Below are 72089 nucleotides of genomic sequence, written 5' to 3'. Positions count from 1 at the left end.
GCTATATCAAGGACGCTACTTTCTTGTCGAAGGGTCATGAACTCAGGCATGGTTTTCTTGGATGACCTCCAGCAGGAATGAACACCCAAAGCTGGTATGAGCTGTAAATGGTCCACATAGAGTCGCATCCAAACAGAATGCAATAATTCTCAGTTTTCTACTAGTTTCCGTATTGGACCCACTTATAGATAAACCACTTGTTGGATCCCATGCATATTTTCAAGAATGTGGGCAACTTATTATGAGACCACATCACAGGAAAAAGAGACACTGCAGGAGCATGAATGGATTTGAAGGAGGTAGGCAAGATGAAGGCACTTTGGCTACAATCGAGCTAATGGTCGCTTACAACTACCTTGTGCTCCTTGGGTTTTGTCCACTAAAGAAGAGTGCTTTATGAAGCAAATTATTAGGTTTATCCACACTCTAATGGATATGATGCGTTATCTCAGATCTGCGTTTTCTAAAGACGACCAATTATCAGGGCTGAAATTTCGTAATTGGCATAAGATATGTGAAGTTTGTACTACGAAAGGATTGTAAATGCCTTGCATATTTTGCTATTTGGAGTAGATTCGTTGTTCATAATGCTTCTTCATTTGTGTGGAGTTTGCTAATACTAACACTCCTCAAGAGAATGACATTTTGGAGCAGAAGAACCAAAGTGTGATTGAGATGGCACACACCATGATGGATCATTGATAGACACCTCAATTTCTGTGGGCCGAGGCAATGGCTACAGCAGTCCATATCCTAAATCGATCCCCCACTTCGGCCATTGATAGGATGACACCTTTTGAGGCTTACTTTAAGACTAAGCCTAATGTCTCTTATTTCAGGATCTTTCAGTGTGACGCCCATGTGCACATCTCGAAGCCGCACCGTGACAAATTTGAGGCGACTTCCCGACGACAGGTGTTTGTTGGCTATAGCTCCTAGTCCCAAGGTTATCACTTGTATGATCTTGTAAAACGGGATGTACCGTTGCTCCCTTGCACCGCCCATCGATAGTAGTTTTTGGAAGGTTCCCTCCTTGGAAGTCGGCAAAATTCGAAAGGGTGTTTCAGAGTCTTCTTTGACTAAGACTCATTGAAGCCATGGAAAGGATTAATGGCCTTTTAATGACTCATTCAAACAAGGAACGAAAAGGGATGGAAAAACACAAGGTGTGGGAGAGAACTCTAAGGGGATATAGTAACCGTAAAGGTTATAAGTAAGGTCGAAGGACCCTTGGGTCAAACTTAGAGGAAAGGGGGTACAGAATGCCCAAGGAAAGGTTTTAAGGGTTAATACACTGGGGGTGTGGTTCCAAGGAAAAGGGGGCTTAAGGAAAGGGCCTAAGTGACTTTTAAAAGCATGGGGGGGAAAAGTAATAATAGGACCTCTAATCCCACTCTTTATTGGGGAAAAAGGGCTCATGATCCTTTAAACACGAGGGGGGTGATCCTGAAAAAAAAAACATAAGAAGGGCCTTGGAGGTTTTTAGGACATGGGGGAGAAAGGGGTTTTGGAAAGCCACAATCAAGGGGTGAAAGGAGTTTCAAGTACGGGGTGAAATCCCCAAACCCACAGGAAGGGGGGTCTTAAGAGGATTAAAATCGAGGGGGGGGGGAAGGGAGAATTTGCATTAAAAAAAAGGGACCTTGGGAAGTTTTGGGCCACGGGGGTGAAAGGGCTCAAGGGGTTTCAAAACCCGAGGGGGGGGGGGGGATGAAAGGGGGCTTAACTAGCCCCCTCCTTAGAAGCTTCTCTTTAGAAGCTTCCACAGCTTCTACGTGGCAGGGGGGAGGATTCAACGCTTGTTGGCGACGGCGGACTGGCGGTACTCCTGGGAGGCAACAAGGGCCTGTGGCTGAAGGTGGCGGTGCTGGAAGGTCTAGCAAAGGGTATCACACCCTCACGAAGGAAGAGGCTCACTCCCTCCCTCCTTGCAATTATGGCGTATGGCGTTTCTTCCCCCAAAGCCTCTGGCCCTCCGCAGGGTTTTCACTCGTCCCTCCCTCCCGTATTCTCCTTCTCCTCCCTACAGCCCTCCCTCTCCTCAATTATATAGGGGAGGGGATAAGGTCCTCCTCACGCTTACGTGTCCGTTTGCATGGCACTACCGCCTGCATTTCCCCCACCCAGGAGCTTCAGCACGGTTACTATTCCCCTCCCCTTCCAGCACAACCGTCGGCTGGGGAGGGGAATAATGAAAAAAAAAATTGCATTATCCTAAAAAAAATTCTATCTCATTATCCATTACCTGAAAGGGTTAGTTCATGTGAAGAGAAATTTAGAATTTTACATTCTCTCCCCCTTAGAGGAATCGATATGTCCTCATCTCGAGATAAACTAGGGATATTGATGGTTGAGAGTGCCTTCATTTGTCCAAGTGGCATCCTCTTCGGGATAATCTTTCCACTGGACGAGGCATTCTCTCAGGGTTCTGGATCTTAATTGTCTCTCCCTAACATCTAAGATCCTATCAGGCCTTAGTTCAAGGACTCCTTGACTGGGAATTACAATTTGTTGATCGTCAAGTACATGGTTAGGATTAGGTATATACTTTTTCAATAGGCTAATGTGGAGTACATTATGAACTTTTAGGTTCTCAGGGAGTTGCAGTTTATAAGCATTAGGTCCTAGGCATTTGAGGATCTTGTATGGCCCACAATACCTTGGACTTAGCTTCTTGCAATCTCCTAAGTATAGAGAACTGTTTTTACGGCGTACGCGAATGAAGACCATGTCTCCTTCTTCAAAGACCCTTTCTTGACGCTTCAAATCCACGTATGCCTTCTGTCTATCCTTGGCCGCTTGTATGTCCTGTCTTATTGACTTTATTTGGTCATCCATCTCTTCCAACATCTGTCTTGAAGCTTCAACCCTTAAGGTTGGATCAGAAAAGTTTAGGAAACTTCTGCAGTCATGACCATATAATGCTTGGAAAGGGGTCATCTGAATGCTTTGCTGGTAAGAAGCATTATAGGCGAATTCAATCAAAGGCAAGTATTGAATCCACCTCTTCGGCTCTCGACAGCAATATGCCCTAACCATATCCTCGATGACTTGATTTACTCGCTCTGTTTGGCCATCCGTTTGGGGATGGTAGGCGGTGCTAAAACAGAGTTGATGAGTCCCAATAGCTTCAAAGATAGCTCTCCAGAAGTGTGATGTGAAGAGAAAATCACGGTCACTAATGATTCTTCTGGGTAAACCATGTAGCTTAAATATCTCCTTGATAAACAATCTTGCAATGTCTGAGGCTTTATAATTTGTCTTTACTGGAATAATGTGTGCAACCTTAGTAAGCATGTCAACCACAACCATGATGGAGTTGTATCCTCCTTGGACTTGGGGTAGGCCTACAATAAAATCCATACTGATGAATTCCCATTTCATTTGGGGGATTTCAAGCGATTGCAGTTTACCTGGCATCATGACATGTTCGGCTTTGATACGTTGGTAAGACAAACACTTGGTGACATATTTGAGAATGTCACCTTTGAGCCTCTCCCAATGGTAGCTCTTCCTAACTGCATTAAGAGTCTTAGCATAGCCAGGATGTCCTGCGAAAGGGGAATGATGGGCTTCCCACAATATCTTCTACTTAAGTGACTGGCTTGCTGGTATACACAGCCTTGTTCTATAGTAGACAAGTCCATTATTGATAGAAAATTCATGATACTTAGCATGCAGCTTTTGATTCTGATCCTTGATAGAGATTTCCCTTAGCATTGTTTGGTAGGCCGGATCGTGGCATGCATCCTCTCTAGCTAACTCAAGTATAGGGTTGTTTGGCATAGATACTTTTGTAGCTAGAGATCTAGCTGTTGAGGGATTCTGCAGGATTAGGGAATTAAGGAATGCCTTGCGACTGAGTGCATCGGCAACTACATTCTCTTTTCCTAGTCGGTACTTGATTTCAAAGTCATATTTCTCCAACACTTCAATCCATCGACGTTGCCTTATGCTGAGCTCGTTCTGGGGTAAAGATCCATTGAGTATTTAGGTCATATAGTATCATCTGATGGAATTAAAGTTGACCCTAAGAAAATAGATGCAATATTTAATTGGCCTATACCTAAAAATGTGCATGAGTTACGATCTTTCCTTGGTCTTGCTAGTTTCTATAGGAAGTTTGTGCGTAATTTTTCATTACTTGCTTTACCACTGACTAAACTTCTGAAGAAAGGAATTGTTTATCATTGGTCCGATAATCAACAAAAATCCTTTGACTTATTGAAACATGCATTAACCCATGCCCCTGTCCTAGAGTTGCCTGATTTTAATAGACCATTCTTATTAGTAGTGACCGATGCTAGTGGGTCAGGAATAGGAGCCGTACTTATGCAAGACAATCATCTTATAGCCTATTCTAGTTGTAAGCTGAAACCCTCTGAACTGAAATATTCCACATATGACAAAGAATTATTAGCTGTTGTGCAAGCATTAAGATAGTGTAAACACTACTTAATGGATTCAAAATTTATGATTAAGACGGATCAGCAAAGTATTAGACATTTACTTAGCCAACCCCAAATATCTGACCGACATATCAAATGGGCTGCCTTTTTTCAAAGTTTTCATCCTATCATTCAATATCAACCTGGTAAAGAAAATGTAGTGGCTGATGCATTAAGTAGAAGACCTGCCATTCATAATATTTCTATTACATATTTTGATTCTTTGATTGCTATGAAAGATACTTATCATCACGATATTACTTTTCATGCTGATTGGAATAAATTAGTTCAAAATAACTTGATTCCTATCGATTCACTGTCATATAATGATGGATTTATGTTTTATGAAAAGAGATTATGTGTTACAGCTCCATTCCGATCTTTTGTTTTGAATGAAATTCATTGTCCTCCATATCAAGGTCATAGAGGTATCATATCTACTTTACGTACATTAACTGAAGATTTTTATTGGCCGCATATGGACACTGATGTATCTAACTTTGTTTCTGAATGTGTGATTTGTCAAAGAGTTAAGAGACATCATGGTAAACAGTATGGATTACTTATGCCTTTGTCTATTCCATCTAGACCATGGAAACAAATTTCCATGGATTTTATTACTGGTTTACCTAATACTAAATCTAACCATGATATGATTTGGACAGTAGTAAATAGGTTTAGTAAACAAGCATATTTCATTCCATGTAAAAAAATTTTAACAGCATCACAGGCAGCACAATTGTTTTTGAAAACTATTTTCACTAACCATGGATTACCAAAAGTTATTATTTCAGATCATGATTCTAGATTTTGTAACAACTTTTGGATTACTCTGTTTGCTAACCTTGGCACAAATATTGATTTCTCATTTGCATTTCATCCTGAAACTAATGGACAAACAGAAGCCACTAATAGTACTATACTAGATCTTTTACGTGCTTATACTATTTCTAAACCTTAGACATGGGATACACATTTGCATTTATTACAGTTTGCATATAACAATACACCACACACATCTACAAAGAAAGCACCGTTTGAAGTGATTTATGGTTATAGATTATCTACACCTGTTGCATCTTTGTCAAATAGAATTTAGAGTGCTGATGATATTGCTAGTATGCAAAATACTATTTTTGATGAGGTTAAAGCCATGATTGCCAAAGCCCATCAATCATATACCAAACAAGACAATAAGAAAAGACAAGCAATGAATTTCAAAGTTGATGATTATGTTTGGTTGATAATAGAAAAACGTAGACTACAAAGTGTAGATAGACACCTAGTTGTGAAATTAGCCCCTAGATTCTATGGACCGTAAAGGATCAATCATAAAATTAATAACAATGCATTCAAGATAGAATTACCACCTCACTGGAAAATTCACAACACATTTCACATTAGTTTATTAAGACCCTTTAGAGGCCAATTACCTGTACATCCCGTTTATGAAAACCCACCTTTGTTAGAGGAAGAGACTGAAATACTTGAACCAGAAGCTATCATAGATACTGATTTTATGACCACTAGAACTGGCCGAAGATATTCTAGATATCTAGTTAAATTGAAGAACCATCCTATAGAGGAAGCACAATGGATGCACGCTAGAAACTTAAATGCTTTCCCTACTCTGTTAGCTCCACATTGAGCTAATAGCAATTGAGGTCAATTGCTATCCCACCCCGGGGTAATGATGCCAGGAGGCATATTTTCACGGTGGATTCCGTGCCACAGTGGATTCCGTGAGGTTTTACGATGGATTCCGTAAACTTTGATGACCGAGGCTCATACACAAAGTGGATTCTTTGTGCGAGAAGTTGATGGGGACGCCTGTCCTTTTCGGGCTTTTCTTTAATTTAGTGTGTACATGGGTGATTCCATAGCGGGTAATTCCACAAAATGCATATTAAATTAATAAACATTTATGAGTTTAGAGTGCGCACTCGTAATAAATTAAGGTTAGGATTTATTTCTAACTAGTTGATTTATTTATGTAGCTGAAGACTGCTAGGTACTCACTTTTGTCGGTTTAATTGTATTATTTTACTAACGATTGTGAATGCTTCAGTTGATGTGTAGAGATAGCAGCAGTGGTGGAGGAAAGCATTGGAGGATAGCGAGTATTCGATTTATCATTTATATTTTGATGGCCGCCATGCCTATATTTTATCATGTCTATTTATTCAGGCATTGGATATTTATTATTATTTTGTATGCGCATAGGCGCACGATTATGTTATTTCTACTTGGACATTGTATTGGGCATGCCAGACTCTTTGGGCACCGCCCGTTAGCTTTATTTCTATTTTGTGTTAAAGCAAACTCAAAAGCTAAAAGCTTGCTATTTTGTAATTTGGGCTATTATTTGAGCTTGAAGATGATTAATACATAAAATACATGCTTTGTGGAGTGCTCACACAAGGCATGGGGGGAGATTGCACCTAATTGGTCTCTTGTTCATGTCGTTTATGCTTTTTACATTGAATTTTGTGCAAAAAGTAGAGTTCTTTTGTTCTTGGGGACCTTCCGACATTCACTACGCGAGCGTACAACATCCGATCTGCGCACCAATTCTGAACCATTCTCCTACATATTTGTCTTGCAGAAACATTTCTACACAAGATGTAAAACATCTAAAGTGTCTTCTCTTTGTTGTCCAAGTTTCTATTAATGCTATAGCAACACCTTACATTGCTAAATTCACTCTTACAACATCATTTTTAGCCGCAATAAATTCATCTTCTTCCTCCTTGTCCATCATCCCATTTTCATTCTCATGGAGTGCCCGAGATAACATGTCTGCTACTTGGTTATCTCTTCCTGCAATATGCAAAAATTCACGGTTCAAATATTTGATGTATGCAATCCACTGGAGCATTGCTGCGCAAATCGAATGCTGTATGCATATGTAGCAAGCACTGGAAGGTCCCCAAGAACAAAGAACTTTACTTTAAGCTTAAAATTCAAGAGAATAGACTTGCACGACATGAGGGAAAAAGACCAATTGGGTATAATCTCTCCCCATGCCTTGTGTGGGCGCTTCACAAAGCATGTATTTAATAATTTATTCATCTCCAAGCTAAAAAATAACCCAATTTTACAATAAGTATGCTTTAGCTTTTGTGTTTGCTTTTGTCCAAATAAAGAATAAAGCCGTTGTCATGCTGCTGCGCATCCGAGTCGTATACACCTCCATTTCTTTTGTTGTGCATTTGTGTTATTTTCTGCGTGTGATTCATTGTGTGTGTGATGCATTATGATAATCCGCATCCAATGTATATATTCCGTTAGTGCATGTATATGATTTTGTTTGGATGCATGATGTGTGTGTGTTAGAAAAATATGAAAAACTGATGCCAAAGGACATTATCAAGCTAATAATTTTAATGATGATCTCTAAGAAAAGTGCAGGGAATAATGGAATCAAAGGAAGGTTTATGGAAGCGATCATCTAAGTTCAAAGGTTCCCATGACATAGAGTTGAAGGAAGTCTCTCAAAAGCTGCTTAAGCGAGCAAAGCGCTAGTGAAGCACCGAGGGAGTATTTTGCCATCCAATCTTCAAGGCCGAAGTCAAAGTTTATGCGCAGATTACTCATTGTAAAGCTGACTGACAAAGGGGCAATACATGACTTCAAAGATAAACTTCAAAATCTAAATCAATGCTGGTGCTTAAATCTTGTCCAGTATACATTTATAGAAGGACTGGTTATGGCTACTGTGGAACAGCTTAAAGTGTTGTAATTATTGGTCTCTGTTTCGGATTTCATGGTTTGGGTCTCATGTGTATAAGCAGTCACACATTCGAGAGATGGAAGCACTTCGTTATTTGTGTTTTACTCATTCATAAGAGGGGGAAACTAATTTGGGGGTTTTGAACTGTTTTTGGAGGGAAAAAGCATCCTCTATAAAAAAAAGGAAGGGGTTTTTTTTTTGGAAAAATGAGTTCATCCAGAGAGAAAAGGGGGGGAATCTCTCCGTGAAGGGAAGGAAGGAAATTACATGACAGAGGACGAGAGGAAAAATGGTTTGATTCTTGAAGGCTATAATGGTGCTGAAGGCTTTGTGTACTTAGAATTTTACACAGAAAGAAAATGACATGTGACGACGACAAAACTGGATAGTCATATTGCCTTCAACGGAACCACAACCCACCATGAGATGGCAAAGATGATGTCTCCTGCTGCTCGATTCCTACAAAGCGGGAGATGCTTCTACTCCTCTCATCGGCACTTCGCTGTTGGTTCTTCTTCTGATCTGCGATCCTGCTATCGGGAGTTAGGTCTTCCCTCCGGTGCAAGCATTCCCGAGGTCAAGAACGCTTATCGTCACCGGGCTTTGCAATGCCACCCGGATCTGCATCCTAGCAAAGGAGATGAATTTGTCCGCCTGAGGGATGCCTACGACAGAATTCTGATGAACAAGGGGAGATTGTGTCTGCCTCTTGAGTTCACACCATTACGCTCTGGAACATGCTTGGTGTGTGTGTGCAATTAGATTATCCAGGACGGGATAATTGGAATTGAATATGAGCTGCCTTTGAATAGGACTAACAAGTCGCTGAATCAGCACGATTCAACTCATCGTTTCCATTATTCGAGAGATGCGCCTGTTCTCGCTCGTTCTAGTTCAATTCCAGCTTCAGATTCAGTTGTGCTAGTATTTTACACTGGAGGCAGAGGAAGTGAAAATAATAACAGAGAATATTGATCTAGCAAATTGGAGAAGAGAGCAACGATGTTCCAGCACAGAGATCTTTCCGAAGTTCGTGAACATGTCCAATAACATCCTTCTGCTCAACAAATGATGGAAGCTTGTACGTAATTACGTGCTCATGGAGATGTATATCAAGTATAAGATCATGCACTTCAAACATCATTGCTGCTGTCTGTCTTTCAAAGAGAGGCTCTGCAATGACATGGGCATGTAAGCAGGAACCAGGCGCACCAGGCCTGACGACAAATAGGTTCTTGTTTCTACTAGGAAAACGCTTCACAAACTTCTCAATGATCCGAAGGGAAATTCAGGCTGAGACAAAGAAGGAAATAGGATCAAACAAAGGCATATCTGCGAAGCAAATTCGGCTGAAAATAATTTCACCTAATGTTCAGAACGTCACTTTGGTTTGTTTTGCATTGCAACACATCATCTGGTTTACAAAGGGTTGATGCAGAGCAAGCAATTAATGTTCCTGTTCTGCGGGCATTTTATAGTCTGTTAACAGCTTCTGTTCTACAGAAAAGGACTCATCAGAGACAAGAGTTCAAAATCCCAATCATCTTGAACAAATTATTGGGTTGATTAATGTTCATGAAGTGCCTGAACATGTGCACCATGAAACAGAGCAAAAGCAAAGATGGTGATTGAAGGTGCACAGCCTGTTGTTACTGCTTTTCATGTACGAAAGAGGTGATCACTGCAATATATGCTGAATTGAAGAACAGGGTGTGTGGCTGAACTGGAATGTCTGAATCCTCCACATATACATACTATGATACATTCATGCATTGTTTCTGGAAGAACAGGTCATGTTGGCAATCAAAGAACAGCTATTCTTATGCTTACACAATTCCAGATATGGATACTTGATACTCTAAAACGGAGTTGAGTTGCAGGTTCCAGCACATAGAACCTTTCAGCTTTCTGGATTTTCTGAAAATCTCTGCTGATCAGGCAATTGCCAAGTTACAGAATGAACATGCTGATGTGAAGAACGTTTTTCTTCCTACTGTAACTGTCATCATACACCTGAATGTAAACAGTTTATGAGATACTTCAGATTATTCTGAACATGAACTTCTTGTAACTCATTTGACAAGGAATATAGTGAACTTTGGCATCAAATATTTGAGTTCTTCTTGTTAGCCTCATCTCTTACTGTATCTTGAACCCCGTGTTCTGTAGCCCTTGCGTGAACTCTACGACATTTCTGGTGAACCCGACGTGAAAGTGCTGCGTCACTTTTCAGTAAGATGGGAGACTCGCAAGAAGAGATGACAGATGATAATGTCATGAAGAACCTGTTTCAGTCATTTACCATTTATATGCAGCAGCAAGCTCACGCGAAACATGACAGTGATGCTATGGATGCCTTGAAAGCTGTCCAACAGGAGATGAAGCAGTTTAATGGCCAGCAAGTGTCAACTTACCTGCATTTGTATGAAGAAAAGATGAAGTTTTTTGGGGTTTCTCAAGATGTTTGGAGCCGCTACTTCTTGCGGATCGTGGTGCGCGCTCTTGAAGTTCGAATTTCAGAAATTCAAGAAACACATGCAGGTTGGGCAGAATTTAAGAAGGCATTAAAAGATGAATATTTCCTGGAGGATACAGGTCTTATGAATCGCAGGAATTTCTTAGCATGGGTTTATATGCCTAATAAGGGACTTTCTGTTACCGCTCTTCTGCGAGAGTTTGAGAGCCGCTATGATCAGTTGGATGGGGCTGAGCAACAAGCTTTGGAGATGCAGAAAGTGGAGTTATTTTTACAAGCTGCTGATGCTTATTTACAGGAAAAGTTGGATGATCTTTTGGAAGATCAAGCTACTGATTCAGGTTTAAAGACCAAGTGGAGACATGTCATTGATGCTGTGAATGCTCTTGTTAAGAAGCAGCGCAGAAGAGTACGATTGCATCGTAATACAGGATCAGTTTCTGAAAAATCATTGGAGACTTCTTCTTCTACCCCTGCTGCAACTTCTTTGCCTAAGCCTACTCCTCCTGCTGTGAATCCACCAGTTCCTGCTGCTCCAGTGCCCTTATCTGTAGATGATGTTATTAAAGGCTTGGCAGATTTGACGATTGAAGCAGTCAAAGCTGAAGTTGGTAAGTTATAGAAGCAACTTATGTTAGTACCTGCTGTAGCACTAGCTCCAGCGACTGCTTTCCCAGCTGGTCAGAGAAAAGGGAGACGATGTATTTGGTGCGATAGTACAGATCACCAACACTGCAAAGATTGTGATGCTTTTCAGGAAGCGCATAAGAATAATGTAGTGTTCTAGGGACAAGATGGGAAGATATGGCTGACAGAGACTGGCGCTCCTCTTGACACGAACTTCGGTAAGGGAGGCATGAAGAAGCTAGTTGATGATATGGCTACGCGATCAGCTTATGTGAGTGTTAGAGGAGATGCTTCAGCTTATGGAGTCCAGCTTGAGCAGAAATCTGATGGAGACTCTGCTTTATGGTCCTCTGCCTTGGAGATAGCGAGAAGAGGGAAAGTTCAAGTATCTACTATGACTTGTGTGGGCTCCAGCATCCGAGGACAAACATGATGGGATTCTCCTGTTGACAGGTATTCTATTTTTGCTTATATGGCTAAAACGCAGGGTTTAGATACTATGGTTGAGGAAAAGAGAAGAAGAGATCAGAAGGGTCCCAACACCTCCAAAAAGACTAGAGGGGGTGACTTTGTTTCACCACCTGTTACAGCTCCACCTATGTCAACTTCTCCAGCTCAATCAGGTCCTGAACAACCTATGGGAGACAAGTAGATGAAAGAAAAGAGGCAACCAAGAAAAGAGCCAGGATTCAAGCTCTTGTCAGACCTTGATATGCAGACGGATATGAGTAAGATTTTTCATGAAAGAATTTTGAATAGTGAAGTCACTTTTACTGTTGGAGAAGCTCTTGGGATTGCTAGAAGAGAAATACAGGATCAGATGCAGGATCTTTTGCGAAGGAAACGACATGCGATGGAAGGACCTGCTTTACAGGGATTGTGGCATGGAGCTCTTGGGGAAGAGCATGATGATGCAGTGATGGTTGAGAATGCTTCTGTTAATCCGCAATTGGAGAAAATAGTTCAGCCTATGCAGTATGAAGATGATGATACCCCTATTCTCATTCCTCGCAGCCATTTTTCACGAAGTCATTGGGCTAGAGCAACCACTGAGACGGTGGTAAGGATTGGAGAGAAACAAATTCCTTTGATCGCTTTAGTCGATCATGGTTCTGAGATTAATCTTATTGCTCGAGGTGTTTATGAGAGTGGCAAGTGGCCTATGGATGCAGAGCATGGCTGGCGCATGAGAGCCGCCAATAATACTTCTGGTGATATATATGCTGCTTGTCCGAGTATCAGAATTTCTATTGGTAATGTTGAAGAGGATTATCATTGCTTTGTTCAAGATTCTTGCTCTTATCCGATTATTCTTGGACAGCCTTTCATTACAGAAGCAAGAATGGAAACGAAAGTGATTGATGACGGGTCAGCTTATGCGCGGATACGCAGTAAAGATGGTATGCGAGCTGTTCAATTTATGACTGTTGGGGTAAATCATCCGAGAAACAGGGACTCCTTGTGTTAGGCACCACTACCTGCGAAGGAGTTGGATTTTCATTAGGTACCGCTGTCTTGCGAGACGCTAGTGATACAGAGTGGAGAAAAGAGGAGATCTTACCTCCTGGCAGCCAGTCTTTCTCCAATAATTTTGTTGGTTTTTCTTCAGATAGTTCAGTGAGTTATCAGAAAATTTCAGATTTGCCTAGAGCTGCCAAGCAATACATTGGTCGTAAGGAGAAAGAATTGAAGAATGCAGGTATTTTGCAAGCAGAAGAGCGTGTAGATGGATTGTATGAAGGGATGTCTTATGCAGATACATTGTTTGAGATGGGAGCAATGCTGAAAACTGATGTATGTAAGGGTTCAAAGATCATACCTGTGCAAACCTTGGATATGTTTCAGGAAATTTCTGGTTTTATGCTGAAAACAGAGTTAGAGGCTGAGAAAACTCAGCAAACTGAATTTATGGCTGATCTTGATCAGCTAACAGAGCTGCAAAGGGCTGAATTCATTCAACCAACAGAGTTAAATGCAGAAAAATTTCTGCATACAGAGTTTTAGGATGCACACTATAATATATAGACCTTATAGCGACGTTCAAAGCGACGAAAATACAAACAACAAAATTTGCCCCCGTCGTCACAAAAAGCGTCGTTATTGACGATGCCATAGAATCGTCGCTATATGCGTCGCTATATACGTCGCATATAGCGACGCATATAGCGACGGTTATAGAGAATTTGCAACGCTTATAGCGACGACAATAGCGACGCGTGCAGTAAATTTGCGATGCAAATAGCGACGGTAACAGAGAAAAAAAGAATTTTGTGGCAGGGCAGCAAGCTGCCCTGCCACATATAGCACTGTGTGCTGTATGAGAGCCATACAAAATAGTTTCTGCACTGCTGCATACAAAGCGTTTGCAAACAAAAAGAATGTGTACTGAAATCATAAAACTGATAGATGAAATAAATACATGATATCGCATAAAATGCGATTGGTACAATCATAAAACGATATCACTAATACATAGAAAATGTCTACATAGATCGGGTGACTAAAAACTAAAGGTATGTGAGCTCTAAGGATCCAAGGGCGAGCTACAAATCCTCATCCCCCGAAAGCTCTTCCCGCTGCAAAGGAGGATCAAACGGATTCTGCAGAAAAAGAAACAACATATCAATCCACCATACAATAATGCATTCAAATATCTCATGGTAACTACGGACAAGAAAGATGAGTGACTTACTGGGCCGCCGCGTCTATACAATCGATCGATCAATGATCTGAGACCGTGCCTCTCTGCATATCGAGTCTCAAGGCCTTGCGGATCGCGATTTGTAATGGAGTGCTGCAAAGAAAAAAAAATGCTAACTGTTAGAAACACGATTGTCAGTACAAAGAATATCTCAAAAAAACAAATAAGCAAAACAAAAGAGAAACTTACAAAGTCCTCCAAATATGTCCTGTGGCCGCCACTCCCAAGATGATGTACCGATCCGGCCTCGATTCGTGCCCTCGCCGCCTCCCGCTACTGACTCCAACGTCCTGGCGAATTTGTAGCCTCCTCCCTCAGTCGGCGCCAGTCGTCTGCATCTAACCACTCGGGCTTTGGAGCCCCACTCTTGATTGCCTTGCGTGCGTCGGATCGTCTATGTGACATGTATGCACACATGCAATCCATCATCCAGCCCGTAGAGAATCTATCCACTGCGGCTGGCACCGGGAACTCCTCCTGCAAGGATGCTACTACGTACTCCTTGCTCCCCTCCGGTATGTTTCTCCAATGATCCAGGACGTTGTGCCGAAAAACTTGTTGGCACAACTCCCTCATGCGAGCCATCACCCTCCTCCCCTCATCATTCATGATGATGGCTCCTGACCTGCCATCCACTAGGTATCCATAACCCCTAGGAGTATGCCTTGTATGGGCCCTCTCCCATCTCCATCCACGCTCCTGGGCATATCCAGGAGACCCCTGTACATCACGTGTACTGATGGGGGTACCCTCTCCCGGAGTGCCACTCAAAGGGGTGCCACCAAAGGGGATGCCACCAAAAGGAGTGCCACCAAAAGGCGTGCCATCTGCCGACGGCTGCGCAAAAGTCGGAGTAACTGGAGTGGACGTCCCCACAGGTGTGACAAATCCTGGAGGTGACCGAGCTCCAGTTGAATGACGAGACGGAGACACCGCGTCCGTGTCTCCACAACAGCACCCCCCTGATCCTCCTGCAGTCACAGTCCCTCCCTCTGGCCCAAGTCGCGAGCGTCGAGATCGTCTGCTCGAAACTGAAGCATCTGATCGCGCTGAAGTTGATCTAGTAGAGCGCCCTGACGAAGAACGAGACAGCTCCTGATCTGCCATCTCTCTGAATCTCGCGAGCTGATCTGGAGACATGCGTGCCATCATCTCCTGAAACTCCTCATCGCTCATCCCTCGACTCATCCTGAAAATGTCGATACCTGCACAGATAAAAAATGATGTTAGAATAATCAATTTAAACTATACAAAGCACATTAATATAAATCATTTTTGAAAAATCCCTCTTAAAATGCATATCTTATCTACCTTTATGGAAGATCTAAACAACGAATTGAGTAATACAATTCTCCAAGAATGAAGTATTCTATGGTCCCATGTTAATCTCCTGACACAACTCTGCATACACTGGAAGGTCGATAGACATGTCACCACAAAAGAACGAGTCTGCCTCATTCTCAAAAAATTCTACGACTTCTGTATTTCCATCGTTGTTAGCCGATGCGGGCTCCAAGCTTGCGGTGGCCTCCACCCCTTGTAATTTCGATCCCTCTATTTGCATATTTTATTCATCTATGCCTGGAACATCGCTTTGATCGTATACTCTCGCACCTCGAGGAGTTGAAGGTATAACATACCACCATCGAGGTTGTCGGGGATTTGGATAGAAGATTACCTGTTCACAAACACTTACAAAGCGGCTTCAAACCATTGTGACATAAACCATGTCGTATTACAATTAGCAAGTAAATGACTATTTGTACCTGTTCACAATGGGCCGGCAACACAAAGGTGTCGCGCAAATCCATCCATTTTTTTTCGGAATCTATTTCGAGAAATCCAGATGGACCTCGTCGAACTATTGCGCCAGCTCCTTCAAGTACCACTTTGAACCACTGCACATCGAATACTATCATGGAGAAGCTACGGTAATCCACCGTAATAATACTTTACAAGTTCCCAAAATACTCCATCTTATCCACAACCGTGTTCGGATCCGTTGCTCGTCGCCAGCTCTCTTGCTCAAACCTTGCCATGACACCACAGTCCATTGTGGAGTGCATTTGGTCAATATGCTCCACCCGAAAATGCCGTCCGCACGACCATGCTGCACTATATATTTTGTAATGCACATTGAAACACTCAAATTAGATGTAGCAAGCAAATTTAGATACGACACATGTACAACCCCTCATTACCTTTGGACTACATCCCCTCGAGAATTCCCACTCCTCCATTGAGACATCTGTCCCTTCGCTGGATGCTGCGGTCAAGGCTCCATGCAACCATCGTGTTGACATAAACCGTGGCATCTCCTCCATGCCTTCGGGATATCGAATCGGTCAGTGACACGTACTGCGTCGGAATTCAGCTCGCGCTTCCTCTCGATCTTGCCTTGCAATCAAGTACTTGGCGAGCCACGTCTCCATGGAGGCATGGTGCAACATACAAAAGCGATTCACCTTCTCTTCCATTGAGGCATCCATTCTTTTTTCTACCCCATTTCCAACCACCACATCTCCAGTCAGCCTGTCATCGTCCTTCAGCGTCCATAGCATTTCATTGTCTGGTTTCACCGTTGGTAGCCATTGTGAGATATGCACTAACGCCTCTGACACCAACCAACCTTCCGCCATGCTACCTTTCGGACGAGCTCGTTGTCGCACAAAGCCTTTCAGGGTTTTCATGAAGTGCTCCAAGAAGAACATCCATCGCGTATGGAGAGGTCCAGCAATCTCCACTTCGTCCACAAGATACACAAGAAGGTGAACTTGTATCGTGAGCATGCTACTGGGCAGGTATTTCTCAAAGAGACAGACCGTCTCAACTGCTCCCCGCCTTGCGGATTCAATAGAGGACGTCTTAATCTCTTTCTGTGAGATCCATTGCACCAAAGTCGACAACTTGTAAATGGCCCCGCGAATTTCTGGAGTTAGGCATCCCGCGATCGTGATCGGTAGGACAAACTGCCACAAATGAGAAAGCATTAAGAATAATGGTCACTTTTCAAATTTCAAAATGTCCACGCTAATTAAAATCCATTCTATTCACAAACCTGACATATCTTATGCCAATCATTGGATTTTAGCCCAGACATTTGGTCATCTTTAGAAAATGCGGACCTGAGAGAATGCATCATACCCGTCGGAGTGCAGATAGACTTGATTACTTGCTTCACAATGCGCTCTTCTTTGGTAGAAAAAACCCAGGGAGCGCGAGGAAGCTGCACTCCCCCTTCAGCACTCGACTGCGGCCAAAGCGCCTCCATCTTACCTACCTCCTTTAAATCCATTCGTGACCCTATAGTGTCTCTCTTTCCTGTGATGTGGTCCCATAGCAAGCTGCCCACATTTTTGAAAATATGCATGGGATCCAACAAGTGGTTGACCTGTAAGTGGGTCCAATATGGCAACTCGTAGAAAACTAAGAACCGTCGCATTCCATTTGGATGTGATTCCGGGTTTACCATTTTCAGCTCGTACCAGCTTGCAGCGTCCTCCCACAAAATCTTAAGCTCATCGACTAATGGACGAAGATACACGTCCATATTTTTTACTTTGTAGCGGCCCGGGACGAGCAAGCTAAGGACGAGATGTCCTTTCTTCGTAGAAAGCCATGGAGGAATGTTGTAGTTGACAAGCACTATAGGCCACACACTGTAAGAAGTCGAGCGCAGACCGAAAGGGTTCACACCATCCATGGCGAGACCCAGCTGAAGATTCCTTAGCTCTCGCGCAAAGCCTGGGAAGGTAGAGTCAATGTGGCTCCATGCGCGCAAATCTGCTAATATTCGTTGCACTCCATCCGTGGACCTATTCTGCACATGCCACGTTGTCAAGCTTGCCATGGCAGACGTGCGAAACATGTGGTTTATGCGGGGGATGAGCGGAAAGTGTCTGAGGACTTTTTGAGGGATGGTCTGCCTTGCAAGTCCTGTCGATACCTGTGAGCACCACACTTTGGACATGTCTCCATAGTCTCGTATTCATCTCGAAACAATATGCAGTCGTTGATACATGCATGGATGTTATTGTAGTCCATGCCAAGGTTCCGTAAAACATGTCGTGCATCATCACGAGACTTGGGCATGGTGTTTGCAGGTGGCAATATATGATATTTCAATAACTTGAAAAAAATCATAAAACACCTTGAAAAATCCATCCATGTTTGCAATAATATTGTTTTTAAAAAAAAACAATGAAGTCTGTGTGTAAGGTACCTGAATAACTCAGTCACACTCGTGTCGCTCCAACCGTATTTTGCTTGCATACTTAAGAGTGCAAGCAATGTCTTCAACCGAGATACTCGGCACCCATTATATAATGGTATGGATGCTTCCTCTCTAAGCGGGTCAGATGTCTCAACATCCATGGGAATCAATGCATCGATCATTGCCTCCATCTCAGGCTCCAAGATTGTAGGCAAGTCGGGAAGGTTGTCTGTCTCCTCTGGCATTGACGGTATAGATAGGCCTTGCGAGTGGTCGATTGGCTCCTGCAATCCATCATCGCATGTCCACGAACTCTTCTAATTGGCCGCAAAGGGTGCACTCCCCCTTGGGTCGAGACATCACCCCCTGGATACAAAATTTGCCAACAAGACCCAATCTTATTTTGTATGGTTTTCAATTAGCTTGAGAGTACAATGCATGAAAAATGCTAACTTCAAATTACTGTTTGCTAAAAATCTGCAATCGCCTGATCAATGATCTCAGATTGAAACTCGCCAAATCGTCGTACGTGTTCTATAGACAATCGGTGTTTTCGTCTAATTGCCAACTTGCATTGAGAGCAAGGACATGGGACACGCTGATTAAGATACGACTCGCGGTCTTGAACAATAAGACCTTCTTCGTTTGCCATCTTATCTACATTACAGCAAACGAGGCTTAAATGGATAGCTTTATGGAGATGTACATCAAGCTGCAAGTTGACCATAAACCTTGCATTGTATATAGTAGTCGAGAGATTTTCCAATGTTATATCTCGGCCTTGTATCATGCTCAACGATTTGTTTGTCCTGGTAGATAATTTTTTGTTATATCTCGGCTTTGAGTATAAGTAATCCATTTTAAAATTAATGCGCGCCATCTTTGAAATTTTATAACTATAGTAATAAAATTTATTTCAATCAATTCTACTCATAGTCATAAGACCTGAGAGAAATTATCCTATACTCAATTTAAGGGTTTCTTCTTCTATAACAATAATTTTGGGTTGATTTTGATGAAGTACGTGGCCGTATGCAAAGCACATTGCATACCATTATCAATAAGTATATTATCTTAAATTTCCTTCCCCTCCCTCTCCCTCTCTTTCTCTCCCTCTCCCTCTCTTTCTCTCACCCTCACCCTCTCCCTCTCCTTCTCTTTCTCTCCCTCTCTCATTTCCTCCCTCCCCCTCCCTCTCCCTCTCCCTCTCCCTCCCTCTTTCTCCCTCTCCCTCTCCCTCCCTCCCTCTCCCTCCCCCTCCCTCTTTCTCTCCCTCTCTCATTTCCTCCCTCTCCCTCTCCCTCTCCCTCTCCCTCTCCCTCTCCCTCTCTCTCTTTTTCTCCCTCTCCCTCTCTATCTCTCTTTCTCTCTCATTTCCTAAACAAGTAAAAAATAAAGTGATTTAAACATCCTCCAAGCAAAAGGGAGAGGGAGAGATACAATGCACTCTCCCTCTCTTTCTCTTTCTATCCCTCTCATTTCCTTCCCCTTCCTCTCCCTCTCACTCTCTTTCTCTCTCATTTCCTCTCCTAAACAAGCAAAAAATAAAGTGATTCAAACATTAAACAAGCAAAAGGGAGAGGGAGGGAGAGAGAGAATGCACTCTCCCTCCTTCTCCCTCTCTTTCTCTTTCTCTCCCTCTCTTATTTCCTCCCCCTCCCTCTCCCTCTCCCTCTATTTCTCTTTCTCTTTCTTTCTCTTTCTCTTTCCTTCCCTCTCCCTCTCCCTCTCCCTCTCCCTCTCTTTCTCTCTTATTCTCTCGTTTCCTCTCCTAAACAAGCAAAAAAGAAAGTAATTCAAACATTAAACAAGCAAAAGGGAGAGAGAGAGAGAATGCACTCTCCCTCTCCCTCTCCCTCTCCCTCTCCCTCTCTTTCTCTCTCTCTCTCTCTCTCCCTCTCCCTCTCCCTCTCCTTCTCTTTCATTTCCTCTCCTAAACAAACAAAAGAGAACGATTTAAACCTTCAACAAGTAAAAGAAAGAGAGAGGGAGACTCACCAATGAGATATGGCGAGCGTGGGTGGCTTCTCTTTGTAACGAGGGCTCCTCCTCTCCTTCGCGAACAACGGCGGTGGCGGTGGCGGTGGCAAGTCTCTTCCTCTTCTTCTCTCACAAAGCCTTGGCTCTCTCCCTCGCTCTCTCCCTCTCTCTCGCTCTCGCTCTCAAAAGGTGAAGAAAAGAAAATGAAAACGGCGCTCTGGTTTTGGCCGCGTTTTTTTTCCTTGCGGCGTCGCTATTGGCGTCGCTATTTGCGGCGATGCAAATAGCGACGCCAGTTGCGACGCCAATAACGACGTCTATAGCGACGCCGATATCCGCCGTCGCTAATCGGCGTCGCTAATTGCCCAATTCCTTGTAGTGGCACCTATGCAGTCCATAGAGTCGAGGGCTGAATCCATTCAGCCAAGAGAGTTGAATGCAGAAAAATTTCTGCATACAGAGTTTCAGGCTGCACCCATGCAGTCCATAAAGCGAAAGGCTGAAATTTTTCAGCCAACAGAGTTGAGAGTTGCTGAAATTTTGAAGAAATTGCAGCAAAGAAAAGAGTGCTTGAATGATGCCAAGGTTGACACAAAATATAAAACAGTTGATAAGAAGGTTAAGCCGGTTGCAGGGCCGCTTCCTCCTGATAGTGATGAGCAGATTGAAAAAGCTATGAAGCAGCCTATGTTGAGAGATCCTGCAAATATTGGACATGAATTTACAGCTGAAACTCTTGCAGAATTGAAGATTGGAAATGATGATTTCTTGCTTCCAGTGGAAAAAGAATGTTTTAGAGAGATGCTTGGACGTCATGGTAAGGCATTTGCTTTCTTTCCACATGAAATTGGCTGCATTAGTCCCGAATTGGTTGCACCTATGGTCATCTTCACTGTTCCTCATGTACCATGGAATATATGTCCTATACCTGTGCCTAAAGCACACTTGCCAAAGCTGATAGAGTTGCTGAATGAGAAGATTAAAATGGGGATTTTGGAACCCTCTTCTGCACCCTATTCTAACAGGTGGTTTACTATACCAAAGAAGAATGGTACTTTGAGATTTATTCAGGATATGCAGCCCGTGAACAAAGTGACAATCAGGAATGTGGGAACAGGTCCAGTTGTGGATGAATTTGCTGAGGCTTTTGCAGGACGAGCCATCTATTCTCTAGGTGACTTGTATTCAGGTTATGATCAGTTTCAGCTTGCCTTAGAAAGCAGAGATATTACTACTATGCAGACACCTATTGGTCTTGTGAGGATGTGTACCTTGCCTCAAGGTGCCACAAACTCAGTTGCTCATATGATGAATGCTATGCATAGAGTTCTACGAGACTATATTCCGCAGTATACCATGCCTTTTTTAGATGATGTGCCTATTAAGGGTTGTGCAGAAGAAGAAAAGAATGAAAGTCTTGATTTGCGTGGCTGTTGAAAGTTTGTGGCTGACCACTTGGTTGCTTGTGAGAAAATATTGACACAATTAGAGGAGGTAAACTTGACTCTTTCAGGGCTGAAATCTGTCTTTGGTGTTAATGAAGTCATCATAGTTGGGCATATGGTTGGATATTATGGCAGGAAACCTTCACCTGCAAAGGTGGATGCCATAAACAGGATTGCAGAGTATTGCTCGACTACTTCAGAGGTGCGGAGATTTGTGGGAGCTTGTGTATTTTACATGATTTGGATTCCTCATTTTGCTCATATAGCAGATGTTCTCTATCAGCTGCTTCGAAAGGGGCAGAAATTTCATTGGGATGAGAAGCATTCGAAAGCCATGCGTAAGCTCAAGAAGCTGTTACAGTCTGCTCCTACTCTTCGCAAGGCGGATTATCAGTGTGGACGGCCGATCATGTTGACAGTTGATACTAGCCCTATTGGCATAGGTTGGGCAGTGGGACACGATGATGCTGATGGAAATAGGTATGCTATCCGCTTTGGAGCTAAAGTTCTTAATGAGCGACAGAGGAGATATCCGCAGATCAAAAGAGAGTTGTGGGGAGTAGTCACTGCACTGAAGTGTGACAAAGGGTATTTTATTGGAGCTTCAGTTGTTGTGGAAACAGATTGTTTGCCTTTGCTTGGCATGATTACTAGTTGCTCGACTCCAGATATAGCGATGCTTCGGTGGATTACCTATATCAAATCATTGAATCCAGAATTTCGACACATAGCAGGGAAAGATAATCCAGTTGCTGACATGCTATCTAGAGCGAGATATGAGGATGAAGAGTCAATGCTTGCAGAAGATGATGAGACAGAGTTTGCTGCTTCTGTCCTTGTTCATGATTGTCATGTATCTACTGTTGAAGCCTTTATTGAAGAACTTTATGTTGACGAGTGGATGCAAATTGGACAGTATCTAAGTTCATTGACTCGAAGAGCTGATTGGAAAGATGATGAATTCAAGAAGATCAGAAGGAAGGCTTATGGGTATTTCTTGAAAGATGGTTTTCTTTGGAAGCATCCAAAAAAGAGAGGAGGCTTACCCTTGATAGTAGTTTGTGATGTAGCGATGCAGATACAGATTATGCGAGAGTTTCATGAGAGCTCATGGGCTGGATATAGAGGTGTGAGGGCTACCTATGAGAAAATCAAAGAAAGATACTGGTGGAAAGGGATGTATAAAGATGTTTCTCACTTTGTGGAGACTTGCAGGGACTGCCAGCTTTACTCTTTAGTGCGACATCGTGATGAGTTGCATCTGACTTATCCACTATGTATGCATTATAAGTGGGTGGTAGACTTGGTTACTTTGCCAGTGGGACTTTGGCAGATGAGATATCTTGTCTTGGCTAGGGAGGATCTTACAAACTATGTTGAAGGTAGATCTTTGCGGACAAAGACCACCACTACAGTATGTAAATTCTTGTTGGAAGAAATATTTTGCAGGTATGGATGTATAGGCAAGATTACAGCTGATCGTGGAGAGCTAGATGCAGATGAAGCTAGAGAATTTTTCTCACGGCTTGGGATTAAATTGGCTCTTACTACTGCTTATAATCCAGAGGGAAATGGCAAGAGTGAAAGAGGACATCCGCCAATAGTTAAAGCATTGGCAAAAGCTTGTAGAGGTCGGATTGGGGATTGGCCGAGATTACTACATTTTGCGTTGTGGGGTGATCGCTCTACACATAGTGTGACTACTGGATACATGCCTGCAGAGTTGATGTATGGGCAAAAACCTGTCATGGCTACAGAAATTTATACTCTCACGTGGAGTGTTCTTCCATGGCATGAGAATTTATCAAGGGAAGAGCTTCTAGCTCTTCAGATTCGTCAACTAGAGAGAAGGACAGAAGATGTGTAGCTAGCAGTTGATCGTTTGAAGGCAGCCCGACTCAGAAACAAGGACAGGTTTGATTTAAGGCATCGCTGGAGGCCTAGAGCCATAAAAGAAGGAGATTGGGTCCTAGTCTACGACAGTAGTCTAGAGAATCAGCATAGTAGCATGAGAAAAATGGTTCAAAGATGGTTTGGACCGTATGAGGTGAAACAGGTTTTTGACAATGGTACCTATGAGTTGGCTGAATTAGATGGAACAGTATTGAGGGTGCCCATTGCTGGAAAACGAGTCAAGATTTTCAAGAGAAGAAAAGATGAAGAATATGCACTTGAAGCGTTTGACAGAAGAAGAGCAGGTTGAAGAAAGACAAGCAGAAGAAGCAGAGAATATAGATGATGAAGGTGACGAAGAAACAAGTCTACTAGAAACAGAAGATGGACTCAACCTGTTTGTGGATTTGAATGATCCTGGATAGTTGGCACATCCGGAGGATGCGCAGGTTTAGAGGGGGTGGATGTCGTGCTGCTGCGCATCCGAGTCGTATACACCTCCATTTCTTTTGTTGTGCATTTGTGTTATTTTCTGCGTGTGATTCATTGTGTGTGTGATGCATTATGATAATCCGCATCTAATGTATATATTCTGTTAGTGCATGTATATGATTTTGTTTGGATGCATGATGTGTGTATGTTAGAAAAAAATGAAAAACTGATGCCAAAGGACATTATCAAGCTGATAATTTCAATGATGATCTCTAAGAAAAGTGCAGGGAATTATAGAATCAAAGGAAGGTTTATGGAAGCGATCATCTAAGTTCAAAGGTTCCCATGACATTGAGGGCTGAAATGATGAACGGGTTGCCTCTTACCTATCCAACCTCCAATCCTCACTAAGAGAACTAAAGAGGGGCACCACCTAGCCAAAGGGAGGATGGGCTAGGACATCCATTTTCTCAAAGAGAATCAAGAGAACCAAGACACAAATTTACAAGAGAGAATATATGTACTAGACACCATATTGAAATATAAGAGAGAGAGAGATGAGAGGAGAGGGAGACAAGAGGAGAAAAGGTAGAAGAAGCTTGCCATTATGCTACATGGAATGAGAAGATGAGAAGAGAGTGAGATAATAGGAGAAGAGGTAGAAGAAGCTTGCCATTATGCTACATGGAATGAGAAGATGAGAAGAGATGGAGATAATAGGAGAAGAGGTAGAAGAAGCTTGCCATTATGCTACATGGAATGAGAAGATGAGAAAAGAGGGAGATAATAGGAGAAGAGGTAGAGGAAGCTTGCCATTATGCTACATAATAAAAGAACTCACTCATAGCTTCCCTCAAAGAGATGAGGGTATTCTAGAATGCTCTCATGGACTTGTCATTGTCCTCCTTCCCCCCTCTTTTTTCTTCATTCTCCAAGGGCTCTTTATATAGCCTCCATGAGGGATTAGAGTAAGCTAATCCTCTTGATAATGATGGTCCTCCCCTTAGGCTAGAGGTATTCATGCCTCTAGCTTGATAATGATGGTACAATAGAGCAAGGAGGACTGCACCCCCTCATTGGTGGCTCTTCATTGAATGATTGCTCCAAAGTGTTCATATTTCTTTGAAAATAAGGCTTCAGTCGCCATCCATTTACCCTTGTCTTATGAACCTTCCCATCCATGTCACCGAGCTTATAGCTGCCATTTGAATATCTCCTTATGACCATGAATGGCCCTTCCCACTTGAACACAAGTTTAGCATCCTTTCTGTTATCAAAGCGGTTATCATAGCATAGCACAAGTGATCCTTCCCTTATGTGTTTGCTAGCCAGCTTCTTGTTAAAGGTCTTCCTCCTCTCTTCAGCCTGCATGGAATAGTGTTGGACTGTTGCTTCTCTATCTAACTCCAGCCTCTCCAGATCCAAGATCCTTTCCTCTAACTTCTTATCTTGATTCTTCTCTTGACTCACTACTAAAACACGCAAACTGGCCAGTTCCACCTCTATAGGAAGCAAAGCTTCTTGGCCATAGACGAGGTGAAATGGAGTATAGCCAAGTGAGGTTCTGAATGAAGTCCTGTAGGCCCAAAGAGTTGCATTCAATTTTTTATCCCAGTGCTTGGGGTGCATGTGTACCTGCTTGGTAATTATCTTACAAATCAGCCCATTCACTTTTTCGACCAAACCATTACACTGTGGATAGTAGGGAGTAGAATGCCTGTGCTTGATTTTTAGCCTTTCCATTAGCTCCCCTACTAGGTTCGCCCTAAAACCAGGACCCCGATCATAGATAATTTCCAAATGTGTGCCAAACCTGCAATATATATTTTCAAACACAAAATTTTTCACTTCTTGGGCTGTGATCCTACTAGTTGCTGAAGCCTCTGCCCACCTCCTCATGTAGTCTACACCCATTATGATGTATTCCTTGCCAGATTGAGTTTGTGGGAGTGGCCCTATTGCATCAATCCCCCATTTCTCAAATGGGCCATATGTAGTTATGGGATTTTGTTCCTCAAGCACTAGCTTCCTTGGTCCGGCCTTTTGGCAATTGTCACAAGTGCGGCACCAATGTTGCACATCTCGATGTAGACTAGGCCACACAAAACCGGCTTGGAGAATCTTCCTACTGGTTATTTCTTGAGCAAAATATCCGCCACAAACCCCTTCATGGCAGCTCTTAATCACATCTATAATTTCCTTTGATGTTGGCACCCTTCTAAGCACTGCATCCTTTCCTTTGCAATACAACACATCATTTATCAAGCGGTATTTAGTGGCCTTAGTAGCTAGCCACCTTTTCTCACTTTTACTCATATGTGTAGGTGCCTCACCATGCTCAAGAAAATAAAGCACATCTTGTAGTTGAAACTTACCCTAAAACAAGGGAAGCTTTACTGCAATGATGCCCACCATTACCTCTTTCAATTTTTCAGCTGCTAGAGCATCTGCGTCGCCATTTGTGCGCCTTGGCACAAAATAGATTTGGCCTTTCTGTAGCTTTCTCATGAGAGTTTTAGCTTCCCTCATTTTCGTGTCACTCCATACGATGCTCAAAATACATGCCACCATGAATGGATGTGCATATATGTCTCACTGTTGGTAGTCTATCATGTAATTGCCTTGCACAACTTTGGGTTTTGACAAAAAAAATTGCATGCCCAAACTTTTCAGCCAAGAGGATATATTTGATCAATAAGCACAGATATTTTGTTTCATTCATTTGGGCACTTTGCATGATATTTCTTGATAACATCAAGAGAGAGCTGGACCTATTTTATTGTTGCAATCATATGATTAACTCAACACAGAAACTGGACATGTTAGCAATCATAATATAAAAAATGCACAAGAGTGTACGTAGAGACTCCTACAAAACTCAACCTACTACTACCTAGGTAGGATGTAGACTGTGTATGATCCATGAATTGAACTAAACATGTATACTAAAAGAAGCCAAATAAATAAAAAATAAGAGGTAACGTCATAAGCATACTCCATCACAAAGTATCCAAGGAGCTTCAGTCAACTTAATAGACAAGAAGAGACAATACATCTAAAAAGAAAGACCCACATATACTCTTGGTTCAACCCATGAAAAGAGCTTTACATTCACTTTCTTCAAATAGCTAAAAGAACTCAAACTTTCAGCACCTCCTATGTATCTCTTATGGTTCTTTAACTCTAACAGCACATCAATTGGATAATCATATTGCAGTATAATCTCTTAGATCTAGAACTTGATGAACAAATCTTTACTATTAGTCACCACTAAAAAATCTCTTATGGATGCTTTAGAGCATTATAGAGATGCCATAAAGCTACAATTTCACACTCTGATAACCACACTTTCCCTCTCTTCTCAAGTCTCTATCCCAAAATAATAGCAACACCTTTCAAAACTTCTCAAGGGTATTTAATGGCTTTAGTAGCATAAGAAAAAAACCTTCAAGCCACCTCCATACATGCCTTTTTCATGCCCCTCATCACTACAACATCCTCTATTGCTCCTCTTTTTTAGTCCTTCTTGGTAGTGGGAGTTATGGCTCCACACATAGTAGCCTCCTCTAATTGCTTCGAATGATGGAAAGTAGTCAGAATACTAGTGTAGATACCACTATCTAGCCTCAAACCCTGGGCCAAACTATCATATCTAATGTCTATTTATGTATCTTATCTCACATAATTTCATAAGGCATTAAGGGGTAATAATCTACCTCCAATTGTACACACATTTTTTCTATGGTTGCCACATGTGATTAGTAGAACTTGGGTCACTAACATTGGCATTTCTCTTTGCTTTAAGGAATAGCATAATTAAAAGGGTCATAGAAACCTAATTGAACTCTTTTGCATGAAATTCAATGCTTCTTCTTCGGAGGATATTTCGAAGCCTAATCCTTGGTGTGATTTGTGGCTTGGGACTAAATTCTACTTTGATAGTATGATGCTGCCTTCTTAATGCTACATATGGTTAAGGAATATTGGATAGTCTTCTTTGACTCTAAGCAGCTCTTACTTGGACTATGTTTGGCATTGGTAAGATATCACATGTGGGGATTTGTTTCTTTATCTTATGCTTTGTACTTGAGGAGTCTTCTTCATGCTATCTCCAAGAGATATCTAGTCTATGCACATAGGACTTCGACATCCATGGTTCTAGCATTTTGCTGGCTTTCTTGTATCATTGTAATCTTCTCTTAGTCATAATATTTATTAAGTATCAAGAGAGGGTGTTAAAAATACATATGTTTCTCTATGAAGTGTATACAGGTTTCTCTGGTGAGGTCCCTCTCAACTGTTGTCCTCCTCTCGAGACTCATCCCACTTATAGCCTATTAGTAAGGGCAACTCTATTTGGTATCCCACACATTTTGTGATGCACTCATTGTTGATTGGCTCTTGGTTGATGCTTCACTCTTAGCCCTGTCTTGTTATGAGAGTTGTTGGTAGCTCACTTTGGGATAACTCTTGTGTGGTCTCCATGGTTATTGAGTTACTTTCCATTTTTCCTCATTATGAAGCTCGCTAAGCAAGGAATATAGTGGAGCACCCTATAGATCATGAATAAAGCCCTAGATAATAGATTTATATTTGGCCCATTGTGGAAGTTCCTCCTTAAAGGATATGTTGTCCATGAAAAAATTTAATAATATCAATTGCCATAGCTTGAAACCATCAGCATTAGCTAGGCGGTTAGGCAAGGATTGATTTGTCAATTGGATTTTCTATGTGGCTAAATGCTAGTTAGATGTTTAGGCAAGGATTGATTCATCACTTGGATTTTCTATTTGGCTAAATGCTTGGGTCCCCTTCAAGGATAATATATTTTTTGTTAATGAAAATCCTAAATTTTCCTATTATATTTCACAAAACCGAATTAAATGTTGGGAGACCTTATGGGATCACAAGAAATGAACTAGGTGCCATTGTAGCTAAAAAATTATCATACTCCCTAATGTCATAGGAAATGGATTGATTAACCCAAATTATATCAAATATAAGGATATATTGTGCACCTTGCTTAGGATCAAGCTCAATCCTATCTAACTTATTTGGGCTATCAGGGTATAGAAAATGTGAGAAAAATCAAAGGCCCAAGGCAAGTGACTAGTTTCTCAAGCCATATACATTTTGAGGTCAAAGCACAAAACTCATGTATGTGATTGAATGTAGAAGTCTAATTTCATAACTTGGAATACCACACTTTTTGGTTAGTTTAATATGTTTCTTTGGAGGCTAGTTATGTTGATTTTTCCATAGCTATCATAGTCTTAGTAAGTCGATGACTCTTTTATACATTGCCCTTTTGTGCCAAGTTGAAAAAGAAAATTCTTTTAATATCTTTTGATATTCACTACAAGAGAAAGGCCCTATAGACCTGCACTGTAGACGTGAAAAAGCAGGCGCATTTATAAGCTCATGTATCAGCGCGTCTATTTACGCTAGTATACAAAATGCGTCTATATATCCGCATTTATATACGCACCTATAGATGCGAAAATAAACACACATATTTTTCATTTCTCATAAAGTCCCTAAATATGACCAAACCTCTTAACAGCTAGTATTTGTTTGAATACATTACCAGCTTTACTTCTTTTTGAGTATTACAAATATACATCCAATCATTCAAAGCTAATTATATTTGTGTGATTTCATGCCCTATATACATCCAATCATGCCCTATACAAATGTGATTGGATAGGGCATGATTGGATGTATATACGACATAATTACACCTGGATCATAAGGACATGATATACATGTATAGGATCATAAGGACATGATATACATGTATATACGACATGATATACATGTATAGGGTATACATGTATAGGACATGATATACATTACCAACTTTACTTCTTTCTGAGTATTACAAATATACATCCAATCATTCAAATCTAGTTATATGTATGTGATTTCATGGCCTATATACATCCAATCATGCCCTATACAAATGTGATTGGATAGGGCATGATGATTGGATGTATATACGACATAATTATCAGAGAAGTGATTGATACATGCACATGTTGCATCTATTGTGCACTTAACCTAGCCATGGCTAAAACTTATAGATCAAAGGTTGACTTGTGCATGTGCAATATATATATATTCTCCCCTTGTGTGTATTCTCCCATTGTGCAAGCAAGAAAGCTACAAGTGAGACTCCTTCCTTCTCTCCCACAATCTTGACATGGTATCAGAGCCTTGTTCGTGGTAAGGAGCTCAAGAAAGCAAGCCAAGCTCGCGGTGTTCTGGTAAGAGGAGCAGTGTTGCTTTCATTTTCTGTTTTGGGAGCAGATCTCTGCAGGTAGCACAGCCGGAAAGTGCAGGAGTGCATTGTCTCAGGTTGAGACGCCCTTCGCGATGAATCAGTTTTTTTGATTTGAGGCCATTTCGGGGCCTGTTTTGGAGGCGGAAGTTTTCTGCACGCACTCAGAAAAAGGCCCAGTTTTATGCTGTGCAGCCACTGTTCTACAGGTCGGTGAATAGTTACTGTAAAAATTGCATTGTATGCTTGTGCGCAAAGACATTGGGAGTTACAGAATCATCCCTGTTGCCTGTTGATGCAAAATCGTCACTAGGAAGTGACTGTGTGGTCAAATACCACTTTCGCCAGTTTTGCAGATTTTCCCTTGTGAGGGTGAAGCTGTGGTTTTTGCAGTGACAGAATTTTTTGCAGTCTTCTGTAATGGCATCTGATTCTCTTTCACAGATTATCACTGAAAAGCTTGACAAGAACAACTTCCAAGCATGGAAGTTTAGAATGACGAATTTCCTTATGGGAAAAGGATATTGGGAATTTGTTGCAGGAAATGAAGAAGAACCAGTTCTTCCTGATGTTCCCAATCAACAGCAAATGTAGGCATTTAAAGCATGGCATGAGAGAGCCAGGAAAGTTATGTATTGGCTGTCTATCAGCATTTCAGACTCTATGATTGTGCATATTCAGGATGCAAGTACGCCAAAGGAGGCATGGGATACTCTGTCAAAGATGTATAGCACAAATACGCAAGCCAAGAAAATGCAGCTCAAGCAAGAGTTGCACAATGTGCAAAGAGAAAATATGAGCATCAATGACTACCACATGAAGGTGAAGAAGATTGCAGATGCACTTGCTTCCATTGGGTCGCCAATGGAAGATGATGATTTAGTTTCTGTGACCTTGAATGGTCTAGGAAAGGATTATGCGCAGTTTCGGACATCCATTTCCGTCCGTGAAAGATTTCCTGATTTTGAAGAGTTGATTGCTCTTCTAATTTCTGAGGAGCAGAGAAATGGTGGTGCATCTTCTTCAGGAGGAACTTCAAAAGAAGCTGTCTTCTACTCAAATGCTGGAAGAGGTAGAGGCAGAGGTAGAGGAGGCCGATTTGGAGGCCGTGGTAGAAATCAAAATATGCAGCAAACTCAAGAAAACCAGTCCTACGGAGGAGGACGTGGTAACTCTAGAGGCAGGGGAAGCCAAAGAGGTCGTGGTGGATGGCAAAGAGGTCAAAATGCAAACAGTAATGTTGAATGCTACTACTGTGGTAAAATGGGTCATATGGCTAAAGACTGCTATAAAAAGCAGAATGACATCATGAATGGAAAACTGCAACAAGGGAATTACGCATCTTCTAGCAGACAGGGTGATGACAGAAATGAGCATTTGTTCATGGTGCAGCACATGAACAATTCTGTGACAAGTGGAGAAGAAAGCAACGATGTATGGTATGTTGACTCAGGTGCATCAAACCATATGACAGGTCATGTAGAATGGATGGAGGATGCAAGGAAAATGGAAAAACCAGGATTTGTGGAGACTGGTGATGATACTGCACATCCTATTGTGCAGATTGGAAAAATTCCCTTGTCTATGCAGGATGGGAAAAAGAAATACATGTCCGATGTATTTCATGTCCCGAATATCACCAAGAATCTGGTTTCTGTCGGTCAAATGGTTGAGCAGGGCTTGCAGGTCAGATTTAATCCTCATGGATGCTTTGTTGAGGATATGAAAAATAAAGGTCGCTTGATAGCAAAAGGGAAGAAGAAGGGCAGAATGTTTACATTGGATGCAGACATGCCTGAATTGAGTGCAGCAATGTTTGCACATGGGACCGGTGTAGTTGCAGATATTGATATCTGGCATAAACGCATTGGTCATGTTAATGTACAGCGAATTAAATCAATGCAGGCCCAAAATATTGTTGCAGGATTGCCTAAGTTCAAGGTTGCAGAAATGCATAAGGTATGTGAAGCCTGTCAGTTTGGAAAACAGGCAAGGAAACCATTTCCTAGACATGTTCAAGAGAGTGAGAAGCCATTGGAATTAATCCACTCTGATGTGTGGACTACTAAAGCTGCATCTCTTGGAGGCTGTCATTATTTTGTCAGTTTTATTGATGACTATAGCAGAAAAGTTTGGGTGTATTTTATGAAAAAGAAAAGTGAAGTTTTTGGGCATTTCAAAACTCTTAAAGCTATGGTTGAAAAAGAAACAGGTCTGCAGATAAAATGCCTAAGGTCAGATGGAGGGGGAGAGTACCTCTCAAATGAGTTTGCAAAGTTCTTGCAGGAGCATGGCATAAAGCAGCAATATTCATGCAGTTATACCCCACAACAAAATGGAATTGCAGAAAGGAAAAACAGGCATATTGGAGAGGTATCTTGTGCCATGCTCAATGAAAAAGACTTGCCAGATTTTTATTGGGCTGAAGCAGTTGCTACAGCAGTCTACATAATGAACAGGACTCCCACTGCAGCAATACATGGAATGACTCCAGAGGAGAGGTATACTGGTAGGAAACCAGATATTTCTCATTTGAAAATTTTTGGTTGCATTGCCTATGTACATGTGCCAGATGAGCTGAGATCCAAGTTGGATCCAAAAGCTGAGAAGTGCATCTTTATTGGTTACTCTCTGCAGCAAAAAGGGTATAGATGCTATAACCCTTCTACTCGTAAGTTTACAGTGAGCAGAGATGTTGTTTTTAATGAGATGAGTAGCTGGTATAAACCAGTAAATGTGATTGATGATGTAGATGCACAAAATGGTAATGCTGCACAGAATTCACAGCAGCAGTCACAAAATATTAGTGGACCTGGAGCGTCCTCTAGCAGTGGTTCACATTCTTCGCCATGGACAGGCAGATTGAGATCAGGAGAATCTTCTCAAAGTAATGCAGATAGTGGTATGCAGGTATCACGAAAAGGAAAAGAGAAGGTTGATCAGTCCATGTTTGATGTGAATGCAGGTCACTCTTATGTGGATGGTGAATCCAGTGGCTCAGAACAGAGCATTGATGATGAGTTGGGTATTCCTTCTATCGTTACACCTGGAGTAAGGAAGACCAGGGATGTTTTGCGAGCACCTGGGAGTGAACCCACTTTGCGCAGGTCTACTAGAGTTAGGTATCCTGTGGATAGGCTGAAATATGATGGATTTACAGCCATTCACTATGCATATATGGTCAAGGTGATACAGGAACCAGAACCCACTTCTTTTGAGCAAGCCATGGGAAAAGAAAAATGGGAGAAAGCCATGGATGAAGAAATGGATGCCTTGGAAGCAAACGCTACATGGGAATTGGTACCTTTGCCCAAAGGTAAGAATGCAATTGGTTGTAAGTGGGTTTATAAGGTGAAGCACAATGCTGATGGTTCTGTGAACAGATACAAGGCAAGATTAGTAGTCAAGGGGTATGCACAAACATATGGCATTGACTATGAAGAAACATTCAGTCCGGTTGCAAGGATGGCAACCGTAAGAGCAGTCATTGCTATGGCTGCATCAAAGGGATGGTCTTTACATCAGATGGATGTAAAGAATGCCTTCTTGCATGGTGATTTGCAAGAAGAGGTCTATATGGAGCAGCCACCAGGTTATGTGCATGCTGTTCATCCTGAGTTTGTTTGCAGGTTGAAGAAAGCTTTGTATGGCTTGAAGCAAGCACCTAGAGCATGGTCTGACAAGATAGGACAGTATCTTGTCACTATTGGCTTTCAGATTTCCAAGGCAGATTTCTCACTTTATGTGAGAAAAACAGAGAAAGGTATTATGTTACTTGCCATTTATGTTGATGATTTGATTATGACAGGTGACAGTGATGAAGATATCCTTCATGTGAAAATGCTATTGAAGCAGAAGTTTGAGATGAAGGATTTGGGAGAGCTGCGTTATTTCTTGGGCATTGAGGTGATTAGATCACCAAGTGGGATACAACTCTTGCAGAGGCAGTATGGATTGGACATGCTGTCCAAATATGGGATGACAGGCTGTAAGCCTATTTCAGTTCCTTTGGAGCAGAATGTGAAGCTGAGCGCAGATGCAGGTGAGCTTCTGGAAGACCCTACTATGTACAAACGCATAGTAGGAAGCTTGATTTATATGACTATTACCAGGCCAGATTTGAGCTATGCTGTTGGATTGGTAAGTCAGTTTATGCAGGCTCCAAGGAAACCACATTTGGATGCGGCTAGACGCATACTCAGGTATGTGAAGTCCACATTGCAGTATGGACTATTTTATGAGACTGGGGTTCAGATACAGTTGCATGGATACACTGATGCTGATTGGGCTGGTAGTATTTCTGATAGACGATCTACCAGTGGATATGTGTTTTCTTTTGGGAGTGCTGCAGTCACTTGGAGCAGCAAGAAACAGCCTACAGTTGCCTTGTCGAGCACAGAGGCTGAGTACAGGGGTGCAGCAATGGCTGCATGTGAGGTAGCTTGGTTGCATAAGCTACTTTATGATATGCATCAGTCTACAGATGGGCCAGTTGTCATTTATTGTGACAACATGAGTAGTATACACTTGGCAAATAACCCTGTCTATCATGCTAGAACAAAGCACATTGAGGTGCATTATCACTATGTGCGAGAGAGGGTTTTACTAGGTCTTATTGATCTAGTTTATGTCAGCACAGAGGATCAGGTAGCTGACATATTCACGAAGGCATTGGGCGCAGAGAAGCTGCGCAAGTTCAGAGACCTGCTTGGTGTGCAGGAATTGGGATTGAGCTCGAGGGGGAGTGTTGACATATCGAGCTCCACTCGTGATACGCCAGGGTGACCGTTGTGCATTTATGTCACCGACGTGTTAGTTGCAGACGCGGTTGGTACACCGCCCCTGAATAATAGCTACACGATAGCTATCCTTATCTACTCTAGTTTGTGGCTCAGTTAGTATGCCACCTTAGTTAGTTGAGTTTGGTTTGAGACCCATATATACAGGGTTCTTCTATTTCTTTGTAAGAGAGTTCATTTGGCTTACACAACTAAGAAGAGGAAAACTGTTTTCAGCCTCCACCCTTGTGTGTATTCTCCCATTGTGCAAGCAAGAAAGCTACAAAGTGAGACTCCTTCCTTCTCTCCCACAATCTTGACATATGGAAAGATGATGAAGACTTGAGGATGACCTCTATAATACCTCAAGGAAAAGGAATGAGTAAAGTGCTAACAAAAGAAGAACTTCGTAAGTTAAATAGTTTTTGTATGGTCAATAGTGATGTAATGAGAAAATGAGTGACACTATATAATGAAGCAAGGGCAAGAAGAAAAAGCAAAAGACAAGCATTTTGCACCATATATGGACGTAATGTCTCATTTCCAGATCATCTAAATGCGCTCCCACGTCATATTGATATAGATTGGTTACATGAGGAAATGGAGAGAATGGAAAAAGAGGAGGAAATTAATATATCTCAAGAAGAGTGGAAATACGCACAAGGTTTCTTATCAAAGGTGAGACATACTATCAATTAATTTGTTTCTATAAGTTATATTTTATATAATAAATTGACATGTTTGATCTTAATCTTTTACTACTAGTGCACATTATTCAATGCTATTTGGTGTGAGGGTAAACATCTTCGAACTCAACGTATAGATGAAAAGAGAAATACCCAAGTTTGTGGTGTCCTTGCTCACTTCGAGGATGCCAATGGTACCATGGAAGGTTATTGTGGCTTGATCCAAGATATTCTGAAGCTTGACTTCCGACGATTCTTTATATATGTACTAGATGTGAAGTGGCTTAAAGAAGTAGTAACAAATAGTGAGCATTGCACAATCAGACGTCATCCAAGTGGTTTTGTAATCATTGACTCTACAAAATTTCACCAAAACAAGAACACTACAACAGAAACGAGGCATAGATGCGCAAAGTCGGGTGCGTCTATCACAGCGTCTATAGGCGCGTCTAAACATGCGTGTAAATAGACGTGATTTTTGCGTCTATATATCCGCGCAAATAGACGCGCTTATACACGCAAAAATAGATGCACACGTCAAAATTCAAATCATACTTAAATCATTTCTTTTCAAACTACGCCTTTTCTTTCCTACGTTTTTTGCGGTTCTGAAGCTTGAGTTTAGCCGACATGCAGTCTCTTCATGCCTCACCTAGACTTTTCATGCCTCACCTCCTCATGACTCACCTCTTCTTTCATTTCAAACACACAAGAAGCGAAAAAGGAAAGCCAAGGAGAGGAAGAAAGAGAGAACAAGAGAGAGGAGAACAAGAAGAAGCAGCAAGCAAGGAAGCAAGCATCAAGGGAGGGTAACTTACCAAGAAGAGAAAGAAGGAGAAGGAAGAAGTGCTACCACCCGCCACACCAAACACCCAAGGTGAGTGTCTCTCTCTCTCTCTCTCTCTCTCTCTCTCTCTCTCTCTCTCTCTCTCTCTCTCTCTTTCTTTCTATCTTCCTCTCTCTGCTCTGTCTGTGTATTTAGGATTTGTGATTTCATTATGTATTGCATTTTGTAAATCAATAATGGCGGTCGTCTACTAAAATCATCCGACCAAGCGCATCTGATATCGCATCTACATCTCAGTGTAGACGCATATATAGACGTGGAAAACGTTTCTCTGGGGGTGCGTCTTTGAGCGCGTGTGCGGGCGCGTGTGCTCTGCAGTGTACACGCGAGGATACACGCGCTGACAGACACCCACAGAGACGTAGGTATAGACGCGCACAGAGATGCAGGTATAGACGCTGTATGTAATATGTTTTATCTACACATGGTAATATGATTTTTTTTGTGTAGATGTGGAATCCTGGATCCTCCAGCACCCCATTCAAAAAGGAGCAATTCATGGGGGAGATGACCAATTATCTTGGTCGTCCTCCCACTGCAGATGAGGTTTTCAGTGTGATGTCTGGGACACCTATCACATCTTTGCCTACACAGGGATCAGCTGAGGTACATGGATCGGCGGAAGCACGTACATCTGCAGAGGCACGTGTATCGAGTGAGGTAGAGGGTAATGCACGTCAAGGGAGGAGGGAGAGTGGTGCGGGAGGACGAGGAGGTCGAGGGCTTTGTGGGGGTTGCCTAGGTGGTGGCTCTCGATCACCCTCACTGGAAAATGAGAGAGGTGAGCCTCCACAAATGTACTACTCTATCACTGATGTTGGTGGTATCTTGCATGACTTTGAGGGGAGGGAACTGATAGCCTACTTGAGGAGTGTCGTGCATGCCACATACAAAGATTGCATGATTCCCTTCAAGCACAAAAAAAATGGTTTGTGGCAAGAGGTGCTGAGGGCAATACATAAAAGGTACCCTAATCCTGAGAATTCACAATTCTCAGATGATTGGGGACGGTCAAAGGTGAGAGACGCGCTTCATAACAAGAGGTCTCACCTTATGACGCGCGCCAAGGAGTCATTGCGGAGACAAGAGCAGGGGCGCCCTGGATATGGCCAACCACCCAATTGCCACCGCAAGGAGTGGAAAGAGGCCAAGAAGAGAGCAATGGAGAAAATGACAAGTCGCCAGCATGTAGAGGCGCGACGTATCCAGATGGCAACCATGGGATCGTCCCATTATGGATCGGGTGGTAGGGAGTCATGGGAGGCTGAGTTTGTAAGTATTATTTGATTATTTTAAAAAATTAAATTTTGTAATTTGTTTTACTTAATTATGTAGTGTGTTTTAATACGTTGTATGTTCAAATAGTTTTGTAGTTCCATATCGTTGGTAGGATGCCTACTCCTAGAGAGGTAGGCTACCATCGAGGTCATAACCGGGCATCCACTTGGCAGCATTTCTACGAGGAGGGACTCATCACGAAGGAGCAATATAATCGCGCCATGAGGACCACCATAAGAGGTATGTTTTATTTTTCACATGAAAAGTATAGATCAACATGATTTATTGTTTGTAATGGTATTTATATACTTTAATCCTTTGTGTAGACGAACCCTGATGCAGTTAAGGATAGCGAAGGGGGGACTAGCAGTAGCGGTGGCGGCAACGGCAGCGGCATAGGCAGCGGTGGTGGTAGCGATGATGATGCCTCTTCTGAGGAGATATAGAGGAGTCCCATGCATGCATGCCTCCCCTTGGCTTGTAATTTTAATTTTTGATATGTATTACTTTCAGCTAGTGCTTGTGATCATGACGTCACAAGCACTAGAACTCATAATGTAAAAACGTTTCATCTATATATATGAAATTTCGTGTGCTACATACATTGTTTTGTTTTCAGTATCCAATCTTCGAAATAATCTTTCTCTGTTTTCCCTAAGTATACAATTTGATATTGATGGGGGGGGGAAAAAACTAGAGAGCATGTGGCATGCAAAGCCACATGCTCTCTGGTTTTTTTTCATACCTCTATTTTGCGCGTCTATCAGCGCGTCTAAATTGCAGGATAAATGCGCGTCTATTCTCGTAAAAAACTTTCAGAGTAAACGCGGTTTTAGACACGTAGATACACACGTGTATAGGCGCACAGTATGAATATATCCACTTTTTTATAAATATGATTATATATTTACGTAGCGCATTTATACGCGCGTTTATAGGCGCGTCTAAGTATGCGTCTACTTCTGACTATAAGCGCGCTTTTAGATGTGATTTTGTAGATGCAAAAATAGACGCGTTAATAAACGTGCCCGACTTTTTTTTTCACAATTCAAATATTGCTTCTACAAGCGCGTCTATGGAGCCTTTGTTGTAGTGGAATGACACATTAGTATTACCTCAACAATGCAAGCAGGTATATATGCAAAAGCTAAAATTTTTATATGTATACATGTGATACATATATACAATATAATAAGTATTTAAGTTTCTTGCTTTTATTTTTCAAATACAGGTTGTGTAACATCCAATGGTAAACAATAACCGATGGTGGTATGTCATCCCTATATCTAATCATTCAAAACCAATATATGGTAATATTATCGACATAGAGATAGCAGATGAAAATCCAACAATTAATGATGATGTACATGATGACACCATAATGGATGATATGCATGATACAATACAAGATGAACCTCGCGAGGATGTTTAAGGAAACACAGAAGAGGACAATAATGTGATTGATGATATTGATGAAGTTATTGAGCAATATAGCAACACATCTGATAGTGGGATAAACTTATTTGTTTCGTTACCTCTTGGTAACATAGATCTAGAAGTAGATAGTTTAGCAAGGGCTAATCTCATTGAAGATGAGATGGATCATTCACTATAACATACTGAATTTGCTTAATGATTCAATGTGTATTCTTAATTCTATGGAAAATATCATGCACACACGTGCATACTCAGGAATCAATAGTCAAGTTTAAAGCTAAATTGAATTTTTCATAATAAAAAAGAAGTATTTTTTATCATCTTCAAGTAGATAAATTACGAGATACATGTAATGCTTGCTACTAATTGTATAATAAGGTTTCTGTCGCTTGCCGCTAATTACTTATATCAGGCTTGTCAATTGGAGGAACTGCCATTCATTAGAGAGCAATGCAAAAATAATTATTAACTCTGGTTTTTTTATTGTATTAAGTCCAATTTTAAGTGGTTAAATAATTGTGCATCTAAAGGCGCGTCTATATTAGCATCTATTTATGCAGATATATAGACACAAAATTCGCGTCTATTTACACGCTCTTTTACACGCACATATAGACGCAATGATAGACGCGCCCGACTTTGCGCACCTAATATGCGCGTCTATGCCTCGTTTTTGTTGTAGTGTCTACAACACCTAATAAGGGTCTTTTGGCTACAAAATGATTAAGAGAATTTGAAAGTCAATTTGAGCAGTTAGATCTTGCAAAGCAGTAAGCTCTTGCAAGTCAAAAATCTGAATTGTTTCTACAAGCAACAGATCCTGAGCTTTAAGAGAAGCTTGATGATTTGCTAGAGAATTAGACTATAAAGACATGTCATTACAAGAATATAGGGGAATAGCGACGGGCGGTTTCGACACATATTAGCGGCATCGCTACTTGTGTCACAAATGCGACACAAAAAGTGACACAAATAGCGACGGTACTCAGACAAAAACAATGGACTGAAACCCGAGCGCAACATTTTTCCAGAAAGAGTGAAAGAGAGAAAAATAGATGGTGCGTTTAGAAAGGAGAGGGAGAGAAAGAGAGAAAGAAAGTAAATGAGAGCTTCTGACCAACGCCACTGGTATTTGCAAAGAAGAGGAGGAAGTGCACAAAGGGAGAAGAGGAGCTCATCACAAAGAGGAGACAAAGAATCCATCCTCGAGACTTTGCGATGAGTGCATTGCTCCCTCTTGGTTTGTTCTTATTCTTTCTCCTTTTTTTGTTTGTTTTTGTTGAGAATGAGGTGCATTGAGGGAGAAAGAGAGGAGATGAGAGAGAAAGAAGAAGAAAGAAAAATGAAGAAAGAACGAGAGAGAGGGAAAAAAAATGAAACATGATAAAGAAAGAGAAATTGAGAGAGAGAGAGGGAGCGAGAGAGGAAAATGAATGAGAAAACATGGAGGGTAGAAAAAAAAAGAGAGAGTTTATTCTTGTTCTTTAGTTTTTTTTTTTTTTTTACAATGATGTGCATTGAGGGAGAAAGAGAGTAAATGAGAGAGGGCAGAGAATGTGGTGCATTGAGGAAGAACGATAGGAAACGAGAGAGGAAGAATAAGAGAGATCATGAGAGAGAGAGAGAGAGAGAGAGAGAATCAATATGAAAGATAACAAATAAATGGGAAAAGAGAGAGAGAGATGGAGGGAGAGAGGAGAATGAGTGAGAAAACATAAGGGGGTGGAGAGAAACAAAGAGAGGGGCAACAAAGAAAGAGAGAGAGAGAGAGAGAATGAAATATAGGAAATAAGAGAGGGAGAAGAAGAAAGGAAGAGGAAGAGAGAAATGGTTATCGCCTCTACTATACTCTTGTGTTCTGAAACTATTGATCAATATACGAAAGGTGGGATGGTGGTAGTAGTAGTAGTAGTAGTAGTAGCAGCAGCAGTAGCAGCAGCAGTACTAGTAGTAGTATAGAGAGAGAGAGAGAGAAAGAGAGAGAGAGAGAGAGAGAGAGAGGTTTTGTTAAAGGTGCACCTTGGGTGTGTTTGACGCTTCGGAAAGGCATGGAAGGCCTATGTCTCTAGGCCTGGTAAAGTGAAAGAGAGATTGGACTTGGAGCTGAATGGATGGCTTTCTTGACTTGCTTTGCGCGACCTCCTCCTATGCTCTGTATATCAAGTCATACACAAAGGAAAAAAGGTGGCGAGGTCGCATGCAATACCACAGGATGGGAAACACTCCGATGTAGGGTAGCTAGTCCCTCGTCCCTATGCATAGCGTATTAGATTTTAATATTGTAGGCCCGCTTGTAAAGGGATGGAGAGAAATAAAGAGAGGGGGAAACAGAGAGAGAGAGAGAGAGAGAGAGAGAGAGAATAAGATACGGAGAAGAAGAAAGGAAGAGGAAGAGAGAACGAGAAAGAGAGAATAAACATGAAAGACAAAGAAAATATGAAATAGAAAAGGGAGAGAACATAAAACAAAGAGCCCAAAGAAAGGTGCAAAGAACGGGGGAGAAAACCAAGACTTTAGTTTACATTAATTTTATTGAGTTATAAGAGAAGAAATTCCTTCTCAAACAATTTAAGAAAAAAAAAGAGAATGAGAATAAAAACAAATTGTTTGTCATAACATAGACCAAATGGAAAACGATGAAGGTCTTGATGTTCAAGATCACGAGGCATGTCATGTATCCTTGCTCTCAATCCAAGCTAACAATTAGACAAAAACGTCAATTGTATACAGAACACATACGATGCTTCGGCGAGTTTCAATTGGAAATCATTGATCATGGATCTCAGACGTTGAGCAAATTGCAAGAAAATTATATATCAATCATGTATTTTATTCGCAAACTAATTGAATATCATATACTTGGATGTGGCTGTAAAATTTATTATAGGGAGGTGATGTCTCATGCCAAGGAGGACTGTATCTATTGAGGCCACTTAGAAGAGTTCGTGGGAGTTCGATGGTGCCAAGAGGCATATTCCACGGTGGATTCCGTGAGGTTTTACGGTGGATTCCGTAAACTTTGATGACCGGGCTCATACACAAAGTGGATTCTTTGTGCGAGAAGTTGATGGGGACGCCTGTCCTTTTCGGGCGTTTCATTAATTTAGTGTGTACATGGGTGATTCCATAGCGGGTGATTCCGCAAAATACATATTAAATTAATAAATGTTTATGAGTTTAGAGTGCGCACTCGTAATAAATTAAGGTTAGGATTTATTTCTAACCAGTTGATTTATTTATGTAGCTGAAGACTGCTAGGTATTCACTTTTGTCGGTTTAATTGTATTATTTTACTAATGATTGTGAATGCTTCAGTTGATGTGTAGAGATAGCAACAGTGGCGGAGGAAAGCATTGGAGTCTAGCGAGTATTTGACCTATGGATTATATTTTGATAGGCACCACGCCTATATTTTGTTATGTCTATTGAGGTATCGATTATTTATTATTATTTTGTATGCGCCTATGCGCACGGATATGTTATTTCTATTTGGGACATTGTGTTGGGCGTGCCAGACTCTATGGGCACCGTCCATTAGCTTTATCTTCTATTTTTGTAAAAGCAAACTCAAAAGCTAAAAGCTTGTCATATTTTTGTAAATTGGGCTATTATTGAGTATGAAGATGGAAATATACATAAAATACATGCTTTGTGAAGCGCTCACACAAGGCATGGGGGGAGATTGAACCCAATTGGTCTCTTGCTCTTGTTGTTCATGCTTTTTACATTGTTTTTTGTGCAAAAAGGTAGAGTTCATTGTTCTTGGGGACCTTTCGGGATTCACTACGTGAGCTTACAGCGACCGATCTGCGCACCAGTGGTATCAGAGCGGAGCTGAGATCAAGAGCTTCCAATCGCTATCCATCTCGTGCGAAGGCGGAGCTCCTGGAACGATCGGGCTCTACAGTCAATCTCGTCGCGAACCGTCGATACAGGCAGACTTCTGGCAATCAAGAATCCCTGTTTCTACTCTCAGATCGTGAAGGACCAGGCTGTACAGGCGGAGGACCACGCATTCATCTCCTTCACCAAAATCGTGGATAACAGACAAAAAAAGCAACTTTTTTCTTCATTAAGCTTCAAAGCTTCAAGTTAAAACTTAATCAACTTGATTAGAAGCTTAAGAAGGCTTCCACCACTCAAATCAAAATCAACACGGCGTGAGGCTGTCCAAGGCGGCGCGAATTCGTCAAGGACATATTTTTGTCCTAAAAATCCACGACGGATTAAGAAGCTAAAAGCTTCTTAATCCACTAAGTCATTCAAAGCTCTTAACTCCAGCAAGTCAAGAAACTTCAGGTCTTGCACTCCAGAAATCAAGTTCTGCAAGTCAATCGTGATCAAGTCCTGTAAGTTCACTAAGTCGGCTAAGTTCTACAAGTCTGCAACCCTACAAGTCACCTAAGTCTGCAACTCTGCAAGTCAGACTAGTCAACTGGAGTCAGAACTGACTTGTGCTCAAAACTCCTAGAAGGGCTGTTCCTGCGCAGAAACTCCGAACTGCAAAGTTATTCGTGGCAAGGTATTCTACCCATATGCAGGTTTGCTGAAGTATTTTCAGCATATGAAGAAGGAAAAATCGCAGATTTTCTGAAGATTGAGAAAGAAATACCCAAAAAAACACATAGCCTTGTCCCGAATTTGAGCTACGCTCATCTCGCTAACCTGATTTTGAGTGAGAAAGGTCTTTTGAGTTTTATAGGATGACAAAACCACATATGGATGATCCTATGGCTGAAGATGACCTACATGAGCCTACCATGGAACAAAAGCTGGATCTAATCATGATGCAATTGGAAGAAGAACGAAGGGCTAGGCAAGCATTGCAAGCGCAATTGACAAAATTACAAAGAGCGTCTACCGACAAAGAAGAACCTCAAGCTGAAGATTTAATTCGACGTACCATCGACGCCACTCTTGAAGCTCAAACCATTCACAAGGAATCAAAGATAAGTAAACGAAGTTTCAAATTTCGCACTTTCAATGGCATACGAGAAGGAAATCCTGTTTTATCATTCATTAGTCAGTTTGATGACTATTTCCATGAGGAAACTTATCCAGAAAAAGATAAAATCAAGTGTGTTACTAATCATTTGGTAGACAGAGCATCACTTTGGTGGACTGTAGTACGTAAGAGCATAGAATGTCCTGCTACTTGGGAAGATTTCAAGAAGAAGTTCATGCAGAATTTCCTTCCACCGCAATTTCATGAGAAGGCTATCAAGCAATGGGATCTACTTCAACAACGGGATCGTGAGCCTATACCACAGTATACAGAGCGTTTTTGGAATGCACTCCTACAGCTACGCATGCTTGAAGATGTACCAGAGATGACACATAAGCGGAAGTATATGTCTGGACTTCTTGGACATTACTACGCTGAAGTGAACATGTTCAAGCCTGCTACCCTTGAAGACGCCATCTCACTAGCTCACGACACTGAAGATAAGCTACGCGGTAGAGACAGACGACCACAGCAATTCCAAGTCAATGGTAATTATGGATCTAAACAATTCAATTCCAATTTTAGATGATTTAATCCAGGTCGTTTCTCTTCACCATCTTTCCGCAAGAATTGGGCTAAACCACCTGCATTACCATCCAATGTCAATCCAAATCCTAAGCCTATTCCACAAGCAAATCCAAATGTACCCAGACTTGCAGCCATTGCAAATAATGTAACCAAAGCCAAGCCAATAGTATGCTATAAATGTCACCAGCCTGGACATCTCGCAGCAAATTGTCATTCAAAGAAGCCACCAGCTCATATCAATTATCTTGGAGCCATGGACGAAGACGAACATGAGGATATGTCTGACTTCACTGAAGATGAGGACGACACTACTACTACTTCCGACACTTTACCAGGTATGCCTACTCCACATTCATTATTGACTATGAAATGTTTGGTGCATGGAAAGGAAAAGACTATCTTGCATGATGACGGTAGTACTCATGATTTTATTTCAGCAAAATTGGTAAAAGAATTGAAATTACAGACTGTACCTACGCATTATCGCATAAAAGCTGCATTTTTAGGCACTAGGTATAATGGTACACAAGAAGTACAAGACTTAGAGATTCAAATTGGTTCATACACTGAAAGAAGAAATTTCTTAGTTGTTCCATTACAGTCGAGTGACATTATTTTAGGAATGCCTTGGCGACACCAGCATAATCCAGATATAGATTATTCCACATACACAATGAATATTAATTTTCAAGGAAAATCTATTACATTATATGGTATGCATGCATCTAATGTTTTTCCATTGCTTTCGCATACTCAAGCTAAACGTGCATTACGCAAGAGTAGTAAATCATATCTCATTTGGGTGAATGAATTGCAAGAAAAGGAAAATCATATGCACCCTAGGCATAAGGAATTTCTTGCATATTTTAAAGACTGTTTTGCAGAAGACCTACCACCAGGTTTACCTCCTTCACATCCAGAAGACCATAAGATTGATTTGATTCCTGGCACACAACCACCTTGCAAAGCACCATATAGGCACAACCAGATAGAGCAAAAAGAAATCCAGAGTCAAGTTGAAGAATTACTAAATAGAGGTTTAATTTGACCTAGCAGTTCTCCATTCGGTGCACCTGTACTTTTAGTCAAGAAAAAGAATAATACCTATCGTATGTGTATTGACTACCGAGCTTTAAATAAGATCACTGTAAAGAATAGGTATCCTATACCTAGAGTTGATGACCTTATGGACAAACTGCAAGGATCTTCTATATTTAGTAAAATTGACCTTAAGTCTGGATATCATCAGGTGAGGCTAGATAAATCTGACATATTTAAGACTGCATTCAGAACACAGTTTAGCCATTACGAATTCTTAGTCATGCCTTTCGGATTGACTAATGCACCTGCCACTTTTAGTAGAATGATGAACCGTATCTTTCTAAAATATCAGTACTGTGTGATTGTTTTCTTTGATGATATTTTGGTGTTTAGTCAAAATGAGAAAGAGCATTATGAGCATTTGTCATTAGTTTTTCAATTACTGAAAGAAAATCAACTGTTTGCAAATCCTGAAAAGAGTGAATTCTTTAAGACAGAAATTGAGTATTTAGGTCATATTGTATCATCTGAAGGAATTAAAGTTGATCCTAAGAAAATTGATGCAATATTGCATTGGCCTATTCCTAAAAACGTGCATGAGTTACGCTCATTCCTTGGTCTTGCTAGTTTCTATAGGAAGTTTGTACGTAATTTTTCATTACTTGCTTTACCATTAACAAAACTTCTCAAGAAAGGAATTGTTTATCAATGGACCGAAAATCAACAGAAATCCTTTGACTTACTGAAACATGCATTAACCAATGCCCCTGTTCTACAATTGCCTGACTTTAATAGACCATTCTTTCTAGTTGTGACTGATGCTAGCGGATCAGGAATAGGAGCCGTACTAATGCAAGACAATCATCCAATAGCATATTCTAGTTCCAAGCTGAAACCCTCTGAGCTGAAATATTCCACCTATGACAAAGAACTATTGGCAGTTGTACAAGCATTAACACAGTGGAAACACTACTTAATGGGTTCAGAATTCATGATAAAGACCGACCAGCAAAGTATTAGACATTTACTTAGTCAACCCCAAATCTCTGACCGTCATATCAAATGGGCTTCCTTTATTCAAAGTTTTCATCCTATCATTCAATACCAACCTGGAAAAGAAAATGTAGTCGCTGATGCATTGAGTAGAAGACCTGCAATTCATAATATTTCTGTCATATCTTTTGATTCTTTGATTGCTATGAAAGATACATATCACCAAGATATTACTTTTCATTCTGATTGGAATAAATTAGTTCAAAATAATTTCATTCCTGTTGATTCATTGTCATATAATGATGGATTTATGTTTTATGAAAAGAGACTGTGTGTTACTATTCCATTCCAATCTTTTTATTTTGAATGAAATTCATTGTCCCCCATATCAAGGTCATAGAGGTATCATATCTACATTACGTATGTTAACTAAAGATTTTTATTGGCCGCATATGGATGCAGATATATCTAATTTCGTTTCTGAATGTTTGATTTGTCAAAGAGTTAAGAGACATCATGGTAAACAGTATGGATTACTAATGCCTTTGTCTATTCCATCTAAACCTTGGGAACATATTTCTATGGATTTCATTACTGGTTTACCAAATACTAAATCTAACTATGACATGATTTGGACAGTTGTAGATAGATTTAGTAAGCAAGCATATTTCATTCCATGTAAGAAAACTTTAACAGCATCACAAGCAGCACAATTGTTTTCGAAAACTGTTTTTACTAACCATGGATTGCCCAAAGTTATCATTTCAGATCGTGATTCTAGAATTTGTAACAATTTTTGGATTACCCTATTTGCTAATCTAGGCACAAATATTGATTTCTCATCTGCATTTCATCCAGAAACTAATGGAAAAACTGAAGCCACAAACAACACTATTCTAGATCTTTTACGTGCATATACTATCTCTAAACCTCAGACATGGGACACTCATTTGCATTTATTACAGTTTGCATAAAACAATACACCGCACACATCTACAAAGAAAGCACTGTTTGAAGTCATTTATGGATATAGATTATCTACACCCGTTGCATCTTTGTCTAATAGAATTCAGAATGCTGATGATATTGCTAGTATGCATAACAGTATTTTTGATGAAGTTAAGGATATGATTGCTAAAGCCCAGCAATCATATACCAAACAAGCCAATAAGAAAAGACAAGCCATGAATTTCAAAGTTGATGATTATGTTTGGCTGAGAATAGAAAAACATAGACTGCAAAGTGTAGATAGACATCCAGTTGTCAAACTAGCTCCTAGATTCTATGGACCATTTAGAATCATTCATAAAATTAATGATAATGCATTCAAGCTAGAATTACCATCTCATTGAAAAATTCACAATACATTTCACATTAGTTTATTGAAACCATTTAGAGGCCAATTACCTGTCCACCCTGTTTATCAAAACCCACCTTTATTAGAGGAAGAGACTAAAATACTTGAACGAGAAGCTATCATAGACACAGACTTTATGACCACTAGAACTGGCCGAAGGTATTCTAGATATCTAGTAAAATTTAAGAACCATCCTGTAGAGGAAGCACAATGGATGCACGCTAGAGACTTAAATGCTTTCCCCACTCTGTTAGCTCCACATTGAGCTAATAGCAATTGAGGTCAATTGCTATCCCACCCCGGGGGTATGATGCCAGGAGACATATTCCACGGTGGATTCCATTAGGTTTTACGGTGGATTCCGTAAACTTTGATGACCGGGGCTCATACACAAAGTGGATTCTTTGTGCGAGAAGTTGATGGGGACGCCTATCCTTTTCGGGCGTTTCATTAATTTAGTGTGTATATGGGTGATTCCATAGCGGGTGATTCCGCAAAATACATATTAAATTAATAAACGTTTATGAGTTTAGAGTGCGTACTCGTAATAAATTAAGGTTAGGATTTATTTCTAACCAGTTGATTTATTTATGTAGCTGAAGACTGCTAGGTATTCACTTTTATCGGTTTAATTGTATTATTTTACTAACGATTGTGAATGCTTCAGTTGATGTGTAGAGATAGCAGCAGTGGCGGAGGAAAGCATTGGAGTCTAGCGAGTATTCGACCTATGGATTATATTTTGATAGGCGCCACGCCTATATTTTGTTATGTCTATTGAGGCATCGATTATTTATTATTATTTTGTATGCGCCTATGCGCACGGATATGTTATTTCTATTTGGGACATTGTGTTGGGCGTGCCAGACTCTATGGGCACCATCCATTAGCTTTATCTTCTATTTTTGTAAAAGCAAACTCAAAAGCTAAAAGCTTGTCATATTTTTGTAAATTGGGATATTATTGAGCATGAAGATGGAAATATACATAAAATACATGCTTTGTGAAGCGCTCACACAAGGCATGGGGGGAGATTGAACCCAATTGGTCTCTTGCTCTTGTCGTTCATGCTTTTTACATTGTTTTTTGTGCAAAAAGGTAGAGTTCATTGTTCTTGGGGACCTTCCGGGATTCACTACGTGAGCTTACAGCGGCCGATCTGCGCACCAAATGGATGGAGTGCCTATGCCAATCCACCACTTGGAAGGCATTACCCAGTGTATATTGTCAATACTAGAGAAGACAGGTATTCTTTCAAACTTTCCTACAATATTGGAGCGTGAGATGGAGGTAATGATTGATGCATTGATGCCCATGGATGTAGAGACATCTGATCTCTTAGAGAAGAACCATCCATAACATTATATGATGGGTGTTGAGTATCTCACCTGAAGATGTGCTTGTACTCCTAAGTGTACAAGCAAAATACGGGTGGAGCGATACGAGTGTGACGTATTTGTTCACGTTCCTTCTACATACACTTCGTTGATTTCCTTTTGGCACCCTTATGAAAAAAAATTATGCTTTTTCAAGGTTTTTTATGATTTCTTTTCAGGTTGCTAAAGTATCATATATTACCACTTGTAAATACCATGCTTGAGTCTCGTGATGATGCACGATATGTTTTATAAAATCTTAGTATAGACTACAACAACATCCATGCATGTGTCAACAATTGTGTGTTATTGCGAGGAGAATATAGGAGTATGGAGACATGTCCAAAGTGTGGTGCTCATAGACATTGACAGGACTTGCAAGGGTAAACCATCCCTCAGAAAGCTCTTAGACACTTTTCACTTATCCTCCGTATATATAACATGTTTCGTATATGAGGCATGAGGAGCTTGATAATGTGGCATGCGTAGAATAGATCCACAAACGCAATCCAACAAATATCAGTGGATTCACGCATATGGACCCATATTAACTCTATCTTTCTAGGATTTGCATGAGAGCCAATGAATCTTTGCCTTGGACTTACTATGCATGGCGTGAACCCATTTGGTTTTCGCTCAACTTCTTACAGTATGTGGCTTATAGTCCTTGTTAACTACAATATCCCAACATGGATTTCTACAAAGAAATGACACCTAATCCTTAGCTTGCTCGTTCCTGGCCGCTAAAAAGTCAATACTATGGACGTCTATCTCCGTCCATTAGTCGATGAGCTTAAGATTTTGTGGGAGGAGGGGGTCGTTGTGGAAGATATGAGCAAGGGCGATGGTTGATAGTGCGCTAATATACGAGCCATTCTCATGTGGACCATACATGACTTTCCAAGATTTGAGTAGTGCTTAGGTAAGTAGGCTCCTTTCTTGTTGGTAATATCTATCATAGCTCGTTTAAGTTTATATTCGCAGGATAAAGGTGTTGGGACAAGTCTGGCTACCTCATGTTATCATACATGTCTATTATGTGATCAACAATTAGACTCCTAGGTCATGAACCATGAAGGTTATCATACATATCCATTGTGTGGGCCATGGTTAGAGACCCCCCAAGGTCACGAACCATGAAGAAGATGCTATATCAAGGACGCTACTTTCTTGTCGAAGGGTCATGAACTCAGGCATGGTTTTCTTGGATGACCTCCAACAGGAATGAACACCCAAAGATGGTATGAGCTGAAAATGGTCCACATGGAGTCGCATCCAAACAGAATGCAATGGTTCTCAGTTTTCTACTAGTTTCCGTATTGGACCCACTTATAGATAAACCACTTGTTGGATCCCATGCATATTTTCAAGAATGTGGGCAACTTATTATGAGACCACATCACAGGAAAAAGAGACACTGCAGGAGCATGAATGGATTTGAAGGAGGTAGGCAAGATGAAGGCACTTTGGCTACAATCGAGCTAATGGTCGCTTACAACTACCTTGTGCTCCTTGGGTTTTGTCCACTAAAGAAGAGTGCTTTATGAAGCAAATTATTAGGTTTATCCACACTCTAATGGATATGATGCGTTATCTCAGATCTGCGTTTTCTAAAGACGACCAATTATCAGGGCTGAAATTTCGTAATTGGCATAAGATATGTGAAGTTTGTACTACGAAAGGATTGTAAATGCCTTGCATATTTTGCTATTTGGAGTAGATTCGTTGTTCATAATGCTTCTTCATTTGTGTGGAGTTTGCTAATACTAACACTCCTCAAGAGAATGGCATTTTGGAGCAGAAGAACCAAAGTGTGATTGAGATGGCACACACCATGATGGATCATTGATAGACACCTCAATTTCTGTGGGCCGAGGCAATGGCTACAGCAGTCCATATCCTAAATCGATCCCCCACTTCGGCCATTGATAGGATGACACCTTTTGAGGCTTACTTTAATACTAAGCCTAATGTCTCTTATTTCAGGATCTTTCGGTGTGACGCCCATGTGCACATCTCGAAGCCGCACCGTGACAAATTTGAGGCGACTTCCCGACGACAGGTGTTTGTTGGCTATAGCTCCTAGTCCCAAGGTTATCACTTGTATGATCTTGTAAAACGAGATGTCTACACAAGCCGAGATGTGCGGTTGGCAGTTTGTACTATCGATCGCGATTGTAGGATGCCTTACAGAAATACGTGTGGTGATTTACAGGTTGTCAAATTTAGTGTAATGGATCTCAGAGAAGGAGATCAAGACATCCTCTATTGAATCCGCAATGTGGGGAGCAGTTGAGACATTTTGTCTCTTTGAGAAGTACCTGCCCACCAGCATGCTCATGATACAAACCAACCTATTGGTGTATCTTGTAGAGGAAGTGGAGATTCTTGGATCTATCTATACACAATGGATATTCTTCTTAGAGTGCTTCATGAAAAGCCTGAAAGGCTATATGTGACAATGAGCTCTGCCAAAGGGTAGCGTGGCTGAAGGTTGGCTAGTGTTTGAGGTATTAGTACATATTTCACAGTGGCTACCAATGGTGGATTCAGATAATAGTCTCTCGCGAAGGGGTATAGATCTAAATTGAGGAATGGGAATTCTCGAGGGGATGTAATTTAAAGGTGACCGCATGTTTTATAAGCTGTCATATCTAGATTTTATATGTGTCAACTAATTAACCATTTCAATGTACAATACAAATATACAATGTGGCGTGGTCACGCGGATGACATTTCCACGTGGAGCGTATCAACAAAATGCACTCCACAATAGATAGTGGTATCATGGCAAAGTTCGAGCAAGAGAGCCCAGGGCGAGCCATAGATCCAAACACCATTATAGATGATATGGAGTATGTTGAGAACTTGCAAAGTATTATTACGGTGGATTACCATAGCTTCTCCATGATTATATTTTATGTATAGTGGTTCAATGTGGTATCGGAAGGAGCCGGGGTGACTGTTTGATGAGGTCCATCTGGATTTCTGGAAATAGATTCCAAAAAAAAGATGAACAAATTTGAGAGACATGTTTGTATTGCCGGCTCATTGTGAACATGTGCATGAACTCATATTTTTTAAAATTTTATTATGACATGGTATATGTCACACATGTTAAATATCTCTTATATGTGATTTTGAACATGTAATTTTCTATCCAAACCCGTGACAACCTCGATGGTATATTGTACCCTCAGTAGTAAGGGGTGGAGGCCGCCCAAAGCTTAGAGTATGTAGAGGAGGCAAAATCGGGTAACAAGAATGGAAAGACAGAAGGCAAAGAATTCTTTGAGAATAAGGTGGACTCATCATTTTGTGGTGACCTTTCTATCGACCTTCCAGTGTATGCAGAGTTGTGTCTGGAGATTGACATGGAACTATAAGCTATGTTATACTTGGAGCATCCACCTACTCAATTGGTTGATGAATCACTTATAAGGGTACTCTAAAACTATGCATTTTAAGTAAGATAAATTTTTTTAGAGTTATATTATCATGTTTTGTTCAATCTTTATATTGATTATGCTGACATCAATTTTTGTCTGTGCAGGTGACCTTTGTGGATATTTAGATAACATGATGAGTCGAGGGATGAGTGACGAGGAGCTATAAAAGATTTTCACATGTATGTCTCTAGATCAGATGGCTTGATTCGGAGATATGGTGGACCAAGAGCTGTATCGGACACCATCAGGCGGCTGCATTAGATCTACTTTGACATGCTCTAATGCTTCAATTTCTAGTAGACAAGGTCAACGCTCCACACTTGGGCCCGATGGAGAGAGTGCTTCTGGGAGATGTTAGGGAGATGTGGATGCGATGAGTTTGTGGTCACCTCAAGATACCGATGCTACTCCTTGCTCTTGTGCATGTTCGAGAGAGGGTGGCTCACATGGTTGTTGTGGAGGTCTCGAACATATGCAATGTCTCCATCTTCTTACTCTGTTGGAGTTGCATCACATGTGGGATTTGTCACACCTATGGAAAAATCTACTCTAGTCACTCCATCTTTTGCTCAGTCATTCGCAGGTGGCACCTTTACGGGTGCTACTCCGAGAGATACCATTCCCATGGGTATACCAAATGTACAGGGGTCTCCTGGATATGCCCAAGAGCATGGTCGCAAGTGGAAGATGACACATCTTAGACATACCCCAGAGGGGTATGGATACCTTGTAAATGAGAGGACAAGAGCCGTCATCATGAATGATGAGGGGAGGATGGTGATGGCTCGTATGAGAGAGTTATGTTGACAAGTTTTTCAACACAACATCTTGGATCATTGGAAGAATATACCAGAGGGGAGCAAGGATTACATAGTAGCATCCTTACATGAGGAGTTTCCGATACCCACCATAGCAGATAAGTTTTCCAAAGGCTAGATGATGGAGTACATATATGCGTACATGTCACACAAACGATTGGACACATGCAAGGAACTTAAGAGCGGGGCCTCAAAGCCCGAGCAGCTAGAGGTAGATGACTGGAGCTGACTCAAGGAGGAGGCTACAAATTCTATAGGATGTTGGAGACAATAGTGCGAGGCAGTGAGGGCACGACTGGAGGCAACATGAGTAGTCCATCATGTTGGGAGTGACGACCACAGGACTTATCAGGAGGACTTTGTAAGTTTTCTTTTGTTCTTCTCACTTATTTTTTTGCAATATCGCTTCTACTAATAGTCATGTTTGTAACAGTTGTATTTTGTTTTCTTTGTAGCACTCCATTACAAATTGTGATCCCACCGGCCTAGAGACTCGATATGCAGAGAGACACGGTCTCAGTGCATTGATCAATAGATTGTATGCACGTGGTGATATCATGCAACTATGCAGACACGGTGTGAAAAACTATAGAGTGCATCCTCATCCAATTTTCTTATTGATCAAGAGATTCAATGACATCTAAGTCATTAGTACTAGTGTGAGTGGCATGGATGGTCTGAAAATACTAGATTTTTAGACAATTTTAGCCTATTTTATACATATTGGATATTATTTATTGTAAATATCTAAAAAATCTAGGAAAACTTCTAGATTACGATGGCATGCAAAAAGCAAGGTTTTTTTTTGTCATTTTTGGACATTTTTCATAAAAGGAAAGATTGGTGAAATCACGCGCGTCATGATCACAGTTGACAACGAGAAAACAACACTTTGAACTAGAAGAAGAAGAAGTGAATTGGGTGTATGTCCTAAGGTTTACCTCCCTTTCAAAGCCAATGGAGCTATCAAATTTGGGTTTCGAGCACTAGAGAAGAAGGTGCTTTTTTTATACACATTTTTGGTCTACGAATGAGCTCCAGGAGATCTAATGCTTGGAGACTGCTTCTAAGTAGTGCCAAACAAGGAATTTCAGGTTCTGTCAATACATATTCATTCGATTCATTATGCTTTGGCTTTATTGTGTTTACATCTTGTCTATTTTTTTTCTTCTCTTCCCTCTCCTATCTCTACTTTCAACAAAAATCCCTCCAATAATGTCAGATGGGTTTTTGTTGAGAGGCCGTATCCACCAGGGATCAGAGATAGAAGGAAGTAGAGATAGGAGATGAAAAGAAAAAAATAATAGACAAGAGGTAAACACAAAAAAGGCAAAGCACAATGAATCGAATCAATATGTATTGATAGAACTTGAAATCCCTTGTCTAGCACTATTCTTAAGCAATCTCTAAGCATTAGATCTCTTGGAGCTTCTTTGTAGACCAAAAACGTATATAAAAGAAACACCTTCTTCTTTGTTACTCAGAACCCAAATCTAATGGCTCCATTGGCGTTGAAAGGGGGGTAAAACTGCAGGACACTTGCTCCAGGATCTCCCAATTCACTTCTTCTTCTTTCAGTTCAAAGTGTTATTTTCTGGCTATCAACTGCAATCGCTACACTCATGATTTCGCCAATCTTTCTTTTTTATGAAAAATCCCCAAAACTGGCTGAAAAAGCAACTTGATTTTTACATGCCATCCTATTCTAGAAGTTTTCTTAGCTTTTTTGGATATTTACAATAATTAATATCCAACATATTCAAAATAGGCTAAAATTGTCTAAAAATCTAGTATTTTTGGACCATCCATGCCACTCACACTAGCACTAATGACTCAGATGTCATTGACTCTCTTAATCAATAAGAAATTCGGATGATGATGCACTCTAGAGTTTTTCACACCGTGTCCGCATAGTGGCACGACATCCACCCTCTAAATCTGCATATCCTTCGGTATGTGCCAAAATCCTAGTTTTCATCATATTCTGAGTCCTCCTTATCCTCTATAACCATATCCTTTGCTTCTTCATCTTCCATATCTTCCTGGCTATCCCTTGCATCATGGCCACTATTTTCTTCCAATTCTAGTAACTCATAGGTAGTAGATTCCTGCCTCTTGAATAATTTGATCCCTCCTACCGAAAGTTTTATGGTTGTTCCATCTAGCTCATTTAATGCATAAGTAGCATTATCAAACACCTATCTTACCATATAGGGTCCAAACCATCTTTTGGAAAATTTACACATGGCACTATACTGATTGTCTAAATTGCTATCATAAATCAATACCCAATCCCCATCTTGTATGGTTCTTAGCCTCAATCTATGTCTTTTGTCAAACTATTTCTTATTCTGTATCCTTGCTGCCCTTAACTTTGCAATTGCTGCCTCTATGTCTTATGATTTTCTTTCAAACTGTCTAATGTGTAAGGCCTCAATTTAACTCCTCCTCCCAAGGTAGCACACTCCATGTGACTGTCATCTCTTCTATCTACATGATAGGTTTTTTACTATACACATGCTTTTTCCAATGCTTTCACAATAGGTGGATGACCTCTCTCACTTTTTCCATTTCCTTTAGGGTTATAGACTTTAAGAAAAACCCATAGGCTTACCTCTTGATCTTCTTAAACTCCTAATCTCACCATTCATCCCTCTTTGTTAATGTACTGAGGTATTGACCAATTCTCAACCACTCAAATGTCGTGCCACTACACAAACACAGTGTGAAAAACTCTGGAGTGTATCATCATCTGACTTTCGTATTGATCAAGAGAGTCAATGACATCTGAGTCATTCGTACTAGTGTGAGTAGCATGGATGGTCCAAAAGTACTAGATTTTTGGATAATTTTAGTTTATTTTAGATATATTGGATATTATTTATTGTAAATATTCAAAAAAGCTAGAAAAAATTCTAGATTAGGATGAGATGCAAAAAGCAAGTTGCTTTTTCAGCTAGTTTTGGGTATTTTTCATAAAAAAGAAAGATTGACAAAATTGCGTGTGTTGTGATTGCAGTTGACAGCCAAAAAATAGCACTTTGAACTGGAAGAAGAATAAGGAGTGAGCTAGGAGATGTTGGAGCATGTGTCCTAGGGTTTTACCCCCCTTTTTAAGCCAACAAAACCATGAGATTTTGGTTTTGAGTAGTAGAGAATGTATTTTTTAATATAAGTTTTTGGTGTACGAAGGAGCTCCAAGAGATCTAATTCTTGGAGATTGCTTCTGAGTAGTACCAGACAAGGGATTTTAGTTTTTGTCAATACATATTGATTCAATTCATTGCGCTTTGTATTTATTGTGTTAATCTCTGGTCTATTCTTTTTCTTCTATTTCATCTCCTATCTCTACTTCCTTCTATCTTTAATCCCTAGTGGATATGACCTTTCGACAAAAACCCCTTCGATAGCGGCCTAGTAAGTCACTCATCTTTCTTGTCCGCAGTTACTAATTTTAATTAAAAAGCATTATTGTATGGTGGATTGATGTGTAGTTTTTTCTCTTTTTGCAGAGTCCGTTCGATGCTCCTTTGCAGTGGGACAACACTTTTGGATGGCGAGGACCTATAGCTCATGCTTGGATCCGTAGAGGGCACATCCTCTTCTTTTTTGGTCCTATGATGTATGTAGGCTTTTTCTATGCACTATGATATTATCATCCTGTGTATCTTGCCATGATTCCATGAGCACTTTCATTAAGAAATCTGGTTTTTATTTTATGTATCAGTCTTGTGGATTCAAGTACGCATTGCCTTCATTTTGACGACCATTGTACACTTTATTGTAACCCTTTTATATGGTCCAAATACAACACATAGTGCTACACAAGCTGCCCTACGATAATCTTTTTCTCTGTAACCATTGCTATTAGCATTGCAAATTTACCTACACGTGTCACTATTATCGCTGCAGTTTACCTCACAAAACATTGCCATTTGCATCGTTAATAGCGACAGTTCTATGGCATCACTAATACCGATGTGTTTAGCGATGGCGGGGTAATTTTTTTGTGAACATTATCATCCCTTTGAACGTTGATATGAGGCATGTATCTTGTAGTGTGCCTTAAAACATAGTGGAGGTATATTAAGAAACATGTTACTGTACTAGTGAAAAAGCATAGAAAAATAGGAAGATTGCATGCCTCTAGCTTTGTTCAGGTAAAATAGTTGATGTATCCAATAAGTCACTCACTTCTGTGGCTAAAATTATGGCTCTACCTACTGTTCCCCCACTGTTTGAGAAGATGTATTAAATTGGTGAAAGGCATGTGTGATCTTCAGTTGAAGATTGAAAAATTGGATGAAAAATGACAAGAGGAAAGGGGACATGCAACAACCCCTAAACTAGGAAAAAGATCTATGCATTGTGATAGTTTGCATCTTGAAAGAAAGGGTTGTGATGCATTTAATTTTAAAAAGGGAGATATGCAGAAGTTGGAAGACTGGGTTGTTTAAAATGCTTATGTGGTTGTACATGCTTCTACTTTTGGTCTACAGTTGGATAGAATGCATGGCTTGGTCCAAAGGCTATAATATGGACACAAGCTTTACATGCAACTGAAAAGAGAAAGGTTAGTGATAGTGAAATGTCTCATGTAGTTCAAGACATTCGAGACATAACTGGCTGGGAATCAATGGTTTATGCATATTTAGCAAAGGTGCCAAACACGTATGTACTTATGGAAGAAAAACAAAAGAGAAATAAAGATAATGTAGGGACATCTAAAAGAGTAACAAGAAGAAGTGTGGATCTACCTAAAGCTACAAGTCAACCACCTCCCAAGCATGTTATGGAAAAGGTCTGTCAAGAGCAAAAATAGGATAGCAAACAAGAGGGCAAAAAGAAGGGCAAGAAATCAGGGTATAAGTTGTAGTCACAGATCTTAAGAAGGTTATTGAAGAATGGATCTTATTGAGACAGTCACAGATCTTAAGAAGGTTATTGAAGAATGGATCTTAAACACTTGGGTGGAATTCACCTTGGGAGAGGTTCTTGACATCGTCAACCATGAATTTCATGATGAAATCATTGACATAATTAAGAGGAAGCATTAGTTTCTTCGTGATACCGCTAATGCATCATTGCAATTTGAAGAGAAAACTAGTTTGTTGGATTCTCAGGCTGAATATGAGCACGATGTAAGTATTGGTTTGTCTATGTAGGATGCTACTAATTAGTGGTGGACAACATGTGGAAAAGAGAAGAAAGTGGCTGAAAATGCAGTCTTGTAGCAATATGCATGGTGGAGTAAGGCAAATACAATAATATGGGGAAGAGACTCTAGGATTTATTCCTCAAAGTCATTATATAATAAATCAATGGGCCACGGCTACCAGTGAAAAGAGAGTGCAAATAGAAGAGCGTGAAACTCCTTGTGTTGCTTTGCTTGACCATGGGTCTGAGATTAATGTCATTGAGCATGGATTGTATAAGAATGGTGCATAGCATTGGACATTGATCATGGTTGGCGTATGAGGATTGCAAATAATTCTTCAGGGGAGCTCTATGCTACATATCCTAATTTAAAAGTGATGATTGGTGATGTACAACAAGAGAAACACTTCTTTGTGCAAAATAGTTCCTTATATGCAGTTATTTTGGGACAGCCGAATATTACAAGAGTGTGTATGGAAACAAAGGTGCTTGCTGATGATTCTGCTTATGCAAGAGTCAGAAGCAAGGATGGGTAGAAAGCAGTCCAATTTTGAATCATTTGTGTTAATCATCCTAGGAATCGGGATACGCTTCGAGAGTCTCCTTTGCCTTCAAATGCAAGGGAGTTCAAAGTCTTGGATTTTCATTAAGCAGTATTGTAATCCGTGGCTGTAGTAATGCTATTTAGAGGATGTAATCACCTCTTGATGGAATGAAGCATGTATTTACTATTGGTTATTATTAGTTTACAACAAATAGTTCATGTTGGTTTAAGCCTATGGAAGCTATGTGCAAGGCTGAATACATATACATGAAACAAGCTACTAAGGAACTGAGGGCAATAGAGTTAATCATCCTAGGAATCGGGATACGCTTCGAGAGTCTCCTTTGCCTTCAAATGCAAGGGAATTCAAAGACTTGGATTTTCATTAAGCAGTATTGTAATCCGTGGCTGTAGTAGTGCTATTTAGAGGATGTAATCACCTCTTGATGGAATGAAGCATGTATTTACTATTGGTTATTCTTAGTTTACAACAAATAGTTCATGTTGGTTTAAGCCTATGGAAGCTATGTGCAAGGCTGAATACATATACATGAAACAAGCTACTAAGAAACTGAGGGCAATAGGGTTAATCATCCTAGGAATCGGGATACGCTTCGAGAGTCTCCTTTGCCTTCAAATGCAAGGGAATTCAAAGACTTGGATTTTCATTAAGCAGTATTGTAATCCGTGGCTGTAGTAGTGCTATTTAGAGGATTTAATCGCCTCTTGATGGCATGAAGCATGTATTTACTATTGGTTATTCTTAGTTTACAACAAATAGTTCATGTTGGTTTAAGCCTATGGAAGCTATGTGCAAGGCTGAATACATACTACTAAGGAACTGAGGGCAATAGGGTTGTTAGCTAAAAATAAAGATATTTTAGGCATCTTTTATGGGTTGAATATTAATGACATTATGGTTGAAATTTCAGTAACTATATATGCAAAAAATGAGGCTGAAAATAGAGTGTGGTCAATATGTTCTTTGGACATGTATGATATTATAACATTGTTTGCTCACTAGCAGGAAGGATGACAATGGGCTGAAGCACTTGTGGAGATGAAGTATAAGATGGTTGACAAAAAGGTGAAACTAGTTTCTTTGTCACTTCCACCAGAAAGTGAGGGTCTGTATGAAAAAGTTTCACGGAAGCCAACTTTACGGGATCCTAAAGATATAGGTCATGAGTTTATAACTGAAACATTATAGGAATTGAAAGTTGGTGTAGAAGAGGTGCTGACGGATTTTTTTCACCTGATGAAAGAGACTGTTTTCTATAGATATTGGCTAGGTGTGGAAAAGCATTTATATTTCAGCTAACTAAAATAGGTTGTGTGGATTCGGATATTGTCTCTCCTATAGTAATATTTACTGTGCCACAAGTACCATGGAACTTGAGGCCTATTTTAGTATCTAAATCTTACTTGCCAAAGCTCATGGATTTGATAAGTAAAAAGATTTGCATGAAGATCTTGGAGCCCTCTTCAACCCCATACTCAAAATATTGGTTTAGTGTGCCAAAAAAGAATGGGACTTTGAGATTTATTTAAGACATACAACTTATCAATAAAGTGACTATAAGAAATGTGGGTGCATGTAACGTGTCCACCTGTTATCTTCAGGAAATATCTTAGCAGTCCATTGGAAAGGATGTCTAGAAAGCTCTGCCCGGCACTTCCATGGAATGTTACGGGGTTTGCAATCTAGGGCTTTCCACGTCTACCACGTAGCAGAAGTATTCCGGACGTTCCCACTTAGGACCGACCTAAATTAGGGATTTCCCTATTGGTCAATTCCTAACGGCAACTAGCGTCGAACCTGAGCGAACTACTTTACACATAAATGCCAGGTCCGAAGCGGATTCATGCTGCACTTGGTTCAAGGAGAATGGGGAACGAGAGGGATGCGAAGCTCAACCTCTCTGCCATAAGGCATAGTCCCATTCCATTCCCCTAAAATAGTGTATATCGGAATCATCTATAACTTAGACTCTAGGTCAACGCTTTTGTTGTTCGTGTTCTTTAAACGATATTCTTGCTGTCCATCATGATTGGGAAAATTTTCCGGCCAACTGGGACCACCCATCCGTAGGAATCGGACCCATGCCCACATCCTCCGCACTTTCCTCAGGTTGTTTAGTTATTTAATTACCTAGCACATTTAGTTGGACATATATTAATCAGCTTCCTTGATTAGCCTGTTAGGCACTGGTTCCTTTACGTAATCATAGCACTTGATATAGAAAAGCAATGTCAAACAAGTTCCTTTTCAAGAGGTTATCATATTTATCTTTGAAATACATAAAGTCCAGCCCATAGGCTTATCCATAATCTGCCCGAAGGCTATCCAGCAATCCACAAGGATTGCTAATCCAAGATTCCGCCTGTAGACTAGTATGCGAGCCTGGAGATCCAATCCTGAGTCACGTTCGCCTCTTGTGCAGGGCTCGGAAGGCGAGGGATTTACGGCCAGAGCCCCCTCTCTGGCACCCAAGCGTCCTCGTGCTCCAAGTAGCGCTCAATGGAGAGACCTCTCGCGGCGGGTTCGGTCCACCTTCCCCACATGGTTAACAACCCCCTTGGTTAGGGTCAAGCAGGCAGTCAGGGGTAACTGAAGCTGCCTCTCCCTTCAGGCCTTCAACTTGAAGCATTAGATATCCATTTATCCTTGAATTCTTTGAGCAAACAAAGCAAAACAATGCTCTTAAAACTGTTACAAGCACAAACAATTCCATTGGTCGTTATTTTTGGCCAACTGCTAAGGATTGAATCCTTCTTTCCAAATGCATCCAACACTCAATCCGAGATCAATTGCGACTTAGCAAGTTCCCCTACATCTTGGGTTAGGGCCATATCCTATAAACCCGACTTGATCAATACCTTAAGTTCATATATTATTCCAATTGTGATTGGTCTTTTGCTTCCAAGCAATTATCTTTTCCCAAGAAAGGTACTATGTCAGGGCAATTATTCATCCTCTTGCAAGATAAACTTGCGTAAGAATCTGCCAATCTCATTTTGAGGAATTGGCCATTCCCTTGTGATCAAATCACAAGATCATGTGACTCTGCAACTTGTTGCACAAGTATCGCATCAAACTATAGGATTATTCTACCCATCAACGGTGTCTTCTAATTACGGTACCATGATTAGATATAACAATCCGTTCTCGATTGCATTATGCCAACATTGTCAGTCCTAGGGTTCCGAAATTCATATTTTTAGCAAGAGATTCTTAGGAAAAACCCTAGATCACTTCTCGCAAGTATGTTCCAATGTCCTACATTGCGTGAATGTAGGCAAGTCTTTTAGGGTATAGGAGTTTCAGTTTTGGTAATACGAGCGACTAGGTAATGTTCTCAACGTGTTAAATTCTAGTTAGCTCTTTGGGATACGTTGCATTGAATTAACCCTTTCTAAACGAGTACTTCCCGGTTTTAGGTGTTTAAACCAATTTAACTTTTTTGGTCTTGAATATGATTCATTGTCTACGTATAAGTTGATTTACAAACCCTAATTTTTTGGGTTAAGATCAAAGCATAGGCATAATTCCAATTGATCATCCCATAATATGCAAAATAGATTCAAGATAAAACATGCAGCCTTTTTCTACTTTCATTTTCGAATGAAGTTGTCATATCCTGAACTTACACACTCTTTCGCTGATTTAAGTTTTTAGGCCACTTATCCAGAGTTAAATCTTTTTCATGCAGCCCTAGCAATTTCCTACAGTTGCTAGCAACTTTCTATAACGAATCATTTCGAAGAATATATGTTCGATAATGTGATATGTGGTTTATTCCTTCCATGCTGAAGTATACTATCATAATTCCGTTTTGTAAAAATGGACATTAATTAATCTAATCTCATTTCTTTGCAATGCATAAAAACCACTTTCTAGAAATGCATTTATGCTCACTTTATTTTGTTTGTTTTACTGAAAAATACTAATGACCGAATTCCTCAATTGTGATCTATTAGCCAAAGTATTTTCAAATGAAAAAAAACATGCATCCTTATTCCTCAAATGATCCATGCATAATTGAAATATTACGACGTTTAATCAAATTTAGGATGAAAAACGTGGACTTGTGGTGAAATGTCCACATGGATGTTAGGAGACGATCCTCTTGTGGTTGCGCCTTGTGCTTTCTTAGGAGCCATCGCGAATGCGGCCTTATCGTGTTGGATGCAGATTTATGACCTTGGCCGTCTCCTTTGCACGCGAAACTCCCTTTTGTAATTCCACTGTCCTTTATGAATTTTTTTCCTTCCTTTCATAGAAGCTCCGGTGCAAATTGTATAAACGGAAAGGGAAAAAGAAAGTAACTTTGTGGTATGCAAAAAGGGGGGAAAAGAGGGTGTTTTATGAAGGTCAATAGAAAGGGGGTTCTAAGGGACCCTGAGGTTAAGATGAACCCTTGTGTAAGAATGCGAGGGGGAAAGAAACTTAATGGGGCTTATAAAAACTTGGATGGGACAACACAGAAAGGGGCTTTGAAGGAGACCACAAGCAAGGATTAAGGCCCTTTGAATTCCGGGGTTGGGGAAAACCCACTGGGATGGTTTTAGATCCTGGGGAGGGAGGGGTTTAAAGTCTTTCGAGGGTAAGGCTTATTAAATCCATGGGAATGGAGCTTTTTTATTTGATCCCGAGGGGGGGGTAGTCTTAGGATGCACTAGGTAGGCAAAAAGGGGGAAAAAGGGGGGGGGGAAGGGGGCTTAAAGAGCCACATGAAGGGAGGCTTCTTAGGAGGCTTGAGAAGCTTCCTAAGAAGCTTCTCAAGCTTCTAGGAGCTTGGCCTTGGAGCCCCATGTGGCGAGAGAGAAGACGACAGCGAACTGACAGACGGCAGTGGGCGGGTACGAAGTCCTCCCCTCCATGGCAGCTCCTCGAGTCAACGGCGCAAGTGACTCCTCCATGCACTCTCGACCAGCAGAGTGATGGCCTTTCTCCTCCTGCTTGGCAGTGATATGATGCAACAGAAGGACAGCTTCTTTGTCACCTCTCATGACCCTCCTCCACTTTCCCAGAGGGGTTTGTATGGGAGAGGGGGAGGTACCTCCCTCCCTCCATGCACCAACGTGCATGCCCTTGCCCCCCTCCATAGCATCCAGCAGGGATGCTTATTCATCCTGCTTTCCCTCCCTCTCGCCCAGCACGACAATCGGCTGGGGGAAGGAGGGAATAATAAAAAAATTTCCCATAATTCTATTAATAATCCCTTCCCAAGAGGGGATTTTTATGCGAGAGGAATTGGAAATTTTACATTCTCTCCCCCTTGGAGAAATTGAGATGTTCTCATCTCGAGATAAACTAGGGATATTGATGGTTGAGAGTGCTTTCCTCTATCCACGTGGCATCCTCCTCGGGTTAATCTTTCCACTGGTGGACGAGGCATTCTCTCAAGGTTCTAGATCTCAGTTGTCTCTCCTAACATCTAAGATCCTGTAAGGCCTTAGTTCAAGGACTCCTTGACTAGGCATTACAACTTGTTGGTCATCAAGTACATCGTTAGGATTTGGTACATACTTCTTTAATAGGCTGATATGGAATACATTATGAACCTTTAGGTTCTCAAGGAGTTGCAGTCTATAAGCATTAGGTCCTAGGCACTTGAGGATCTTGTATGGTCCACAATACCTTGGACTTAGCTTGTTGCAATCTCCTAAGGATAGAGAACTCTTCTTTGGACGTACGCGAATGACGACCATGTCTCCTTCCTCGAAGGTTCTATCTTGATGCTTCAAATCCGCATATGCCTTTTGTCTATCCTTGGCGGCTTGGATGTCTTGTCTTATTGACTTTATTTGGTCATCCATCTCTTCCAACATCTACCTTGAAGCTTCAACCCTCAAGGTTGGATCTGAGAAGGTTAGGGGACTTCTACAGTCATGACCTTATAATGCTTGAGAAGGGGTCATCTGAATACTCTGTTGGTAAGAAGCATTGTAGGCAAATTCAACCAAAGGCAAGTATTGAATCCACCTTTTTGATTCACGACAGCAGTGTGCCCTTAGCATATCCTTGATGACTTGATTGACTCACTCTGTTTTGCCATCCATTTTGGGATGGTAGATGGTGCTAAAATAGAGTTGAGTCCCAATGGCTTCATAGATAGCTCTCTAGAAGTGTGATGTGAAGAGAGAATCACGATCACTAATGATTCTTCTAGGTAGCCCATGTAGCTTGAATATCTCCTTGATAAACAACCTTGCAATGTCTGAGGCTTTATAGTTTATCTTTACTGGAACAAGGTGTGCAACCTTAGTAAGCATGTCAACTACAACCATGATGGAGTTGTATCCTCCCTGAACTTGGGGTAGGCCAACAACAAAGTCCATACTGATGAATTCCCATGTCATTTGGGGAATGTCTAGCGGTTGTAACTTCCCTGGCATTTTGACATGTTTGGCTTTGATACGTTGACAAGACAAACACTCAGTGACATATTTGAGAATGTCTCCTTTAAGGCTCTCCCAATGATAGCTCTTCCTAACTACATTGAGAGTCTTGGCATAGCTAGGATGTCCTGAGAAAGGGGAATCATGAGCTTCCCACAATATCTTCTGCTTAAGTGACTGGCTTGCCAGTGTACATAGCCTCGTTCTATAGTAGACAAGTCCACTATTGATAGAGAATTCATGATACTTAGCCTGCAGTTTTTGGTCCTAATCCTTGATAGAGATTTCCCTTAGCATCTTTTGATAGGCTGGATCATGGCAGGCTTCCTCTCTAGCTAACTCAAGTATTGGGTTGCTTGGCATGGATATCTTTGTGGCTAGAGATCTAGTTGTTGATGGGTTTTGCAAGATTAGGGAATTAAGGAATGCCTTGCGACTCAGTGCATCAGCAACTACATTCTCTTTTCCTGGTTGGTACTTGATTTCAAAGTCATACTCCTCCAGCACTTCAATCCACCGACGTTGCCTCATGTTGAGCTCGTTCTGGGTAAAGATCCACTTGAGACTCTTATGATCAGTTACTAGAGTAAACTTATTACCAAATAGGTAGTGTCTTCAAATCTTTAGAGCATGGATGACAGCTAACAATTCTAGGTCATGGGTAGCATAATTCTTTTCATGAGTCTTCAGTTTTCTTGAAGGGTATGCTACAGGATGACCTTCCTGCATGAGCACACAACCCAAGGCAAGCGTGCTAGCATCAGTTACTACCTCGAACTCCTTACTAAGGTCTGGAAGTTTTAGGATATGTGCTCATACCAAACTTTGCTTCAATCTATCGAAGCTAGTTTGTTCGGTAATTGACCATGCAATGGAAGTTTGCCTCTTCAGTAAGTTCGTCAGAGGTGCTACAATCAAAGCATAGTTTTTGATGAAGACCCTATACCATCCTGTCAATCCAAGAAAACTGCGTATTTCTTTGAGAGTTGTTGGTATTGGCCATTCTAGCACATCCCTGACCTTGGCTGGGTCCACTGAGATTCCTTCCGCTGATACGATGAATCCCACATATTCAATCTGACGCTTGAAGAATGCACACTTCTTCATTTTCGCATACATCTTATGTGACCTCATTGTCTCAAGGACAATCCAAAGTTGGGTTTCATGATCTTCTTCCTGTTTAGAATAGACTAAAGTGTCGTGGAAGAAGACGAGAACGAAGTCATCAAGATATGGCGTAAAAATATCCTGCATTTACTTGTTGAAGGTGGCAGGTGCATTCGTAAGCCCGAATGACATAACTAGGAACTCAAAGTGTCCATATCTTGTATTGAAGGCCGTCTTGGGGATATCTTCTTCCTTGATCCTTATCTGATAGTAACCGGACCTGAGATCAATTTTGGAGAAGATCCTCGCACCCTGAAGATGATCAAGAAGCTCATCTATTCTAGGAATAGGGTACTTGTTCTTGACAGTTGATTGATTCAACCCTTTGTAATCAATACATAGTCGAAGTATTCCATCTTTCTTTTTCTGGAACAGTCCTGGAGCTCCCCATGGTGAACTACTAGGATGGATGTAGCCTTGATCTAGTAGTTGCTTGAGTTGTTCCTTCAGCTCAATTGCTTCCAGGATGGACATTCTATAAGGTCTCTTTGCAATTGGCGCAGCTCTTGGTACTAGCTTGATCTCATAATCCACTTCTCTTTGAGGCGGGAGTTCTGTCAACTCTTTAGGAAATACATCTGTGTATTCCTTTAGCCAAGAAGGTCCTTCGCTAGACTCCTGCTTTTGATCTAACTTGTTGAGCTTAATCAAGTAGACAGGTAGTCCCTTTCTGACTCCCTTTATAATCCGAGATGCTTTGGCCAACTGAATTTTTGGCACTCCAGCCTCACCTTGAGTTGTGATCAAATCCCCTTCAGAGTTTCCAAAGGAAATTTGGCCCTTTCCACAATGAATATGGACATCATTAGGTTTAAGCCAATCCATTCCGAGTAGACACTCATGGATACCTAAATTCATGACTCTGAATTTGACCGAAGTCGTCTTTCCTCCCAGAAAGAATTCCACCTTAGTATTTTGCCTGGTACAAGTAACCTCACGACCATTTGCCAATTCCACAAGCAAGATAGGTGCTTTTACTGTGGCTATTCCTAATCTTTTTGCACAAGCTGGTGAGATAAAGGAATATGTACTACCACAATCAATCAAGGTTTTAAAACCTTTACCTTGGTAGTCCAACGGTGTTTGAATCATCGAGAATTGGTGATTCGGGCCTTTCTTATGAAGAGCTGCATGGATTGTCGCCCTTTCAAACTCTGCTTCCATGGTCAGATCTTCTTCTTCTTTGCACATTTGCCTATTGGCAACGCAGTGTCGAAGGATTTCGAAAGCAAAGTCGCGACCACAGAGGTTCTTAAGAAATTCCAAGATAGAAGATTCCTCAATTCCGAAGGTCTTCAAATGCAGGTGCTTACTTTCTTAGGTGTTAGAAGAGATTAGGATGATGACAATAAAATTCATGTCACAGTTATACCTATCTCAATTTGCAAAATTCTCATAGCTGAAGACTTTTCGCAACTGTCAGAATTGACATTACAGCTCTAGCAACAGTCAAAGTCACTCAGAAATATAGCAGTTATATCTTGTTGTAAAACTCCTTAATAACAAAGATGCTCCAGGCCCATTACAGCCAAATCTTGGCAATCCTTATTTTTGCATCAAAGAGGTGAATTCAATATATCACTCTGTTTGGTTAAAACTTGCAACATCTTCTTAAAAACAGTCTGCACATAGACCATAGCAAATGTGCTTGAATCCCAAAAACAGGTTGAAAGCCTCCAACAAATGCATTTCCTGCTCAGAACGTCAAACTCTTCTCATTTTCTTTATGAAAATTTTGGCTCTCGATATTTGCAGCCAATTTCTGCATTATCACACTGGCAGCATAGTGTCTAGCTCTTATACACTCTAGTATGGTCTTTCTCTGCATCCCTGTTATAGTTCAGAAAATTTTCTGTTGTAATGATGATTATCCTCCACGCATAGATGCATGTATGTGAGTACCACAGAGACAAGAGCCATGAAGGGTATTTCTATTTCAGAATATCCCTTGAAATCTGATGAGTGTGTACAGGGTACTGAATATGCTCTGTTCTTGTGCCAATAAAGCCTCCAAGTAAAGTAAAAAGGATTGAGATACAAAATCAAAGGGCTTCCCTTTGTGTGGCGCACACCCCTAACATGATTTAGAGATTGGACCTGGAGCTCCATCCGTCTTCAATTGTGATGTTGAGATTAGTAAGGAGAACTAGTAGACTGAACCATTGTTTGTGAAGGCAAGATGAAGATCCGAGATTTGAAGACACCTTACGGGTAGAGAATTTGGTGAAGAAAAGGGAACAAAAACAAGGAAATTATGGTGGAAGGAAACTCTGCCTGGGGAGAAAAAGTAGCGCAAATAAATGAGGGGAACAGAACATCATGGCTTCTTCAATCGCTGGTGCAGCGGCAAGGCGTATGGCATCCCTAGAGGCTTCATCATCCTGGTCCTCATCCTCTAAGCTCTAATTAATCATGCTGCTCTCATTGATTCAAAAAGAAGCTTTTCGTCTCCCTCCAATTGATGAGTCGACATTACAAGCTGTTTCTTCATCTCCTCCATGTCGATTTTCTTCTCCTGCACCGCCTAGGCATAGTCGAGCTCCATTCGATTTGTGAAAAATCCTCTTCTCTCTTCCTCAGTAGCGCTCCCCGTTCTTCTCTCTGATTTCCTTCAGCTGATCACGAAACTCCTTAAATTTTGTATTGCGCATGTTTTCAAACGAAAATATGTACAAGGATGAATAATCATCTAGGCAATGTCTAACAGTGCTTATAAGCGATTCTTTCTGCTCCCACCCTCTCTTTTTTTGTTTTGGATAATGTCACAAGCTTATTTCGCTTGGACTTGGGCATCTCTTTTGTGATGGGAAGCTTAGCGACTGCAGACGGTCTCTTGTCCGTTTTGTCGAGAACCAGATAGACCTCGCCTGGTTTAGCTATGCCAAATGGAGTCAGCAGAGGAAGCTTCCAGACCTGATCGCTTCTTAGGGAATAGATGGCCTTAATGAACCAGCCCATTGAGAAATTCTTGACGATCCTCCCTCCTCCCAAAGTTGCAGAACTCCTTTGATTTTCCATTCGTCTGCTTTCTGCCCTTCTTCTCCATTAAGCTTCTTCCCCCCCAAAAAGCCCTTTTCAAAAATAGCTCTCCGTGTATCCTTACTTTTTCCAACATTCCCCAATGCTTTTGCGTTCTTCCTCTAGAAATACAATTTCCTTCAGAAAAGCATAAGGATTCCTTACACAAGTTGTCCGAACTTCACATACATTGCATGTAAATACTGCACGCATATGTCGTCTTGGTGATTCGGTCCAGGAAGACCAGCGCTCCCCAATGGATTCAAATTATCCACCAGCTTGTGAAATATGCACAAAACTATCCCTTCCTTGAAAGGAGCCATTCTATACACAACTCCAATCCATCTGAACTGCACCAATGCATTAAAATGTCCTGCCTGTGAAGAAAGTAGCAAGCCAGAGCCAAATAGGGATATGAATCTATAAACGGACATTCCACTCACATCTTCTCCAACTATTATAGCATTAGGATAAAGGGCATGAATCATGTCATTGGCAAGCATCAAATAATTGAGTGCATCCATATCAGCTGCTAGCCCAAAATACTGTCATATTCCCCATGTCAACATAGCCAAGGATAAAGGGAACTCCAAGAATATTCATTACGTTGTGACAGGTAGTCAAACGTGTGCTGAACATCAAGCAAGCTCCTACATTTGGCATACATATCCACTAGTGTACTTCAATCTGCATCTCTTTAAAATAGTTTAGTACTTCCTCAAAAAGCCCATAATCGGCATATCCTGAAATAAGCGTAGCCCATGAGATTGCATCTCGAATTACCAATCTATCAAAAACTCCCTATTCTTCTACAAGCATGTCACATTTAGCGTACATGTCAACCAGAGCATTACGGATAAGTTCCTCTTGCACCAAATCCCTCTTCACTATATTACCCACGTAGAATAAAAGAGCAAACATAATGACTAAGTATGTACAAAGTAACAAATCCCACACACACAACTTTTGGGTGGATTTCACACCTCGGATGTGCAGCAGTACGACAACAAGCGGTTCTTCCTCTGCCTCGAGTAGCGGCTCCCTGGCCACGACTTGTTCCTTGGAAATGTACTTGGCAATGTCCTCCTCCAAGCTTGGGACATTGCCTCTTAAAATGACTGGCCTCGTTGCAGTGGAAACAACAGAGGTTTTGGCCATTGCTTTGAGTAGGAACAAAGTTGTTGACATTGTTAGTTCTTGCTTTCTTTCTTTGTCCTTAATTCTGACCTTGAACTCTCTTCATTTGAGACCTGAATGCTCCTCTGTTCGGGTCATTATAACACCAAGTTTTGTTGCCTCTTGGTCTAGCCTGCACCTCCTGAATTATAGGGGCAGCTCGAATGAGTGCATCCTGAAGATTTGATGGGCACATAGATTCGAGATGGGTATTCACTGGTGGATTTAAACCAGCACAAAATTTTGACACCTCTTGTGTCATGTCCATCTGTGGCGCATACTTAAGGAGTGAGAGGAATTTGGAGTAGTATACGTCAAGAGTGAGTCCTAGTTGTTTTAGCTCCTAGAACTCATTCATTTTCTGTGTGCGATACGTAGGTGGTAAGTATCTTCCCTACACGGCTTTCTTTAGCTTCTCCCAAGTAACGGATCCTTTCACGATCCCTTGATCTTTGCACCATTGTTTCCACCAAATCCTAGCTTCACCGGTGAGCTTTAGCTTGGCGAGCATAGCCTGATCGGCAGGTGTAGTACTGGCTCCTTCAAAGTAATCCTCCATGGATTCAATCCAAAATTTAGCATCTGCTTGGATGGACCTGCCTCTCCTGTCAAATTTGGGTGGCTTAATCTGCTTGAGAAGAAACTTATTCTCCTGGATTACAGCAGTACTTGATGTAGGAGGCGAACTGGGAATCTGTACTTGGGGTTGTGCTTGGGTAAAGGTTTCTTAACGTTATTACATGATAGTCGTTATGATTTATATTTCATCTCCATTTCCACTATCAACTAAGCAATCTAACC

Source organism: Lygodium microphyllum, chromosome 12 (assembly GCF_053477565.2).
Source record: "Lygodium microphyllum isolate KBCC chromosome 12, Lygodium_microphyllum_v1.1.10, whole genome shotgun sequence".
Classification (NCBI taxonomy): domain Eukaryota; kingdom Viridiplantae; phylum Streptophyta; class Polypodiopsida; order Schizaeales; family Lygodiaceae; genus Lygodium; species Lygodium microphyllum.
Note: the sequence above shows the minus strand (reverse complement) of the source record.